The sequence below is a fragment of the Cheilinus undulatus genome, linkage group 13 (genome assembly GCF_018320785.1).
Source record: "Cheilinus undulatus linkage group 13, ASM1832078v1, whole genome shotgun sequence".
In the NCBI taxonomy this organism is placed as follows: Eukaryota; Metazoa; Chordata; class Actinopteri; order Labriformes; family Labridae; genus Cheilinus; species Cheilinus undulatus.
This window is the reverse complement of record NC_054877.1, coordinates 46,662,144-46,734,232: the sequence shown is the minus strand read 5'-3', so window position 1 is coordinate 46,734,232 and position 72,089 is coordinate 46,662,144. Positions and strand designations below refer to the sequence as shown.

At 40.2% G+C, this 72,089-nt stretch overlaps 1 protein-coding gene across 1 annotated transcript; it reads left to right on the top strand.

Moving 5' to 3' along the window:
* Positions 1–31,812: 31,812 nt before the first annotated feature.
* On the top strand, positions 31,813–69,802 carry LOC121520266 (vasoactive intestinal polypeptide receptor 2-like). The gene is made up of 12 exons (XM_041803640.1): positions 31,813–31,981; positions 42,194–42,307; positions 46,043–46,134; positions 54,947–55,044; positions 57,209–57,341; positions 58,286–58,436; positions 59,559–59,619; positions 64,260–64,329; positions 66,887–66,978; positions 67,994–68,123; positions 68,263–68,304; positions 69,629–69,802. Exons 1-12 carry the CDS (start codon positions 31,813–31,815, stop codon positions 69,800–69,802), a joined length of 1,326 nt encoding a protein of 441 aa, XP_041659574.1.
* Positions 69,803–72,089: the final 2,287 nt, after the last annotated feature.

Genomic DNA, 72,089 nt, shown 5'->3' with positions numbered 1-72,089 from the left:
GGGGAGAGGCGGGTACACCCAGGAGAGGTCACCAACCATTTCCAAACTTTCACCTCTCATCTCACCTGATCCTGCAGATGTGAAACAAGGGGGAGCTGATAATCTACTTTATCTCATCTGTGAAGTCAACCTTCTGTGGTTCCAGTTTGAGATTTCATTCCAAACATTTAAGCGAAGCCTAACCAGTTCAGAAAGGAAAGCAGAAGCTTTACATAAAATCTGTGCACACGTCAGTTTGTCCAATGAAAGACCACCAAACAAAAAAGTAATGGTGTAATCTTTTTTCTTGTTTGAGGAGTTCTTGAAAATTCTTGGCTCAGATCCACATGTAAGACTTTCATGACAGCACAGAAAGAGTGGGCTGTCTGTAATCCCTGCCTGAGTGTAGGTGTTATTAAGAGGCTTATGCATTCATAGCTTTGATTTGACTTCCACCACGGATCGTCACTTCTGAAATAGCAGCCCTGAAATAGAAAGCATTGTTCTGTTTGACTGCATGTCTAATTCTGTATGGAGCCGTATCTCCTCAGGTTAAAGCGTGAGTTTATTTGAATGTTCCTAACTTGGAGTTGGGGCTTTTTTTCCCAGGCAGATTGTGATTTAAGATGAAGAGCAGCTGTCAGAACAGTCAGTGCAGTTTACACGTTCACAAATTAACCATTTAAATGCAGTGAGCTGCTGCTGTGAGCGAGCATGCAAAAGTCTGTGTGTAAAACTCAACAAAGAGTATAAGTTCATTTAAAGTAAACGGGTAGCCACAGTTATAAAGAAAAAAAGGGTCAAAGTTGTGTGGGGAGGGAAGTAAAGGTAAGAAGTGGTGCGGAGTCATGGGTGAATTAGTAAAAATGTTGAAAGTGGCAGAAAATGCTGTAAAACAGCTAAACATTCAGCAACATAATATTAAAAATTATAGTAATGATGATAATAATAATAATTTTGATGAAAATAACAATGCTGATAATAATAATAATAATAATAATAATAATAATAATAATAATATAAAAATGATGCAGTTATTATAATAATAAAAATAACAATAAGCCTAACTAGGGACAGGAGGTGGAAACTAGCAATAGCTATAAACATCAGTTAATTTTAGCTTGTTTGTAACAGACTGAAGTTTAACTATGTAATTTGCATTGTCTTTATCAAATAAACTTTATAAATAAATAAATAATGATAATAATGAAAATAATAATTATTATAATAATGACTATTATAATTTTAATAATAATTATATAACAACAACAACAACATTAATAATATTATTAATAATAATTATAATAACAATAATGATAATATGATTATTATCATTATATTCATATTATTTAATAATGATTATTATTATAATTATATTTATAATAATAATAATAATATGAAAATAATACAAATTATAATATAATTTTAATAGTAAAAAAATAATAAAAAATAATGATAATAATTATAATAAAAGAATGATAATAATAACAATAATAATTAATTATAATTATTAATTATAATAATAATATGATAATGATGTGGCTCTAATAGTGCAGGAAAAATGTAAAAATGTAGTGAATGTAGAAAAAAACAGGTTCATAGTGCTGGACAGGTGGATAAATTTAGTTAAAAATGATGCCAAAAAATGTAAAAATTGGTGGGAGATTTGGTACCATAGGTGAAAGGGGCTAAATTTGTTGAAAATTGGTGAAAAGTGTGCAAAAATGTAGCAGAATAGGGTAAAGGGTGGCAGGGGATGTTGAAAAACATGGTGACCACAGGAAAAATTGGTTAAATGGGGTTAAAAGTTGCAAAAAATAGATGAGGAAAATTGAGAACAGAAGGAGCAAAAAGTGGGAATGTGGCAAAAAATACTGATAAATGAAAGAAATGAGTAAAAAATTGCTGAAAGATTTGAGAAAATGTAGTTAAAATGTGTTGATAACTGGGAGAAAAATGTGAAGGATGGCAGAAAATGTGGTGAAAAGTTGCAAGACGTGAAAAGTTAGTGAAAAAAATGTCATGAATGTGTGAGGCATTTGGTGATTACGGGTAAATAGTGATGAGAAATGTAGAAAACGGGGAAAATAAGGAGAAAAATGCTGAAAATATGAAAAAACTGTGGCTAAAAATGTGGAGAAAAGTGGTGAAAATGAATAAAATGTGTGAAAAACAAGTCAAAGACGGCAGGATAGAGAGCACTGACCATTACTATCACGGTTTTAAAATTCTGACTTTGGTTACACAAGTTTATTTAGTTTGCTCCATGAGAATTTCTCCATGTCCGCCTAACATGGCTCATGATCTCACCATCACGCTGTTTAAATCCAGTTTATACACAAACCATAAAGCATTGGGATCAGACGCCAGCCTGCCTCCACGCTGAAATGTAGTGTTGACTCTTGGGCTCACAGCGGGGCGGCTGATGGTCGCTGTCTTTGTGTAAATACTTGCCACTTCATCCTCGCTCTGCCTGCCTCAGTTTACTGTACAGACCAGAACTATGTACACATCTGAGAGTCTGCATTTATAACAGGCCGTGTGTTTTTGTGTACTTCTCTTCTGCTGCTCCCTTTAGAGAGAGAGGATTTATGCCATCTACACCCTCCTCCTCTATATAATCTATGGATTAAACACTGCTGCTGTAGCAAGGCTTCTTCATGAATCTGGAACTAACTTTAACAGAACTTCTAACAGTCTGGAACAAAAACAACAACAGCTTTTACGTGTTTCAATCTTATACTGATGTTAGAATATTTGCAGGTAGGAGAGATGCATTAGAAGTGGAAATTATGAGTCATTTCATGAATTACCTCAGTTTTTTCTCATTCATGGAAATGCCTCCTGGCTCCACAAAGAAGTTGACCGTCTTGGTTGATATCTATGTGTTTTAACCAGGTGAAATGGAGAAATCTGGATGAAGAGACAAGCCTGGGATTAACTTCTACAGAATGCCATTAGAGAAAGAAACATGAAGAAAATAGAAAATATATGTTGCTAGACTCTCCACTGTCTCTGTGGAGTTGAACAGTAACACCAAACAGGTCTAAGGAGAACCTCTGCCATGTGTCAGACTTTAGGTGAATATGTCTCAGGAAAAATCCTGAAGTCTTTTTGTCAGACGTCAGACAAAAAAGCATCAGCCTCAGATGAACAGGTCTGAGGAAAAAGGCATCAGACGAACAGGTCTGAGGGAAAAGGCATCAGACGAACAGGTCTGAGGGAAAAGGCATCAGACGAACAGGTCTGAGAGAGAAGGCATCAGACGAACAGGTCTGAGGGAAAAGGCATCAGACGAACAGGTCTGAGGGAAAGGATTCAGACGAACAGGTCTGAGGGAGAAGGCATCAGACGAACAGGTCTGAGGGAGAAGGCATCAGACGAACAGGTCTGAGAGAGAAGGCATCAGACAAACAGGTCTGAGGAAAAAGCTTCAGATGAACAGGTCTGGGAGAAAAGGCATCAGATGAGCAGGTCTGAGGAAAAAGCTTCAGACGAACAGGTCTGAGGGAAAGGCATCAGACGAACAGGTCTGAGGGAAAAGGTATCAGACGAACAGGTCTGAGGAAAAAAGCATCAGACGAACAGGTCTGAGGAAAAAAGCATCAGACGAATAGGTCTGAGGAAAAAGGCATCAGACGAACAGGTCTGAGAGAAAAGGCATCAGATAAATAGGTCTGAGAGAAAAGGCATCAGACGACAGATCTGAGGGGAAAAAGCATGAGCCTCAGACAAACAAGTCTGAGGGAAACGGCATGAGCCCTAGACAAACAGGTCTTAGGGAAAAGGCATGAGCCTCAGATGAACAGGTCTGAGAGAAAAGGCATCAGACTCAGATGAACAGGTCTGAGGGAAAAAGCATGAGCCTCAGACGAGCAGGTCTGAGAGAAAAGGCATGAGCCTCAGACGAACAGGTCTGAGGGAAAAAGCATGAGCCTCAGATGAACAGGTCTGAGGGAAAAGGCATGAGCCTCAGATGAACAGATCTGAGAGAAAAGGCATGAGCCTCAGATGAACAGGTCTGAGAGAAAAAGCATGAGCCTCAGACGAACAGGTCTGAGGGAAAAAGCATGAGCCTCAGACGAACAGGTCTGAGGGAAAAAGCATGAGCCTCAGATTAACAGGTCTGAGGGAAAAAGCATGAGCCTCAGACGAACAGGTCTGAGGGAAAAGGCATCAGACTCAGACAGATCTCATGGAAAAGGGGTCAGATTTGGACACAAAGGTCCCAGGAAAATAGGTGTCAGACCTCAGATAAAAAGATATCAGGGAAAAACAAGAGACGCCCAGATGAAAAGGTCTCTGGAGAAAAGCTGCCTTATACCCTATCCGTATGGGATTAGTGTTACCTGTTGTCCTCTGCGAATCTGTGAATTACCCCTGACATCACTGTTTGCTGTGGTGTATTTGCACAGGATAAGCAAAGTCTGTATGTATTAAAAATTCCAGACATTTCTGAAGCAAAACATGACAGTGCTGCATTAGTGCAGCAATCTCCCCTTACTTCCATTAGGCATTGGGGTCGAGGTAAGTCACCTGTGTGTACCTGCAGCTGGTCAGAGGAAGAGAGAGAAAGTTGAGCATCCCTCGTGTTAATGCAGAAGGGGAAATGTCTAATGTTAAATATGAACCTCGCCTGTTACTTTGAACAGTTTCTATGCAGATGATGCTGTTGATATTTTGCACACAATAAATTTGTGATCATTACGCTTCCACAACCCTCCTCGCACAGACCAGCTGTTGCAGCCTAACCACTGAATGTCGAGGGACACATTTCAAACCATAAATGCACAAAATCTTTGTCTGAATGATCCTGATATATCGGGTACTTACAGAGAGAAACTGAGGGATGCAGAACGGCAAGTTTAAATACATTCTTCCAGAAGCGCATTTGTGAGGTCACACACTGATGTTGGACGAGAAGGCCTGGGTCTCCGCTCTAATTCATCCCAAAGATGTTCTATCTGTTTGAGGTCAGGACTCTGTGCAGGCCAGTCAAGTTGATCCACACCAATCTCTCTCATCCATGTCTTTCTAACCATGTCTGGTTAGAAAGTGACAGCGACAAGGGGCAGCACTTCCAGGCGCAGCAGAGTCGTGACGTAAACAAGCAGCAGCAAGAGCTGGTGCAGTTATGGAGGAAGAGATTAGTGTGGATGCTGCTAAAGCTCCAGTTTTATCAGAACTTGACAGCATTTCTCCGTTGAAAGAAGAACAAAGAACAGCAGTGAGTTGTCTTCTTTTCAAATTGAGAAAAGTCGAGTACTTACATGTCTATAGACGCCATGTTTCATGTTATTCGTGCAGCTTGATAGCGGCTACGTCATGTGTTTTTTTTTTTTTTTTTTTTTAAGATTTATTTTTGGGCATTTTTGTGCCTTTATTAGATAGAGGAGGACAGTGGATAGAGCTGGGAACAGGGTCAAGGGTAGGGGAGAGACATGCGGTAAAGGGCCTTAGGCCGGATTCGAACCCAGGCCGCCCATGTACATGGGGAGCTCCTTTAACCACTAGGCCACCTGCTCCCCTACGCCATGTGTTCTGCTACTCTTATTGGCCCGTAGAGATGTGACAGAACGTTCATCCAATCACATTCCAAGTTTCTTTCAAATCCTCTGCCTTTTCTCAGATGTTTCCTATTGAAGCTTTCGCAGATGGATGTGTGAAACAAATCCATCTGGCATGTCAGGTTAGGGAGCATGGAATTGTCCAAAATCTCTTGGTATACTGAAGCATTCAGATTTCCTTTCACTGGAACCAAGGGACCCATCCCAGCTCCTGAAAAACACCCCCACACCATAATCCACCCTCCACCAAACTTTACACTTGGCACAATGCAGTCAGACAAGTACCGTTCTCCCGCCAACTGCCAAACCCAGACTCGTCCATCAGATTGCCAGATGGAGAAGCTTGATTCATCACTCAAGAGAAGGCGGCGTGCTTTACACCACTGCATCCAATGCTTTGCATTGCACTTGGTGGTGTATGGCTTGGGTGCAGCTGCCCGGCCATGGAAACCCATTCATGAAGCTCTCTACACACTGTTCTTGAGTTAATCTGAAGGCCACATGAAGTTTGGAGGTCTGTAGCCATTGACTCTGCAGAAAGTTGGCGACCTCTGCACACTATGTGCCTCAGCATCTGCTGACCCTGCTCCGTCATTTTACGTGGCCTACCACTTCGTGGCTGAGTTGCTGTCATTCCCAATGGCTTCCACTTTGTTATAATACCACTGACAGTTGACTGTGGAATATTTAGGAGCCAGGAAATTTCAGCACTGGACTTGTTGCACAGGTGGCATCCTATCACAGTACCACGCTGGAATTCACTGAGCTCCTGAGAGCGAGCCATTCTTTCACAAATGTTTGCAGAAACAGTCTGCATGCCTAGGTGCTTGATTTTATTCACCTGTGGACATGGAAGTGATTGGAACACCTGACTTACATTATTTGGATGGGTGAGTGAATACTTTTGGCAATATAGTGTATGTCACCAGACTCAGACAAAAGGTCCGACAGTCAGAGTCAGATGGAAAGATTACAGGACGAAAGGTGTCAGACGTCAGATGAAAATGTCTTAGATGAATAAGGCTTTAGACTCAGACAAAAAGGTCTCAGGAAAAAAAGACATGGGTCTTTGTTTTATTAAGATATATTTTTAGTTTTTTGTACCTTTTTTCACGGATGAAGACAGAGTCAGAAACAGGGAGGAGAGAGTGGGGATGGGACATGCTGGACAGACCCACAGGCTGGACTTGAACCCTACCCGTCCACGTACACGGGGTGCGAATTGAGTTTTACTTTCAGAGGATAGGTAGAGACTTTGTGGTATCTGAATTTTTACCTGGTCCAATAGAAATCACGTTTTACGTGCAATAAACTATTTTCCAGATTTTTCTTTCAATGATGAGTCCAGAATTTTCATTTTGCAGGATTTTGTGCTGTCCTTAGTCTCTTTTGGCATCATTTATCCTTTTTGTCTCCCTTCTTCTTTCCCACAGCAGACGGACTCTCATGAATTAACCGTCTGTCTTAGTATCAGTGATGCGTTCACTGTCAGTCCTCAGAACCTGTGAGGAGAGATTCTGCAGATTTAGAGTCTACTGAATTAAATTGTGTCACTGTAGAGCCAAATCCCCCTCAACCATCTGCTGCATCAGTTTGTTCTTTTTAACAATGGCAGAAAAACACTGTTATTGCACATACGGCCAATCAGAATGCAGTATTTAACACAGCCTTGTAATGAATAATTGTTTTCCTTTTCCTCCCTAGAAAACTGAGATGAGTTTGATCTAAAACTGAGATGAGTTTGCTCTAAAACTGATGGACACAGAGTCTCTGTTTAGCACTGATTGTGCGGACAGAAGAGAGCTGGATCTCAGCCGTCCGTTCCTTAGTGGTAATTAAAAACAAAAAAAATGGATGAACCTTGAACTGCAGGCGATGATCAACATGGGCCTGTTGGAGACAAAAGGAAACAGAAAGCAATTGTGTTTTCAGTTTGTCATTAAATAACTCAGACCCATTTTAGGAAAAGGAGGCCTGGACAGCTCAGAGGACTTATTTAATGCTCCTTTCACACCGACACAGTTACTGTCTTTGTTCCTAGAGCTTTTTTTTTAAAGGTCCTGTCCTTCCTGAACATCTATGAGGTGTTTCCTAGATGACAGTCAGATGTACTGTATATCTAATACCATGAATGTCTGAGACAGTCTATCAGGCGTGTCAGGTTAACTCCACTCAGCTATTCAAGTGTATTTATAGCTTAGAAACTGTGCTGTGTGTTCTGTCAAAGCTTTTCCCTGATGGTTATTTGTCCAAAGGATCCTTAAGTTTGTGGTGTTAATAAAATAATTTAAATGCTCTAGGTCAGAGCCTCCAGAAACTTGAATTTTAAGTTATAAAAACGTTTGCTTTGTTGTTCCAGGATGTTTAATATATAAAATGTTTCTGCTCTATTCTTTGTTTTTGTGATATTTTTCTGCATTTTATTAAATGAGGATTACGTTAAGAGATTTTTTTCATTGCATGTTGTAATTTTGAATTTTGTTTAATACATTTTTTAATGTCTCTTGTAGAACATTAAGTGTTTTTGCCCTTGGTTGAATACTTTTTATGTCAAGTAAAATATTAAAATGCAATATATAATTTTTTTCTGGGTTCAGTTAGTTAATTTTTGAATTCATTGATTGTTTTTTGTGTGTTGCACAATTTTAAACTATTTCTGAAATACCATTTCCATTCATTATAAACTTTTTGGTTTAGTTTATTATTTTTTTTATTTCTAGTAAAAATTTTTTGTTTAAGTGTGAAATTATAAAACATTTTTGCCTTTGGTAAAATAATTTTTGCATTTGTAATTTTCAATGTTACAAAAAAGAAAAAAAAATCCAATTTAGTTAAGTTGTTTAATTGTCATTGTATTATTGTTATTATTATTATTATTATTAATGAGAATAATGAGAATAATAACCTTGTTTTCAACCTTTTTTATTTGTTTTTGCAATTTACAGTTAATTTTATTTGCATTTATTTAGATGCTTTTACATTTGGTGTTCTTTTTTCATTTGGTTTAATAATTTTTATATTTTGCTGGTTTTTGTAGAACTTAAAGTATTTTTGCATTTCTAAACATTTTTTTAAAAGTTTTATTTAATGTTTTTGTTTTTTACTTTCTATTTTCTTCCTGTCTATCTTTTGAGATTTTTATGCTATATTAAGCACTTTTGCATTACATTTAATAATTTTTACATTGAGTAATGTGTTTGGGGGGGCACATTCAATATTTTTTGATCAACTAAATACTTTTCGTGTTTAAAGAATTTTTTAAAAATCATTTTAAAATGTTAAATTTACGGCTTTTAGCTATCAGGAAATTTCTGTTCAATGTCCCTTCAGGGCCTCCGTACACAGTGAACTATCTCCTTTGTTCAACCAAACGGCTACTCCTTAAAAACAGCACCAACAAAGAAATAAAACTTCATGATGATCTTACCTGCGAACTGATTTCTAGTTTCCTATCCAATTACTTTCTCCCTCAGTATCAGACGTTTTAATTTGAAATGCAGTACCGGAAGTGAGCGGGCCTTATTTGGCTTGACGGTAGAGAAGCTGATGTCTCCGCTCAGTCAGCTCAGTGTCAGCGTGGATGCAGGACTTCAGCACCTCTGCGTTTAGTTTGAATTTTCCGCCTTTTTTCGGCTCTTTCATGGATGTAAACAGATTTTTATCTCCTGATGTCAGGATGAAAAAGACTAAAGTGGAATTTAAATGAAGTCTTTCTTCTTTTTCTTCTGCCGGAGGAGAAATTCAAGATGAAAAGTTTGATGTTCGTCACGCTGTGTTTGTCCACATCTCTGCTCATGGTGAGTCAAATCTTTACTTTAGGAGAGAAATGAACAGCGGACCATTAATGTGGCCGTTTTAAATGATAACCATTTACACACTGATGAAGACAGGAAGCGTTAATGACGTGAACAACACAATTAAAGAGCGTTAATTGTCCTTAATGGGAAATATTTTATTAATTTTCATAATATAAAACTAGAAATATGTTTGGATCAAAGAACTTAGAGTTAAGTGACGTTTTTATTGTGAATATTTATTTAGCCTTATAAGATTAGTACACAGAGACAATAACAGTGATTACTGAATGTTTTCATCTATAATCTGCAGCTCAGTCAGACTAACCTCTCCACTGTTTGTTCTCTGGCTCAAGAACTGAATAGTTGTGTTAGAGCTGCTGTTATTGTTTTATTATCTATCCCAATTATGATTATTTTACTTATATTAACAGATAAACAAAGAAAGCTATACCGGCACACTCTGCCAATGCCACATAAAGTCTGTCAAACATCCAGGTTTTTACCTGACATCTGCAGGTGAGTTTACTGAACAGTGGGGGCCACACCTGTTCATGTATTACATATGACAAATACAGTGATGGCATGTGTGGTCTAATGTGCAAAATAAAAAAAACCTGAGGTGAAATTGTCCTTGGCTTTAGAAAAACAGTGATTTATACAGCTGAAAATATTCTGACATTGGGGACCATCAACTAACTGGATAATAAATGAAAAGAAACATGAATCAGCTATTAAACAGTCCTCCTCTGCAAACCTAAATAAAAGCAAATATTCCCCCAGATTTTCATTTCAATCTAACAGTTTTAATATTTTTTTAAATTTGAATTTCTTTAGTTTTGGATTTGTTGGACAAAAATCAACATGGTATGTCTGAAACATAATCATGAAAATCCTTGTCCTACAGCTTTCGTCCAGTGTGGATGGTATCAAACATAGAGATGTCATTACAACCAGCTGAAAAATAATTCATCATCTTTAATAATGAACAGCCTCTATGCCACAGCTCTGCCAGCATATCCATGTGTCTGAATCCTGTTATATCACAGCAGCAGTCTAACCAGGCTCTTCACTCATTGGAGCGTCTCTCATTTTCTGATTTAAATTGCTGATAATCTTCAAAAGTTTGACTATTTTTTGTGTTTTATGTGAGAGGAGAGAGCATAGATGTAGTCAGAGTAGAGAGGAGAGAACATAGATGTGGTCAGAGTAGAGAGGAGAGAACATAGATGTGGCCAGAGTAGAGAGGAGAGAACATAGATGTGGTCAGAGTAGAGAGGAGAGAACATTGATGTGGCCAGAGTAGAGAGGAGAGAACATAGATGTGGTCAGAGTAGAGAGGAGAGAACATTGATGTGGCCAGAGTAGAGAGGAGAGAACATAGATGTGGTCAGAGTAGAGAGGAGAGAACATTGATGTGGCCAGAGTAGAGAGGAGAGAACATAGATGTGGTCAGAGTAGAGAGGAGAGAACATTGATGTGGCCAGAGTAGAGAGGAGAGAACATTGATGTGGCCAGAGTAGAGAGGAGAGAACATTGATGTGGCCAGAGTAGAGAGGAGAGAACATTGATGTGGCCAGAGTAGAGAGGAGAGAACATAGATGTGGCCAGAGTAGAGAGGAGAGATCGTAGACATGGCCATCCATCCATCCATCCATCCATCCATCCATCCATCCATCCATCTGTCCATTCATCCATCCAATGAAAAATCCAACCATCTTGTCATCCATCCCTTCATCCATCCATCCATCTGTCCATCTGTCCATCTGTCCATCCACCCATCCATAAATCAATCCATCCATACATCCATCCATCCATCCATCAATCCATAAATCCATTCATCCATCCATCCATCCATCCATCCATCCATCCATCCATCCATCCAATGAAACATCCATCCATCCAATGAAACATCCATCCATCCATTCATCTGTCCATCCATCCATCCAATGAAACATCCAACCATCTCTTCATCCATCCATCCATTCGTCCATCATCCATCCATCCATCCATCCATCCATCCATCCATCCATCCAATGAAACATCCAACCATCCCTTCATCCATCCATCCATCTATCCATCCGTCCATCCATCCATCCATCCATCCATAAATCCATCCATCCATCCATCCATCCATCCATCCATCCATCCATAAATCCATCCATCCATCCATCCATCCATCCATCCATAAATCCATCCATCCATCCATCCATCCATAAATCCATCCATCCATCCATCCATCCATTCATCCATCTGTCCGTCCATCCATCCAATGAAACATCCATCTGTCCATCCATCCATCCATCCATCCATCCATCCATCCATCCATCCATCCATCCATCCAATGAAACATCCAACCATCCCTTCATCCATCCATCCATCTATCCATCCGTCCATCCATCCATAAATCCATCCATCCATAAATCCATCCATCCATCCATCCATCCATCCATAAATCCATCCATCCATCCATCCATCCATCCATAAATCCATCCATCCATAAATCCATCCATCCATCCATCCATCCATCCATCCATCCATCCATCCATAAATCCATCCATCCATCCATCCATCCATTCATCCATCTGTCCGTCCATCCATCCATCCATCCATCCATAAATCCATCCATCCATCCATCCATCCATCCATCCATCCATCCATCCATCCATAAATCCATCCATAAATCCATCCATCCATCCATCCATCCATCCATAAATCCATCCATCCATCCATCCATCCATCCATAAATCCATCCATCCATAAATCCATCCATCCATCCATCCATCCATCCATCCATAAATCCATCCATAAATCCATCCATCCATCCATCCATCCATCCATAAATCCATCCATCCATCCATCCATCCATCCATAAATCCATCCATCCATAAATCCATCCATCCATCCATCCATCCATCCATCCATCCATCCATCCATAAATCCATCCATCCATCCATCCATCCATTCATCCATCTGTCCGTCCATCCATCCATCATTGCAGTAACTTCAGTGTTTGCCTTTTTTCTTTTTTCTTTCCAGGTTCCTCTGAAGTTTAGAATTAAATGTAATCAGAATGAGTTCAACTAGTCTCTGATGGCGGATTCTTGTTATTGAAGACAGTTTTTCAGATAAAACTCCAGCTCTGCCCCTTATGTCTGCCTTTCTAATGTGATTATTCATTTGTTTATGCTGTCTGGTTTTATCATGAACTGCACAGCTTTAGATTTGTGGTCGGCTGCAGGAACACAGTTTGCAAACCTCTTAACATCCTCCACTGTTTGATCTAACAGACTGGGTAATTAATTTTTCCATGAGACAATAATTAATGGATGAAAAGTTGAAGGGAAAATGTCACAGTGCAGCTGAAGTCGTCTTCACGTGTTTCCTTCTCCTTTATTGATATCATTTGTCAGAATCAGGTCTGTTTTTGTTGATCTGTGCTCCAGCTGTTATCCCACTTCTTTCTGTCACTCTGTCACTCTTGATCTGTCGTCTTCTCCTTGATTCTCCTCACAGGATAAACAGCTCTATTTCCCATGAGCCTCCTGTGACTGAAAGCAGACTGGGCTGTCAAAATATTCACGTCACACGACACAAACAGGGTTAAGTTATGATGAACGCTGCCTCAACAGAACCTTTTCACGAGTCTTTAGCTGCCTCTCTTCTGGTCATTCATGATCCGGTCCAGGATTCAGTGTCTCTTTCTGATCCAGAGACAATTCCTGGAATTTCACCTGATGGTTTGGTTTGAGTGACTCTGACACGTCTGCACACTTGTTGCTGGTGTTTATTTAGAGAGCGGGTGATATTAATAATGTGAAAACATATAATAAATCTGTTATTGACCGACAATAAAACGCCTTCGGAAGCAGAGGTCAAGTTCCAGAGATTTTGGCATAATGAATAGGGATTTCTGGGTAATGACTTTCCTTTCTTCGTCCTTGTCATTGTTTACAGCCTGATTAGGGACATGAGGATTGAGCTAGAGTCTACAGACTCCACTGCCTGCTGGTTTCTGTCTATACAGATTAATAATATTTTGAAGCTTTTGGCCACTGTTCAAGTGGGTTTGTTTGACAAGTTTAGAATGAGAACAAGCCACTGTATAAGAGGGAGGATCAACAATATACTGTGTTTGGACAGAGAGAAGTGGACATTATTTAAGAAAGCAGGACTGAAATCAGATCCAGCCTTGGAGTTTCATCTCACTTTAGTCCACAACTCTTACATGAGATATTTCATTTTAGCCTTAGAAATCCCAAATAGTGCAATATTCTCTATATCCTTGTTATTTATGGAGCTGTTATTGTTGAAATACTATTTGCAACTGCACAGATCTGTGCACAAATCTGAATATGGGTGGATAGATTTGCAGATGCCTGCACAGATCTGCAAATGTGTGCAAAGATTTGCAAATATGTAACAAGATTAGCAAATATGCACAAAGGTCCACAAATGTGTGCACTTAACTGAACATGTTCAGACTAATTTGTAATCCTGATGTTTGTTTTGGTTAAGAAAGCTTGTTCTTTTTTACTTTAAGTTTTCAAAATACAAAACATCAATAACAACAGCAGTCTGCCTCACATTTGGCTGTGACTTTTACAGCACTTCTGCTGCACATGACCTGCAAATGTGTGCACAGATATGCAAGTGTAAAAGCACTGGGTTTTGTTGCCCTCATTGCAGGCTCACAGGACAGCTGCTTGCCTAGTATATGTTCAACCACCCCTGTGATGCAATTTGGATAAAAGACATCATTATTTGCAAATCTTTTTACATCTTTGCAGCCATTTTCAGATCACATGCATGCTCAGATCAGTACATGCATTTGTGGATTTGTGCACACATTGCAAATTTATCTACACAATTGCAGATTTGATTGCAGATCTGTCTATGTGTTTGCAAAAAGTTTTGCAACAAGAACAGGACCAGAGTGAATGCCTATTCCAAGCCTATTTCCACTAGACAGATAGATAGATAGATAGATAGATAGATAGATAGATAGATCAATGGATAGATAGATAGATAGATAGATAGATAGATAGATAGATAGATAGATAGATAGATAGATAGATAGATAGATCAATGGATAGATAGATAGATAGATAGATAGATAGATAGATAGATAGATAGATAGATAGATAGATAGATAGATAGATAGATAGATCAATGGATAGATAGATAGATAGATAGATAGATAGATAGATAGATAGATAGATAGATAGATAGATAGATAGATAGATCAATGGATAGATAGATAGATAGATAGATAGATAGATAGATAGATAGATAGATCGATCAATGGATGGATGGATAGATAGATAGATAGATAGATAGATAGATAGATAGATAGATAGATAGATAGATAGATAGATAGATAGATAGATAGATCAATGGATGGATGGATGGATAGATAGATAGATAGATAGATAGATAGATAGATAGATAGATAGATAGATAGATAGATAGATAGATCAATGGATGGATGGATGGATAGATAGATAGATAGATAGATAGATAGATAGATCAATGGATGGATGGATAGATAGATAGATAGATAGATAGATAGATAGATAGATAGATAGATAGATAGATAGATAGATAGATAGATAGATAGATCAATGGATGGATGGATGGATGGATAGATAGATAGATAGATAGATAGATAGATAGATAGATAGATAGATAGATAGATAGATCAATGGATGGATGGATGGATAGATAGATAGATAGATAGATAGATAGATAGATAGATAGATAGATAGATAGATAGATAGATAGATAGATACAAACATTTTTCCTCCCATTCATCCTTAATTCAAGGCAGTTGTTTTCAATAATCTGTAAATTATTTTCTGGACACTTCATCTGTCTCATATTTTATTCACTGTGGAGCATAAACAACACACCAGATGTTGAAACTAAGGCCATTAACCATTCCATGTTAAATATTAGTTCATTTATAATTTAATGGCAGCAACATATCTCAAGAAAAGTAGGAACAGTGAAACAAAAGACTGGAAAAGTAAATTTTACCTGTGAAAAACAGTTGGAAGAGCATTTTGCAATTACTTGTTCATTGGCAACAGGTCAGTCACAGGTCACAGGTCAGTATAAAATGAGCATTTAAGGGAGACAGAGTATCTCAGAAGAAAAGATGGGCAGAGATTCACCAATCTGCAACAAACTACATCTAAAATTTGTGGAACAATTTCAGAAAAATGTTCCTCAGTGTAAAATAGTGAAGACTCTGAATATTCCGGCACCTACAGTCCACAATATCATCAAAAGATTCAGACAATCTGGAGAAATCTCTGTGAACAAGGGACAAGGCTGAAGGGGCCCTCAGGGACCACAGCATTAAAAACAGGCATGATTCTGTAGTGAAATCACTGCATGGGCTCAGGAACATTCCAGAATCATTGTCTGTCAACACAATTGGCCGTGCCATCCACAAATAACAGTTAAAGCTGGATCATGGAGAGAAGAAGCCATATGTGAACAGGATCCAGAAACACCGCCGTCTTCTCTGGACCAGAGCTCATTTAACATGGACTGAGGAAACATGGAAAACTGTTCTGTGGTCAGAGGAATCCACAGACGCCGTGTCCTGTGGAGTAAAGAGGAGAGGGAGCATCCAGCTTGTTCTCCTGGCTCAGGTCTAAAGCCTGCATCTCTGATGGTATGGGGTTGTGTGGGCAGCTCTAACATCTAGGAAGGAACTATCAATGCTGGAAAGTAGAGAGAGCTTTAAGAGCAGTGTATCTCTCTTTCAGGGAAAGTCTTGACTATTTCAGCAGGAGAATGCTAAACCACGTATCACATCCGCCGCAACAGCATGGCTTCACAGGAGAAGAGTCCGGTTCCTGAACTGGTCTGCCTGCAGTCCAGACCTTTCACCAATAGAAACCATTTAGAGCACTGATCATCAACTGGCGGCCCGGGGGCCACATCAGGCCCCCCAAAGCTTCCTGTCCGGCCCCTGAAAGATCATTAAATTCAGAAAAGGAGGAAAAGAGGATGTTGTGGTTTTAAGAGTATCCTTTGGCTTAAAATGTCTGCAGCTGTTTAGTCAATCCAACAAACAATTAATATTGAAATAGTTTTAGAATGACTGAACATTTGATCTGTTTTTACTGAAACTTACCGTCATAATTAGCAGATATTTAAAAAAGGGTTAAGGTTGGCAGAAGTGTTATAAAATAATGGGTGATAAATGGGAAAATGGGTTGTGGAGTAGCACTAAGGGACAAAAATTGGTGAAAAAGTGGTGAAAACAGGAAAAAATGGGTGAAAGTATCAAAAATGGGTTAAAAGTGGCAAAAATAGGGCAAAAAAAGCAATGAAAAGGGGTTAAAAAGTGTCAAAATAGAAAAAAGTGGAACCAAGAGGATAAAACATACTGGAAAAGTGGTTTAAAAGCAGTGAATAATAATAATAATAATAATAATAATAATAATAATAATAATAATACATTTTATTTGTGGGCGCCTTTCTGACACTCAAGGTCACCTTACAGACAACAATCGAGCAAAACAGTAATTATAATAATAAAACTTGCATAAGAGTCTAAAAACAACAACTAGACATGATATAAAAAAGACATATTAAGGACACATTAAAGATGGATCAGGTGGGGTAGGCAAGGCAAAAGAGGTGAGTTTTGAGCCGGGTTTTGAATATGGGGAGGGACTCAGTGGAGTGGAGGTCAGGAGGGAGGGAGTTCCAGAGGTTGGGGGCAGAGTGACGCTCTAGCCCCCATGGAGGACAGGCGGGCGGGGGGAGTGGACAGGAGGTTGGCAGATGAAGAACGAAGAACTCTGGTGGGTGTGTACGGTTGGACAGATATGGGGGTGCCAGGTTATGGAGGGCTTTGAATGTGAGGAGGAGGATCTTGTAGTTAATGCGGAAAGGGATCGGTAATCAGTGGAGCTGTCTGAGGATGGGGGTGATGTGGTCAGCAGAGGGGGTTCTGGTGAGGATACGGGCCGCTGAGTTCTGGACCAGTTGGAGTTTATGGATAGATTTCTGAGGAAGGCCGTACAGATGGGAATGACAGTAGTCTAACCGAGATGTAACAAGGGCATGGATAAGGGTGGCTGTGCTATGGGGAGTGAGTGAAGGGCGGAGATGGTTAATATTACAAAGGTGGAAATAGGCAGACCGAGTGGTGTTGGAGATATGGGTAGAGTAGGAGAGGGTAGTGTCTATTATTATTATTATTTTAAAGGGGTAAAGAATGGAAAAATGGGTTAAAGGGGCAAAAAGTATCAAAGATGGGTTAAAAGAGGCAAAAAACAGCAGAAATAGCCTGGTAAAGTTGCAAAAAGGAGTTAAAGAGTGGCAAAATGGGTCAAAAGAAGCAAACATTGATTTAAATGTTGAAAAAAATGTAATGAAAAGGGGCTAAAAAGTGGCAAAAATGGATAAAAGTTGGTAAAACATGCAGGAAAAGGGGTAAAGAGGGGTTAAAATCCTGCAAAAAAGGTTAAATCAGGGAAAAAGTAGCAAAAAGTATTAAAAATGGGTTAAAAGTGGCAAAAATAGTGCAACAAATAATGACCAGGGGTTAAAAAGTGGAAAATAGAAGAAAAGTGGCAAAAATGGATAAAAAAGTGGCTCAAAGAGGATAAAACGTGCAGAAAAAGTGGTTTATAATGGGCTAAAGAATTGAAAATAAATGAGGTAAAGAGGAAAAAAGTATCAAAAGTGGGTTAAAAGTTGAAAAAACAGCAGAAATAGCCTGGCAAAGTTGCAAAAAGGGGTTTAAGAGTGGCAAAATGGTTGAAATGTGCCAAACATTGATTTAAAAGTTGCAACAATTATTAAAAAAAAAAAATGTAATGAAAAGCGGTTACAAGTGGCAAAAAATGGATAAAAGAGTGGGTAAAACATGTAGGATAAGTGGTTTAAGAGGGTTAACATCTTGCAAAAATTGTTAAAAGAGGAAAAGAAAAGATGCAAAAAGTATCAAAAAGGGTTAAAAGTGTCAAAAATAGGGGATAGATAGGGACAGATCTCACTGGTAATGACTAAAAATTTCCTTCATTTTGACAGAAAATGCAAATGCTACTACAGTAATATTTCAATCAGACCAAAATATTTATTTATTTTTTTGTGTGTTTGAAAGTCCGGCCCCCAGGGTCTCTGTCAAGAATAAATCTGGCCCTTATGCAGATTTACTTGAAGACCCCTGATTTAGAGCATCAGAAAAGGAAAAATCCAGCAAAGAAGACCCAGCTAGAATCCTACATCAGACAAGAATGGGACAACATTCCTCCACAACTCCCAACAGCTGATCTCCTAACTTCCCAGACTATATTGCTACCTTCAAATCCAAAGTGAGCTCATGTTTTTGGGGTTTTAACACACACACAGTCTGAATCCTCAGTCCACTGTCTGCTGTTGCTGTTTTGTTGTATAAAAGCAACATCACACTCCTGGTCGTGGTTATCACACCACAGCTTTATTCATTTGATGTCCCCTCCTCCTCTTCTTCTCTGTTTTCCCACACGTACACCTTCATCTGCATGTTTTCTGGGTTCACTGGAGGACAGCGGGGACTCAGGTGTGATCAGACACTCGCCCACAGAGGCAGATTAAGTTCATCGCTCTGAATACGACCGGAGCAAAATCAAATCACAGCCGGATTCAAACAGAAACTCAGTCACAAAAAAAACGAGCAAACAGAGCAGCTCATCATGTCCACAACTCTGACTCTGCCGGCGCTCCGACTGGAGGTCATCCAAGTTGATTTTAGCTGATGATATCTGGCAGAAGCAGCGTAACAGATGCCTGATATGACACTGGCAGCGTACAGCTGCTTCATGACGACAGGAGAAACCTTTTCTGGCTTTTATGTGGGTGCTTTTGAGGTGCTGGTGGGATTTCAAACCTTGAAATGGGATTAAAAATTGAAGCTGAAGTACACAGAAAAACATTTTTTGTGACATTTTTATGAAATCCAGTCCTGAGAGATATACAAAAAGTCAGGCGTCTTTGCAGGTCAACTGAAGTGCAAGAAAGAAAACAATTTCTCTGAGAGGAAGAACAAGAGAGAGACAGAGACATACTGCCAAATCAAAGTAGTATTTTCAGGAACAACTTCAGCTCGTAGCCTTGGAATGACCTGATGGAGGCCATTAAATAAATAAGCTGTTATCAAACCTTGAAGTGTAGCTCTGTCCTCGCTAAAACACTTACCCTGTTTAGGGATTTCTGCAGATCTTGTCACCTGCTTGATCAAACTTTCTTTTTAACTGAGTGAAACGTGGGTTATCTCTGCAGCTACAACAGGATGAGAGGCGGGTTTTGTTTCACATTTTTGGATAACTGATGCAGACATAATCCCTGTGAATTTGGGATGCGTGCAATTCATGAGCCGCACGATTCAAATGCAAAACAGGAGCAGAGAAAAGCCGCGAGCAAAAGCACTGGTAGACCCTGTTAAATTTGAATTAATAGTAATGGCTAATAATAGAAGTGAGCTGCTCTGATACATGTCCTCATAATGACAGAGAAGTGGGCGTGGAGGATATCACTTCTCTCTGGTGGACAGGGAATATCTGGGAAATGTCAGCTCCTTTCTGACTGACCGGCCCGTGACAGGAGTCTGATGACTTTCAGCCTGTTTACTGCAATCAGAGACTTTCATTCACACAAGATGACAATCCATCCAGCCCGTGACATCCCTCTCTGTATCGACGTTTCCCACCACCTCCTGAGGTGTTCCCAGGCCAGATGGGGTGCATGATCCTTCCAGTAAGTTCTTGGTCTGCCCCAGGTGAAGACCTCCACAGAGAGGCAGCCTGACCAGATGCCAGAACCACCTCAAGCCGTTTTTAAACCTTGTGAGACCACAGATATGAGGATAATTTCAAAAGATTTTTCATCTTTAATCCTCTGAACGCACGCTCTAGACCAGGGGCTCTCAGCGTTGGGGTCGGGACCCTATGGGGGTCGTGAGACACTGAGAGGGGGTCCCCAGATGCCTCAAAAAAACGAAGAACATTTTTGAATTACTCTGTTGCAATTTTACACCAATTTTACCAAAATTTGACCAATTTTTTGCAACTTAAAACCCATTTTTTGTCCATTTTAAACCCTTTCCACCACTTTTTTTCCTTCCTGTTTTTGCCACTTCTAACCCAAATCTTTCAAATCTCTGCCTATTGTTGGCTCTGTTGAAACATTATTGCCACTATTAACCCTTTCTACCACTTTTTAAGCCACATTTCACAATTTGATATGCCCATTTTTGCCAGTTTCTGACTATTTCTGCCCCAGCTAACCATTTTTTTGCCACTTTATATCAATTTTCATCCCCTTTCACTAAATTTGCAGCTATTTTTGCTATTTTAACCCCATTTCAGCGACATTTGAATCCCCTTTTACCACTTAATATGCCAGTTTTTCCCCCTTGGGCTCATTTTCGCCACTTTTTTGCAACTTTTAACCTATTTAGGTCACGTTTTGCCACATTGTTGCCACTTTTATTCAATTTTTGTTGCTTTTTGCTCTTATTAGCCACTTTTGCGCCACTTAAAACCAATTTTTGTGCCTTTCAGCAATTTTTTCCCACTTTGTCTAGCCTCTTTTAACCATTTTTTGTTAGTTTTTTTTTTAGATTTTGCAACTTTTCTGACACTTAAGGCCAATTTCTGCCACTTGGACCCAAATCTCTCTTAATTGCAATATATTTGCAATTTTTTTCCAATTTCTTTGCCTGTTTTTGCCACTTTTAACAAATTTTGGCTCTTCTTTTGACCATATTTCAACTTTATTGCCACGTGAGGCCAATTTTTGCCACTTCTTTCCAATTTAAGGCAAATTTAGATGCTTATCCACCTTTTATCTGCCTTATTTTGCCACATTTTTGTCACTTCTTTAGCAATTTCTTTGCCTTTTTTTTGCCACTTTAACCCATATTACCACTTTTATCTCATTCTTGGCATTTCCAACCCATTTCTGCTACTTTTAAATTCCAATTTCACCACTTTTCCCACCATTTTTTGCTGTTATTAACCCATTTTAGCTATTTTCAATGCATTTTAATTATATTTTTAACAAAAGGATGCATTACAGGTGAAGCAAAAATCATACAACATGGGAAAGACTCTGACGCTACCCCGTCTGTGGATTCTGTGCCTCTCCACTCTTCCTCCAGACTCTGGGACCTTGAATCCATGATGCTTGAAGTCCAGTGTGAAGTTTCCACAGTCAGTGATGATCTGGGCTGCCGTGGCATCTGCTGGTGCTGGTCCACTGTGTTTTCTGAAGTCCACAGTCAACGCAGCCATCTACCAGGACATTTCAGAGACCTTCATGCTTCCTTCTGCTGACAAGCTTTATGGAGATGCTGATTTCATTTTCCAGCAGGACTTGGCACCCGCCCACACTGCCAAAGGTACCAAAAGCTGCTTCAATGACCATGGTGTTACTGTGCTTGATTCTGACCTGAACCCCATAGAGAATCTATGGAAGATGAGAGACACCAGACCCAACAATGCAGATGACCTGAAGGCCACTATCAAAGCAACCTGGGCTTCCATTACACCTGAGCAGTGCCACAGGCTGATCGCCTCCATGCCACGCCACATTGATGCAGTAATTCATGCAAAAGGAGGCCCAACCAAGTATTGAAGGCATAGAAATGAACATACTTTTCAGAAGCCTGACATTTCTGTTTAAAATATCCTTTTTTTTTAAAAAATTGATCTTATGGAATATTCTAATTTTTTAAGACACTGAATTTTGTGTTTTCTTATCTGTAAGCCATAATCATCAACATTTCAAGAAATAAAGGCTTGAAATATTTCACTCTATGTGTAATGAGTCGATATGATATATGGGTTTCACTTTCAGAAAAGAGTGACAAAAATATTGAACCTTTTCATGATATTCTAATTTTTTGAGACACACCTGTATATGGTCATATTGATGTCACTAAAAATCATCTGACCAGCAGGACGTCATATTGGAGCAAATCCAGCCCCTTACCCAAAATGAGTTTGACACCCCCTGATATAGAGCGAATTGCTCTAAGGTGCATGCATCGCTGCACGGACAGAGTATATGGAATATGAGGGTAAGGCTGAGCCCAGTCATTCTTGGATGGAAGCTCACTTCAGCTGCAATCTGTTTTTTTCTGTCACTACTGAAAGTTCCTGACCACAGGTGAGGCTTCTTGAATCGACTGGTAGGTTTGACCTTTCTGCTGCTCTCCCTCTTCGCTGTCACAATCCTCTATCAGGTCTGCAGACGCTGCATCAATCTGCCTGTCAATCCCACAGTCCATTATACGCTCACTGGGGAAAAAGACTCCTTCTCTTGGGCTCACACATAATGGAGGGAGCAGCCTACCATTTTGTCAACCACAGTCTCAGATGTAGAGGTGCTGACCCTCATTCTGACGGTGAACCGCCCTGGTGTCTGCTGATGGATGAAAGAAAACAATTCCTCCACGGCAAACAGTACCTGCACCAGCTGTAGTTTCACCCTCTCAGTATGTTTGCTGTCTCTTTTCTGTCTCGCTTTGAAGGCTAGGGCTGCACAGTGTTTGGAAATACTGTCTCATTTACATCCCTGGAATATCCTGTGTTACTTTGGGAGACTTAAAGAATCAAACACAGCTGTCTAAAAAAGCTTGATCTGATATGAAACATATCGAATTTCTGCTAATTTGGGGGAAAAATCTATTCCAAAGGCAGAGAAGTCTCTGATTGGCTCTTTTCATCCCGTTTGTTTCTCTCTTACTGTTTGCTGATTTTGATGCTTTCAGCTGTCGGCTCTGTCGATCCTAATTGGATGTTTTAAGCCTTAGAAACCTTCTAACCAGCGTGGGAGATCACTGAGTTTCTAAGAGGCCAGATTATGTGATGTAAAGTGGTGTAATTAGAGGGAAGGCGGTCTCAGCTGAAGAGATTGGGGATGATGATGATGGTGGTGAAGAGATCGTAGAGCTGCAGAAGGTCAATGACGGTGACACCTGCTCAGTCTGTCTTTGTGTCATCTTCACCGTCTTTGTGTAGACGACAATAGGAACATAATGTTGCCCTGCTTTCTCTTCAGTTTATTCTGCTGCAGTATGATCAGTGGAAAAGAGAGGAGCATCTACATTTACTGCAGCTGAATGCTTTCATTAACTGTGAATGAGGCTGAAATGATGCTGCAAAAACATTAATTTAAGAGTATTTGTGTCACTGAGTTGTTCCCACATGGTGTAGCAAGGCCTGTCTGGTTGTAGGTTGTGAATTTAAACAGATACATCGAATTCCAAATTATTATGCAAACCATATTTTTTTCTGATTCTTTTAAATAGTTGATGCAAATGACAGAGATGAACAGGTTACAAACGGCTGTTTTAGTGAGGGATATGGACCTTTCTGACTTCCTGAGGCCTCCTCCTCTTCTCTCAGCCTCCTCAGACACTCAGCCTTAGTTAAAGTTACACATCGGGTGTCGTCCACCCACCCGTGGGGGAAACACAGAAGACTCCCGCTCAGATTTTGCAGTGATCAGTGATGGCCATGCTGAAAATAGGCTAAAAGTGGCAACAAAGGGGAAAAGGTGGCAAAAACAGGGGAAAGGGGAAAACAAAATACAAAATGGGGTAGGATGTCACAAAGTGGAAGGAAATGATGCAAAAATTGGCCAAAAAGGGGTAAAGGTGACACAAAAGGTGAAAAGGAGGAAAAGAATTGGCCAATATGGGGTAGGATGGCAAAAGGAAGTGGCAAGAAGCAATAAATGGGAAAAAAAAGTAGCAAAAATGGGTGAAAGGTGGCAAAAAAGAGGCAGAAATGGGCAAGGTGGCAGAATAAAGTGGTAAAAATGTGCAAAAACTGGTAACAAACAATAGATAAATGGGCAAACAGTGGCAAAAATAGGTTACAGGTGGTAAAAACTTGCAAAAAGTGTAGCAAGTGGAAAAAATGGCTAAAAATGAGAAATTAGAGGCAAAAAAGTGGCAACTGGTGGCAAAAAGTGGCAAAACTGGTTAAAAAGCAGCAATAAGTGGCATAAATGGGAAAAAATGTGGCAAAATGGGTAAAAGGTGGAAAAACAGGGGGCAGAAATGGGTAGGGTGTAAGAAAGAAGAGGAATTAATGTGCAAAAACGGGCAACAGACAATACACAAATGGGCAAAACGTGGCAAAAATAGGTTACAGGTGGTAAGAACTGGCATATAAGAGTCATAAGTGGCAAAAATGGCTGAAAATGAGGAATTAGTGCCAAAACTGATTAAAGGCAGCAAAAAAGTGGCAAAAATGGGTGAAAGGTGGCAGAAAGAAAAGGCAAACGTGCAAAAACTGGCAACAAACAATACAAAAATGTGCAAAACACGGCAAAAATAGGTTGGTAAACCTATCAGTGGTAAAAACTGGCATATAAGTATCATAAGTGTCAAAAAATGGCTAGAAATGAGGAATTAGTGCCAAAAAATGGGCAACGAGTGGCAAAAATATGGCAAAAATGAGCAAAAGTGGCAGAAAATAGGTGAAAGGTGGCAAAGAATTGGCAAAATTGGTCAAAACCCAGGACAATACAATAAATAAAGTGGCAAAAATTGGTGAAAATTGGCAGAAAGGTGGCAAAAAGAAGAGGCAAAAATGTGCAAAAACTGGCAACAGACAATAGATAAAATGGCAAAAATAGGTTATAGGCAGTAAAAATTGGCCAAAAAGTGTCATAAATGCCAATAATGGGAAAAAATGTGCAAATCTAGTCGATGACCCCTGCTTTACTGAAATGTTTCCTGCTCATTGTGAAACTATTTTTCTCCATATAGAACTGGGTAACATTTATGTAGAGGTGTGTCTTATTGTAAACAGATTGACCAAAACTGGCTAACAGCAGCAAAAAATGGCAAAAATGGGAAGAAAATGTTTTTAAAATGGCTTAAAGGTGGCAAAATGGAGCAGAAATGGGTAAGGTGTCAGAAAAAGAGGAAGAAATGTGCAAAAACTAGTAGCAAACAATAGACACATGTGCAAAAAGTGGCAAAAGTAGGTTTCAGGTGGTAAAAGTGTCATAAAGTGGCATAAATGGGTAAAAGCTGTCAAAAAAAGGGGCAGAAATGGGTAAGGGGGCAGAAAAAAAGGCAAAAATGTGCAAAAACTGGCAGCAAACAATAGATAAATGGGCAAAAAATGGCAAAAATAGGTTACAGGCGTAAAAAACTGGCATAGAAAGTGTCATAAGTGTCAAAAAATAGGCAATTAGTCCTCATATTCCTCACACCCTCAGGGACCCTAATGTGACCTAGCAGCTCTCTCTGTCTTAAGCTTTTATTGCCGTCCAGGCCTCACTAGGGTCACATGACTGAAAGCTGTGACTGACTTTCTTCATTGAGGCAAAGAGCTACCAGGTGGTAGTTGTAGTTTCATTAATTAAGTGGTGCAATGCTATTATTTTTAGAGTTTCAGGATTGAATCAGTCGAAGTTTAGTATCACAGGGCCAGAGAAAAATGAGTATTTTTACTATAACAGTACCTCAAAGGCTCTTTAGTTGCCAGACCCTCCATATTGCTCATCCTTAAAATAAATAGCTATTTTGAGTGGGAGTAGGGGGTTATTTTCTCTGAAAGTGAAGGCTGAATTGTCTTAAAAGTCTGTTTGTGTGAGTATTTAGGCCACAGAAAGCAGCGAGGCAGAACGCGCCGTGATTAAGCATAGCGCTGTGATTTAGTTGCTTTTGTGCCGTGAGCATGAACATTAACACGATAAGGGATGAAGCGCTCGCCTCCGTTTTACTCGGCACACAACAGAAGGGAATACAAAAGGGCTCTAAAAATATTAACAGCTCCGTTTGGTGTCGGCGGCGGCCTCCTCTCATATTTGACTGTTTGTGTCTGATAAACTCTCTAAAATCCCTGGATTTCACTGGCATCTCAGTGCATGCTCTTCTGAGAATTTCCAGAATAAAATCTATTAAATCAACCCTTCTCAAAGCCGTCTTCTGAAGAAACCATGAGAATTTTTCTACCATCTGAAGACATGAACGAGCCGTGGTCTGCCCTCCAGCTCCTGCAGAAGGCCTTGGAGAAAGGCCACTACCCTCCAACAGCCTGTCTGAAGCAACTCTGTTACTGTCAGCGATAGCAGCGCGTTCATAAAAGAAGCAGAGAAAGAGCCGGTGGTCTCTCCTGCAGTGTGATCGCTGCGATAAAAGAGCCCTGGACACATGTTCCTCTAAGTAATCTGATGCAGCCCTTTCAGAGGCTTTGCTTTGATAACTCACTCTTTAATATGAAGTCTCAGCTGTGGGGCATTATTACAGGAATACACTTTCATATTTGATGGTGTTTGATAGCGGGTTAGGACTGTTTTCTAAAGCTCCTAGAGATGATGAATGATGAATCCTCTGTCAACAATAAGATGAAGATTCATCTCCTTTCATACATGTGCCTTAAAGGGCTCAGTCTGTAGGCTGTATCCAGCTGACATCAAATATCTCCAGATGGGGGGCAAGAGGTGCTTTCTGCACAGAGAAGTGCTTTTGAAATGCTAGTTTTACGGCTGTACTGTAACTGGTTAAAGAAGAGCGACACAGTGGGCCCAGCTGTGTGCTGCAGTGATGCAGCACACTGTTGTGTCCTGTTGCCCCATTTCTTTACCTCTCTGTTTTTTTGTGTTGATAAGGGAGGACACTGACGAGACATCAGGAGATTTTCTTGATTTTCAGCCACTCTTTTCTGTCACAGAGCTTCATAACTCGCTCTTGTGTTGACACAAAGACAAAACTATTCAGCTGTCACAGACTCATTAAAGTGTGGAAATAAAAGTGCGTGATGCTGTACTGTTTACAACAGAGGTCATCAACTAGTTTTGTACATTTTTGCCACTTTTTGACATTTATGATACTTTTTTTGCACATTTTTGCTTTGTTCGTTGCCAGTTTTTGCACATTTTTGCTTCTTCTTTCTGCCACCTTGCCCATTTCTGCCCCCCTTTTTGCCACCTTTTACCCATTTCCACTTTGTTCACATTTTTACCAATTTTTACCACTTTTTAACCATTCTTGCCACTTTCTTTGCCCCATTTTTTGCATGTTTTTTACCACTTGTTTTTGCCCTTCTACCTCATATTGGCCTTTTTTCCCCACTAGTCACTTTTTTGCCATTTTCTTCAAATTTATACCACTTCTGTTCCTTTTTGCCTTTTTTTGCATCATTTTTTGCCACTTTTTGACATTTATGACACTTTTTACCACATTTTCTGCTACTTTTTGCCCATTTTTGCATTATTTGTTGCCAGTTTTTGAACATTTTTGCCTCTTCTTTTACCACCTTTCCCATTTTACCTTCTACTATGGGTGATTAAAGTATAAATCTGCATGTAAATGAGGATTAATCTCAGCTGGATGGTAGCCATTTAAGATAATCCAACAGAAACAGAATCCTAAGGACTGAAGCGCTGGCTGAAATTGTCCCCTAAAGGTCTGAAATAAAAAAGTAATCTGCAGGAGGTCAAACATGATGGCCTACAGATTCAGTGTTAAATGTTTCTGCTGCAGAGATGAGCCACGAGACGCTGCAGGCTCCGATCTGACTCACTGTCTCATGCAAACCCTCCCAACCCCCCGCCATCACCATCGCCATCATCATCAGGACTGAGACTTTACATCTAAAGCTTCAGTGTTATCCAAACTAGAGATCAGTGTGAACAGTTCTGACAGGAAAAGTTGGACTTGAGCAAAGGTTTTTCTGCTTTTAATGTGTCTGAAATATAAACAGCAGCATGAAAAACTAAAGACTGTTGACTTGTTGACATGACTCGTTTTGTGGGCAAACACCCTGAAAAGGAAGAAGAAGAGACGACCATTGCAGCCATGTTTTTATGTGCTCTGTGCAGACAAAGGAGCCCATCCTGCTACCATGGATGCTTCAAAGACCCTCTTCCTTCTTCTGCATCTACCATGCAGCTCAGAATGAAGCAGCCCCATGCTGCTTTCATCTCACTGGTTTTGAAGAGACAGGAGAATAATTAACATTTGGAAGTTTCTTTTTGTAACTCTGTAAGCATATTACATATTGCAGACCATGCACGAGTGCTCACGGATCATGCCTTAGACCACTTCTTCAAGTCAGCAGTGTTCAGGTACAGTATGCCTGTGCTCTCACAGGTCACATGAACTAGATCTGGGGGTCTAGTGTTCTTGGAGCTCAAATGTGAAACCCCTTAAGGCTGTAACCCAAACTACAGAACAAGTTTTAAAACTTTTGATGCATTGCAACCAGTGTCTAGCAGTTAATTCTTTTATCAAACATGCCACTGTGATTTCTGTTTGCAGTGAGAGTCTGCAGCAGTCACCCAGATTAAGTAGTGTCTGAAACTTCTGAGGGATTTGAGCGTCAGTGGGAGAGAGGAGGAAATAACATCTCTGACTTCAGACATCATAGAGGATGAAGATCAAGGAAGCAAAAGAAGAAAGAAAGAAAGAGGAGTGAAATGGAAGAGGGAATCATAGTGTCTGTACATCTTCAAGATCAGCATCTGACGGATATCAAAGCTGTCTCTGTCCTTTCTCTTGTTCAGGAAATCTCTACATACATTTTTTAAAATCAAAGTCCTGACTTTTTATTTACATCTTGGGTCAAAAGTGTTGATATTTATGGCCCCTAAATGTTGCATCACTTCTGGCTGACCGTCACCAATATTTGTGTGCAAGGCCGCCCATAAGGGGGACAAAGGGGACAGCTTTCTGGGGCCCATGGACGTCAGCAAAATCATGGTCTATTATAAAGCTACACTTTGGCAACCATATTTAATTTTAACCTAATTTTTTAAAATGGGCATATCAGATAGTGAAATATGGTTAAAATGGGAAAAATTGGGCATAAAAAGTGGTAAATGGGGTTAATAGTGGCAACAATGGATCAACAGAACTAACATTGGGATTATGTGGCAAGAATTTATTTAGAAATGGCAAAAACAGGCAGAAAAAAGTGGTAGAAAGGGTTTAAAATGGCAAAAATAAGTGTTTAATAACAAAAATGTGTTGAAATTTGTGGGTGAAATGATGAAAACTGGTTAAGATTTGGCAAAATTGGTTAGTTTTTTTTTAGGGAATCTGGAGACCTCCTCATAGTGTCTCACGACCCCCAAGGGGGTCCTGACCCCAAGGTTGAGAACCACTGCTCTAGATGCCGTAGAGATGTGAAACAGTCTTTGTTGGTTTTCAGGTGGAGTCTGAAGTGTTGAATTTCAGATTAATATTTCTGTGCTTAGTATTTATCTGCTGGGACCAGAGGATTAATCCCAGGTGATCAGTTTGGTGATCTTTGACCCCAGAAACATCGATTCCAATCTAACAATCAGGTGTTTTACTGACAGTCTGCTGATAGTGGCTCCTGATCGATAGGGCGTCTCTGTCTGAAACTGAACCAGTCTTAATGCTGATGCCAATAATCTGTGAACGCTTTACAGTGTTGTATTCTCCATGTGACTCTGAATATTCCTCATGTAGCAGTGATGTAACTGAGTGATTACTGCTTTATTTTCTAACATCTGAATACTCTGTGTGATTTCACAGCTGCAGCTTAAACTCAATCAAACTCACCAAACACGCTGTCACTGATGTTACGGCCCTGAAACATGGAGGCCGTGTCGGCTGCTTGTTTGGCAGGGTCTCAGTGTTTCCTCTGCAGGATTTAGGAGGCTCAAACATTAGTTCATGTGCTTCTGCTGGTTTTAAACACACAAACACACACTAACAAACACAATCAGACCCGCAGGGAGCACAGGGAGTCGGTGTAAGCAGCTTATCGTTTCTGTGTATTTATCTGTTAATCATAACTGTGACTGTCCGCCTCTTTATCTGGATGAAAGACATCCTGATAAACCGCCACTGTTAGAGAATAATACTGATTAGATATGGACCAGAACATTAGGAAGTACTAAAACTCATGTTTAGTCATTTTACAGTCATATAGCAATGTTTTACCCAATGATTTTGTGTTTATTATTCCTAATAAATCTTATTTTATCTTAATTTGATGGTTTTGTCTTTTATTTCTTGTCTTATTTTCTGTGTCCCTCTTTCAAAATTTATTCTACTGGATTTTTAGTGGTTTGCATTTTTCTCCGTTGTTAACACACTTCATTTTCAGAGTCCACATCCTTGTAAATCACTTTGAACTTCACTACAGTTGTCACATATATAATGAAGTTTGATATATGATGATAAATCCTCATTTCCTGCTGTTTTTAGTGAGTTGAGAAAATTTAAGAGATTATTTTTTGCCACTAATTGCCCAATTTTCAACATTTTTTGACACTTTTTGCCATTTTTTACTACCTGTAACCTATTTTTTGCCACTTTTTTGCCCATTTATCTATTATTTGTTGCCAGTTTTTGCACAGTTTTGCCCCTCCTTTCTGCCACCGTACCCATTTCTGCCCCTTTTTTGCCACCTTTCACCCATTTATGCTACTTTTTTCCCATTTATGCAAATTTTTGCCACCTTTTAAGCAGTTTTGCTACTTTGTTGCCACCAATAGCCCAACTTTTGCCATTTATGAAACTTTTTGCAAGTTTTTACTGCCTGTAACCTATTTTTGCTCATTTGTGCATTATTTGTTGCCAGTTTTTGCACATTTTTGCCACTTCTTTGCCACCTTTCATATTTTTTTTTTTTTGCCACTTTTGGCCATATTTGCAATTTTTTTAGACACTATTTGCCCATTTTTTGCCATTTATGACACTTTTTTTTGCCAGATTTTACTGCCTATAACCCATTTTTGCCACTTTTTTCCCATTTATGCCAATGTTTGCCAATTTATAACCAGTTTTGGCACTGATTGCCCATTTTTGCCCATTTTTGCCACTTCTTTTTGCCCTCCTTCCCCATATTGGCCAATTATTTTCCCCACTTGTCACCTTTTTGTCTCTTGCTGCTTATTTATACCACTTTTACCCCTTTTTGCCCTTTTTTTGCATCATTTTTGACACTTTTTGCCAGTTTTTACCACTTGTAACCTATGTTTGCCACTCTTTGCCCATTTGCCTGTTTGTTCCCAGTTTTTGCACATTTTTGCATGTTTTTTGCCACTTCTTTTTGCTCTCTTACCCCACATTAGCCATTTTTCTCCCCACTTGTCACCTACTTTTTCACTTACTGCCCATTTACACCACTTTTGCCCCTTTTTTGCCATTTTTGCATCATTTTTTGCCAGTTTAAACCACCTGTAACCTATTTTTGCCACTCTTTTCCCATTCATCTATTGTTTGTTACCAGTTTTTGCAGATTTTTGCCTCTTCTTTCTGCCACCTTACCCATCTCGACCCTTTTTTTGCCACCTTACACCCATTTTTGCCCATTTATACCCCTTTTGTGCTACTTTGCCTCGTTTTGGCATTTTTGCCCCTTTTTGACATCTTACCCCATTTTGGATTTTGTTTTCCCCTTTCCCCTGTTTTTGCCACCTTTTCCCCTTTGTTGCCACTTTTAACCATTTTATGCCGCATGACCATCACTGGTGTAGATGCTAAATCTGAGCTGGATTCTTCTGTGTTTCACCCACAGGTGGGTGGACGACACCCGACGTGTAACTTCCTGTTGGAGGTGGAGCGAGACAAGGCTGAATGTCTGAGGAGGCTGAGAGAAGAGGAGGAGGCCTCAGGAAGTCAGAGAGGTCAAAATCACTCACTAAAACAGCTGTTTGTAACCTGTTCTTCCTCAGGGACCCCCAAAATCTGATTTTTACAGGGCAGACCTTTGCTGACTGGTGGATTATTCACACAGAGGAGAAATATCATGGATTTTAAATGTCCGACAGTTCAACACAAACATTTTAGTCTTGTTTTGTCCCTGTAACGAAAACTAAACTGGCTTTATGTCAGTTTTATAATCAAAGATCTACTTTTAGCTCATAAAAGTGTCGTCTTACACATGAAAACCATCATTAATGAACGTTATTAGTCATATTTGTATTGATTAAACTAACTCTGTCCCCCTCTGAGATTCTGGTGTCCTGCCTAGTGGGGCCTAGACCCCAGGTTGGGAACCGATGCGCTAAAACATCTTTGCAGATCTTTAAACAAAGACTGCTGAGAAACAGAGAAACAGAAACCTGGTCATAAATGTATTTATGTATGAAGATTTATCCATGTTTTCATACATTTTATTCATTTATTCAAACCTTTGGCGTGTGAGGATGTAAGCAGCCTTTACATCACATTTTAATCCCCTCGTTTGTATTCTGTCCAGCAGATTTTACTCCATAAAATAAAAACTCAGCCGGTTCCAGGTCAGGTCACTTTCTCCGTCTGAATAAAAACACAGACGAGCGGGGAAGTCTTCAGACTAAATGTGGAGAAGAGGCTCACCTGGTGTGACCTCTGGAGTAGACTAATCAGATTATATCTCATGTTGAAATATGAGATTATTCTCTGCCCTACCAAATATAGACAAGACTAAAATTAAACATACACAAAATCCTCTTTTATGTGTTTTACAAATCTGCTGTTCATCTCAGGGATCCGGACCAGAGCAGGCTCATGTCTGGACCGTCTTTGGTAAAGCCAATCACGTTATTTCACATTTGTTTCATTCAGCAAGACTGCTTAAAAGAAATAAACTCCTGGTAAATGTGCTTAAAGACATGGCATTTTCATTTTAAGGCCAAGTTTGTACACTGCCTTTTACACATGAATACATTTCATGGATAAAAATGTCTGCATTTCCGTCCCAGTCAACAGAAACGTCATGGTAGCAGCCTTCAAACAGAGCGCTGTGCTGGGGCGTACATCTTTCAAAGCTCTGGCATAACTGAGTGTAATTCATAAGTTATGGCAGAAGGCTTCATGCAGCTTGAAGCACTTCTAAAATGACATATCCCCGTTGTTTTTGAAGGTGCATGGTTGTAATGAGGGGTTGCTGTAGCACACCTGAATGCTGTTTCTTAGCCTCATAAATCGTAGCCACTTGCTTGTTTTTTCCCTCTGAAAGCTCTACATTGTGCCGTTCTAATGACGCCATCCACGCCTTTGTAGCTCTTACAGAATGTTTTCTAGTGAGCCTGGAGCTTGGTTAACTTCTCTTGAAACACTGTAGTTTCTGCAGCACTGGTTTATTCCATCCTCTGAGGTAGATGGTAGATGTGGAAGTAGGAAGACGGTCGGTGTTGGCGTCCTGAAATAGAAGCAAGATGGCAGAAAAAAAAAAACTGTTGACCTAAGTAGTTGACTCGGTTGTCACTTTACAGAAATAGAAAATTTGTCCACTTTCTGTCTCTGTTGTGTTGAAATCTTTCCGACAACGCCAGTTTGATATAGAAAATACACGAACATTGAGATAAGAAGAACACATGGAAGGCTAACATGGCTTGTTGTGCTGTTTTCTCATCTTAGCCGGAGAAAAAAGGAGACGTCAGCATGTCATGGTGCTGAAGCTGGATTTCTGACTTAGCCGAACATAGTTTAACACCATCAGGGTGAGTTTAATGTTGAACGTAACTCAAACATGCTGACACAGACTCCGATGGAGAGACGTCCCTTTACTCTTGTCTAACCTTCAGGCATCACTTTAGTTTACTACCCTTCAAAGTCATCAAGGACAAAAACGTCTACTTCCAAAAAACTGCTTAACAGATTCATATTTTTTTCTGCTTTTTTTTTGCATAAATCTCTTAAACAACTTCATCTGTACTCGAAACTGCCAAACATTCAATCATTTTGAGGATTTTAACCCTTTAAATGCCAGTTTGATTACTTCAAGTCAATGATGTTTTTGATGAAAAACAAAAAAAAAAAAGTGAAATCTTCCTTAAACCAAAGGCTGGATGGCTGGGACATTATTTCTAAATCCAGCTTTGATAGGTCAAAGATTAGACAAAACACTGACTTTGATGCATTATAAGTTTTTGTGTAGCGTCTGATTTAAAATTTGCTACCCTTTTGAGTCATTAAGGACAAAAAAACACCCACTTCAAAAAAACGGCAATAAAAATAGTGTACATTCATATTGTTTTCTGCTTTTTTTGGGTCAAATCTTTTGATCGACTTCAGTTCTGATCAAAACAGTGAAATATTAAATAATTTTCAGGATTTTAACCCTTTAAATACCAGTTTGATTCCAGGATGGTCATATTTTTTCAAAACAAAACTAAACTAACAAAACAAAAAAACCCACACAAAACATGAATTATTTTCCAAATAACAAATGTTGGGGGGTGGGGGGGTGTTTCTTAGATTGGTACTGGGTATGTCAAACATTAGCCAAAATATTGATTTTGATGCATTATTAGTTTTTGTGTAGCATCAGATTTAAAATTTACTACCTTTTGAGGACCAAAACGTCCACTTCCAAAAACAGCAATAAATATAGCATACATTCATATTTTTTCTGCTTTTCTGGGTCAAATCTTTTGATTGACTTTTTGTGTAGCATCAGATTTAAAATTTACTATCCTCGAGTCACTTTTGGACAAAAACGTCCCATTGACTCCCATTCAAAACACATTTTTTTTATCTCATAACCATTGCATGATATAATTCTGCTTTCTGTAATGATTTCTGTTATGTTTTTATGGCAGCTTTTTGGAAGTGGACATTTTTGTCCTTAATGACTTGAAAGGGTGGTAAACTTGTTTCAGTGTTCCCTGACTTATTAGAGCAACTGAAATTTAAATTCCAAAATTTGCCAAGAAAGAAACTTTGTTCTAAAAAGCTAGACCATATGCACTAACACAGCCAACATGGTGAGCAGAGAAAGTGGAAAACTGTGACACGAAAATGTGAGCCAACCTTCCTTCTTCCTCCTTGATGTTTTCTCATCATATCAGCCTCTTTAGCGCGGTTGTATTCATGTCAGATACGTACAGTAATCCTCCTCGTCTTCCTCTCAGTGGGTGGTCTCATGTGAGGTGAAATTAGCATTAAACCCAAAATGAATTCTTGGAGTCTTTTTGTGTGCGACAGACTCGACAGAGAAGCCTAAAAAGCACTGTTGTGGTAGCCTGAGTGTTCCTGCAGTGTTAACGAGGCTGACTTTGCTCTGCAGCTATGTGAGCTCTGGACGCCCCCCCCCCCGCGCTGTGTTAATTAAAGCTCAATGACACGAAGCACAGCTAAATAATAACATGGCTCAAACTGTCTGCAGGGAAAAAAATCTGCTGAAAAGTGCTTTTCTTTCAGAGTTGATTCATCCACTGGGCCGGCCTAACAGGCTCTCATGCTTTTGTCTGAATCTGCTGCTCTGCTTTCCAAACAGGACGGTTTAAGTTGATCTCCAGGAATCAAAACTCAGAATGACTCTGACTTCTTCAACCAAAGTTTAGAAAGTATTTTTTCTATCAGAAGAGTTTGGGAGCTTTAAAATGCTCAAGAACTCACCAATCTTTACAGAAAATTGTCTCCATTTTGGTATTTTGGTGGAATTGAAAAGTCTATCAAGCAGGAGCTCCTTAGGAGCCCTTGAGGTGGTGGACTGAGTAAGAGCTATGTGCATGAAAATCGGTACACATATGCATCATGACTAGATGGAAAAAAAAGTCTCTTGGGGCCTTCCTCTAAAATCTACAGGAAGTGCACGGCAAAGAGCAAAAGGTCAAAGTTGGGCTTCTTTGGGTGATTCACAAGTTTTGTATTTTAACAAACTAGTCTGAGGGATTTTATCAGATTGACTCCAAATTTTTTAACTCATGCTAGACAACCTGGAGATCTAAATTTGTGTGAACTGTGAGTTTTCATCATAGGGCGGGGCCGTGACCGGAGCCCAAACTTAGACTACTTTTTGTACATTTTTTTTGCAGTAAAAATATTCCAGTAATGCCTTATAACTCTTTAGTGCTGATGTCAATCATCATCAAACTTCACAGAGATGATCACACATTGATTTTTAATACATTCATACATCAGTATCATTACTTTGTCACAGCTACTCCTTTTGGCCATTGAACATTTCTGCCTCTAATTTTTTGAATCTCTGGTTTTTGAAAATGCAGATGCAGGTCCTAACAGGACCGAGTTTTGATCTCCGTCCTGTTGCTCCCCCTGTTTTTTTTTGTTTTGGAAACCCTCAGAGGTGTTGAACTGGAGAAAAGGAGCAAATGTCTTGTTGCTTGGACAACAAATCAGGATATTAACATCCCAACCCAGGGGCGTAGCTAGGGATTTTGGGCCCCCAGAAAGAATTTACACAGGGGCCCCCTTAACCAGCGAGACAAGCACCATATGTTGAGTCTTTTTACAAATATCTCTGCATTTTAATGAAACATAATTTCCCCATTTGTGAGCAACATTTTTACTATGGCTACATTAAATTTACGTACACTATTTTGCAGTGTTGTACTATACCATTTGGACATTTTTAAGGGAGGAGCAATATTGTATTTTACTGTATTTGATACGGATTTCAGTCTGTTGACCGATTCATTGAGTCCAGTGTTCCTCAACCAAAGAGACAAACTGTTGAAAAATACATTTGTAAGAGCCACGATCTAAGTGGTGAAAAATGGCGATTAAATTAAGTTAAAGGTGGGAAAAATGGTCAAAACACTGGGAATGGGCAGAACATGACAAAAATGGGTGGGAAGTGACTAAACGGGGCAAACATCAGAAAAAAGGTGGGAAAAATGGGCAAAAAGTGTTACAAGTTACAAGTGGCAAAAATGTTCAAAAAGCTGTGAACACTAGGAGAAAACTGGCAAAAATGGGTGGGAAGTGATCAAATAATGAGTTAAAAGTGGCAAAAACATTGCAAAAAATGAGTGAAAAGTGACTAAACTGGGCAAAAATCAGAAAAAAGGTGGTAAAAATGGGCAAAAAGTGGCATCTAATTGCAAAAGGCAGCTTGAATCGGTGAGAAGCTGCAAAAATAGGCAAAAAGGGGCAAAAATGGTAAAAAGCAAGATAAAAATGGACAAAAAGGGGCAAAAACAAAGTGGCAAAAATGGGGGAAAAGTGGCAAACACTGGGGGAAAATGGCAAAAAAGGGCAGAAAGTGGCAAAAATGGTTTGGAAGTGGCCAAAAAATTAGTCAAAAGTGGCAAAAATGGTCCCAAAGTTGCAAAAAATGAGTGAAAAGTGACCTAAATGGGCAAAAAGTATCAAAGAGTGGCAAAATGGGAAATAAGCGGCATTTAATTGCAAAAGGCAGCTTAAATAGGCGTTAAGGATCACTGCTTTAGTCACTTTTGATTTAATAATGACACTAATTACTAAGAAAAAATAAATCAAAACACACTGTTCACAGCAGTTATAAATTAAACGGCGGTTTTATTAAATGATAGCGGGCAGAGCTGACGTAGTGGACCAGTTCTCATCCAGTCTTTACTTCTTAGTGGATCTGGAATAGAAAGCCTCATCCTGAGGAGGAGTATTCCCCCCAGATGTTTGCTGTGTTTCTGCTAGCTGATGTTTCTGTTTCTGCACACACAGAAAAGACGGCTCACTTAGCGGGTAGATGGACTTTCTTTCTGCCCGGATGACTTCAGATCTGCATTAGAGACATTTTTACCCCAAAGACATCTGCTATCCTCCTCTTTTGTCCTCTCCTGCCCTCTCGGTCCATCAGCGTTTGTCCCTTTTCTGTTTCAGGACCTCTGAGCAGTCACTTATCTTTTCAGTCTCAGTGCAGTCTTTGAAAAATCAGCTCAGGGAAGTAAAGACGAGGGGAAAGCTTTAGCTGCATGAGGAATAAAAATAGGAGAGCAAATTCACAGACATGGGAGGTCAGAGTACCCTAACCCAGACAGACCATCACACCAAATTATCCTCAGTGTTTAGTTTCTCCTGTTTCGGACGCACAGATTTAACATGGAGGACGGCAGATAGGGAAGACCTTAAAAAAAGAGAACAAAGAAAGGATGATAACAGAGTAGCCAAGAGATCCAGACCATGAAAAGGAGGTAAGAGAAATTTAGTGTCATCAAAGTTCAACCAGCATCTTCGAGCACTTTAGGTAGATGTCTCTGTGTGTGAAATACAGCACACTTATTCTCTGTTACTGTCTGAAGCAGTGTTCAGTTTGTGGACTGGAACTACGACTAAAAATCTTAGTCCACTACAGTTATATGAGGAAGAAATGGGCTAAACTGGTTTAAAAAAGCTGATTTTTATGATAAAAGACCCTGACGAAAAGTGAATTTAGTTTTTATCAGGGAGATTAAAAAGACTAAAATATGAGTGCTGTACCGTTGGACATTCAAATCCAGATAGAGATAGAAAAGATAGAAAGTGTGTTAATATTTTAGTCAGTGTATCAAGTAAAGTTTAGATAGTGCACTGATATGAGTGTTTTACATTGGTCTACAAGACAGATAGGTTGTTTCCACCAAGCGGTCCGGCTCAGTTCGGGGTGGAACGGCACGGGTGTGGTACGGGTCCCAAAAACCGACCCGTACCGCCCTACTTTTCAGCACCCTTCCATAGGGGTGCCAATCTTACCTATCGGTACCAAAAAGGTGGAGCTACACACACAACAATAGGGGCTGCACTGACATCACATCAGCGCGCGACTCAGCTGCTCACTCCGGGCTACAAAATATGACGGCACGGGTGTCAGTGGAAACACAAACTATTTTGGGGTTTAGCGTACCAAACCATACCAAACTGAATCAAACCGGACCCCCTGATGGAAACACGGCTATAGTGTCTGTAGTATAGTTAAAGAATTGACCACAGAACAGTTTTCCATTTCGCCTAAGCCTGTGCATTTCCTGATCTGCAAAACCAGTACCGTAAATCCTAGAATAGCTGCACAGGTTAAAATAGAACCGCTCCCAAAAATGTAAAGTTCCCTTTTAATCTTATGATTGTAGGTCCAGGTTCAGGCCAGTATCGGCTGGGGTCTGGGTCCGGACCTGGACCGCGGTCAGCCAGGCAGTGACCCCGGTTCTATGGTGATTGGAATATTGCTTCCGTCCCAACTTTTCTTGAATCTTGGTTCTAAAAACAGACAGTCCTTGTTCATTTTATGATATTGTGCTTCATTGAATCAAGATCTTTAGAAAGTGCTACTGATTCTTTTCACTTTAAAATCCCAGTCTGAATCACTTTTGCACGCAGTAATCTTCATTTAAAAGTTGTTTTAGAGAGTGAATTTATCAGCCGAATGTTTGAAATTTACTGTTTTAAAGTTCTGCACTAGTTTGCATGTCAGCATACGACATTTCACACCAAGGGAAAGAGAAGGAGAGGAGAAATCAGAATGCTGTGTGAAACTGCCGGTTCTCTGAGGATCATCTCCTCCCGCTGTGATTTTTCGCCTTGACACTAATAGCTTTCTTTTAGAGTTGTTGTTCTCTGTCTTCATGGTCCGATACCTCTGTGGCCGTCTGTGTTCATCTATCGCCGACTGCTGTCCGTTCAGTTTGCCCTCAGCTCTTTTTCCTCCCGTTTAGACTCTTTTTGGACGAGCTATTTTAGGAGGCAGTTTGTGTGTTTTCTCCCTGGAGGGTGGCTGGGCTTTTTTATCTCCCTGATCGTCTAAATCCTCCACGTATGTCGGTCCATCCCAGGCCCCCCAGCAGTGAAATGGTCATGAAATGATCCTTTATTGAACCGTGTTAATTCGCCTTTTCCATGTCGGTCAGCCTGAATTTCAAACTGATGATTTTCAGCCCACAGTGTTCGTCTCTCCTGCAGTTCAAAAGCCACTTCATGCCAGTCAGCACGCCTGTGCTTGGTTCCTGCAGACAAGACAGACAGCAACAAAAATAATCACTTTTTTATAGTTTAAATGCTTGCTAAAATAATAAGATTTTCATTAAGAGCATTAATGATAAAAATAGAAGCAATCATTCATACCAGCTGTAGTTAGATCAGCTGGTTTACAACAGAGAAATCTGAGGATGCACAAAAACTTCTGGAAAGATTTCTGGTTAATGTGACATTAATGAACCCTGCAGCAGCTTTACCAGGAGCTAAAATAAAGACTGTAAAATAACGGTTCTCAGACTCAGTGATGTCACCTGTTGGTTCTTGTAGAGTTTTGGGTGTTTTGTCAGACCTGGATGGATGCATTTAACATCCCTCTGGGACATGAACCCGACAAAGAAGATGGATTGCTCCATGTTTGTTGTCAGGCAGATCCAATCCTGAAAGCTTCAAGCTGATATTCTTGTTCCTGTCGATGTTCCCAAAGGTGCAGGATGGGGTTGAAGTCAGGGCTCTGTGTGAGCCAGTCAGGTTCTTCATCAAACCAGGTCTTAATAGTCCGTCTTTGTGCTCTATGCAGTCATGTTGGACTAGAAAAGGGCCCTCTCTAAACTGTTGCCACACAGTTGGAAGCATAACATTGATTTGAACAACCTTCTAGCATTACTTTGTGATGTATTACCCCTGCACTGCCAACCAATATGGACTAGATAACTGGTCCATCATAGCTGTTAACATGGGCTTAACACAGGGTTGGGTGGGGGGGTAGAGATTACCCGGGTCCACATGGGAGGGGTCCTTGGGAGGCTTGCAAAGAAAAGTGTGTTTTGATTATTTTTTTCTTAGTAGTTAGTGTCATTATGAAATCAAAAGTAACTAAAGCAGTGATCCTCAACACCCATTTAAGCTGACTTTTGTAGTTAAATGCCACTTATTTCCCATTTTGCCACTCTTTGATGCTTTTTGCCCATTTAAGTCACTTTTCACTCATTTTTGCCACTTTTGAACTATTTTTTGCCACCTTTGACTTACTTTGTATTCACCTCCCACCCATTTTTTGCCACTTTCTGCCCTTTTTTGCCATTTTTCTCCCAGTGTTTTCCGCTTTTAGCCCATTTTTGCATCTTCTTTTTGTCACTTCTTGCCCATTTTTGACATTTTTATCCTGCTTTTTACCATTTTTTTGGCTGTTGTTGCCTTTTTTGCCACTTCTCACCTATTTAGGCTGCCTTTTGCAATTAAATACCACTTTCTGCCTATTTTTCCACCTTTTTTCTCATTTTTGCCCATTTTTGTCACTTTACACTCCTCTTTTGCACATGTTCTTGCTACTTTGGGACTGTTTTTGCCACTTTTAACTAATTTTTCCAACCCATCTTTGTCACCTCCTTCCCTTTCTTGCCATTTTTCTCCTAGTGTTTGCAACTTTTAGCCATTTTCGCCACTTTTTTTTGTCACTTCCCACCAATTTTTGACACTGTTATCCGACTATTTGCATGTTTTTGGCTTTTTTTTTTGCCTTTTTTGTCACTTCTCACTTATTTAAGCTTCATTTTGCAATTAAATGCCACTTTCTGCCAATTTTTCCCACCTTTTTTCTGATTTTCCCATTTTTGCCACTTTTTCTCCCAGTGTTTGCTGATATTTGACCATTTTTGCCACCTTTAAATTATTGTAATTGCCACTTTTCACCACTTGGATTGTGGCTCCAGCAAAAGCATGTTTCAACAATTTGTCTCTTTTGCTGAGCAGGGTTGAGGAACACTGGGCTAAATGAATCGGTCAACAGACTGAAATCTGTATCAAATAGAGTAAAATACAATACTGCTCCTCCCTTTAAAATGTCCAAATGTTATAGTACAGAGCTGCGAAATAATGCACGTAAATTTAATGTAACCATAGTAAAAATGTTGCTCACAAATGGGGAAATCATGTTTCAAAAACACATTAAAATGCAGAGATATTTGTAAATAAAGACTCACTCACATATGGTGCTTGTCTCACCGGTTAAGGGGGCCCCTGTGTAAATTCTTTCTGGGGGCCCAAAGTCCCTAGCTGCGCCCCTGGTTTAGTTCAGGGGCGCCTCCATTTCACCACTAGAGTCTCCACTGTGACATCCTGCTGTCTGAGCTTCTCTGCTGACTCTGCTAACAGATGTCACGGTTCAAAATACGACCGTGTTAACTGATGACAAGTGTGTCTGTGTGCGGTGGTGTACTCACTCACGTTTGCCTTTCTTGTGACAGAGTCGGGATGCAAAGGCATTTGGGACAACATCACATGCTGGGAGCGAGCCGAGATCGGAGAGACCATCAGCATCCCCTGTCCTCGAGTCCTCAGGATGGTTTTTGGCCGAAAGGGTAGGTCATTTATTCAGCCATGATCTGTAAAGCTGAATAATGTTTGCCCCTATTAGTGGATGTCTTTGGCTGTATTTGTGTGTATAAGAAAGATCAGTTTGAGTCACAGAGGTTTGTGTAGTTTTGATGTTCATTACGGACATAAACAGTTTTTCATGACATTTACTATCATAAACAAGAGAAATAACCACAAACTGAGGGTACACTGCATTCTTATGACTGGGTTAACAAGAATTAAGTTAATTATTTTATTTCATTCATGCACAGTGCCTCTGGGTTTCTTCACTGTGTTTTTCCATCGTGAAGAACCCACACCAGCTGTGACAGGACGGTCTAAATCAGGGGTTCTCAACCTTTTCAGCCCACAACCCCAAAATAAAGGTGCCAGAGACCGGGGACCCACGCTGTACATGAAGGTGGTTGAAAACAACCATGCATATTCAAGAATAGTGCAGACAAGACTGTCTATGAGGGGGGATAAAGGGGAAGGTTTCTGGGACCCAGCCAAACTGGGGGCCAGCAAAATCATGGTCCTTTGTAAAGTTTATACAACATTTTATATTTGACCTGAATAATAACCACTCTTATCAAAGAAACAAATATCTTTATTTATTCATTTGTGTAGTTAATGGCCTTCTTAAAAATGAAAACTGTTGTTTAAAAACTAATTAAAATGGGTTAAAAATAGCAAAAAAATGATTAATGGTGGCAAAAATGGTGGAAAAGTTGGTGAAATTTGATATTTCAATAACATAAATGGGTTAAAAGTGGTGAAAAAATGACCAAAAATAGGTTAAAATGGCAAAAACAGACACAAAAAGTGGTAAAGAGGGATTTAGAAGTGGCTGACATGGCTTTGAAGTTCAAAAAAGTGTTGGAAATTGGGAAATATGGGATAAAAAATTATATAAACTGGCACAAATGGTTAAACTGTGGTAAAATGGAGTGTAAAGAGTGCTAAATAGTGGCAATAACGGGTCAAAAAAGGAAATAACAGGCAGAAAGTGGCAATAATTGGTTTAGAAATGAAAAAACAGGCAGAAAAAAAGTGGTGGATTTGAAATAGACAAAAATGGCAAAGCAAAGCAAAGCAATGAAAAAGGGCTAACATTTGGTAAAATTGGTGTAAAGTGTTTAAAATGGCTTAAAAATAGCAAAAATAGTTAATAATGCCAAAAAAAATGGTGGAAAGGGTGGTTTAATTGGATATTTAAATAACAGACATGGGTTTAAATTGGCTAAAATTAGATAAGAGCGGCAAAACAGCCAAAAATGGGTTAAAGTGGCAAAATGGGGCACAAAATTGGTAAAGGGGGATTTAGAAGTGGATGAATTGGCTTTAAAGTGCAACAAATAGTGGAAATTAGGTGATATGGGATAGAAAATTGATATACACTGGCAAAAATGGTTAAACTGTGGTTAAAATGGGCAAAAGGGAGGGTAAAACGTGGTTAATATTGGCAATGATGCGTGGACAAAGGCAGCAACAGGCAGAAAGTGGCAAGAATTGGTTTAGAAGTGGCAAAACTAGGCAGAAAAAAGTGGTGGAAAGGGTTTGAAATGGACAAAAATGGGTTATAAGTGAAAAAAAATGATTTAAAATCAGCAAACTTTGTGTTAAAAAATGATGAAAAAGGGTCAACATTTGGTAAAATTGGTGTAAAGCTAATTAAGTGTAATTTAAAAAAAAATATTCTTAGTTTTTTTAAGGCATCTGGTGACCCCCCCCCCTCAGTGTCCCACGACCCCCAAGGGGGTCCTGACCCCAAGGTTGAGAACCACTGGTATAAATGAGTTTATAGGTTATATTTCATGTTTAAACAGAAGTAGAACTACTACCTTCTGTGGAGTATCCAATCACTGTTTTCTGTGGTACAAGCAAACAATTAACATGAGGCCCAAAGACCTTGACCTTTGACCTTTTCCCACTAAAATCAAATGAGCCAATCCTCAAGTTAGAGTGGATATTGGTGCAACATTTGAAGAAAATCCTATTGTGTTGACAAGAATGATGTCTAACCTTCAGGCGGACAGCGTGAACAATATTTGAAATATGGACGTCAGCGAGGAAAACTTTATTCAAAAATAGAAACATCTAAGAGCAATTGTTTAGTGGTTCTTTCAAAACATTTTTTCCTGCTAGAAACTAAAGTATTTGAAGTGAAAAGTCTTTTGTGCCAAAGTAAAAATAACGCATTTAAACCTCCAGCCTACTCTACTGATGATGTGAGTTCGCAGTAAGGCTGTGTCCTGCTTTAACCCCATGAATTCCCCCGTTATTATCGCCTGTCTGCGTGAATGTGTGCCATGAACTCCCCGCTGATCTCTCGGACTTTTTCCCAGCCGGTGACCAGATGGCAGTTTGAGCTGCTCTGATGTACATCCAGGACTAAAAACATGATAAGTACCCCCCGCAGTTTGTTCATGCTGATGCTGATGCTCCTCTGTGGGACAGATTTTAACCTCCTGAAAAAGACTCATCATGTTAGAGAAGCCTGTCTCAGGACTTTGGGACCTTTTTTTTTTTTTACCACTCATTTAACTCATTTTTTGGTCACTTCCCACCCATTTTTGCCACTTTCTGCCCTTTTTTTGCTATTTTTCTCCCAGTGTTTCTCGTCCGTTTTTGACACTTTTATCCTGCTCTTTGCAATTTTTTGCCTTTTTTTTTTGCCTTTTTTGCCACTTCTCACCTATCTAAGCTGCCTTTTGCAATTAAATGCCACTTTCTGCCCATTTTTTCCAACTTTTAAAACATTTTTTCCCAGTTCAGTCACTTTTTCTTCCTATTTTTGCCACTTTTCTCCCAGTGTTTGCCACTGTTTGACCATTTTTGCTCCCTTTAAACTTAACTTAATCGCCACTTTTCACCGCTTAGATTGTGGATCTTGCAAATGCATTTTTCAACAATTTGTCTCTTTTGTTGAGGAACACTGAACTAAATGGTCAACAGACTGAAATCCTTATCAAATAGGGTAAAATACAATTCTACTCCTCCCTTAAAAATGTCCAAATGGTTTAGTACAGCGCTGCAAAATAATGCATATAAATTTAATGTAACCATAGTAAAAATGTTGCTCACAAATGGGGAAATCATGTTTCAAAAACACATTAAAATGCAGAGATATTTGTAAAAAAAGACTCAACATATGGTGCTTGTCTCACCGGTTTAGGGGGCCCCTGGGTAAATTCTTTCTGTGGGCCCCAAATCCCTAGCTGCGCCCCTGCCTCTCCTCAGACTCCACAGCGCTGTTACATCACTGTTGTCTCTACATCTTCTCCACGTAAACACGGTTAACCGTCCTCCCAGCTTCAGCTGTGTTTACTCGCTGTGACACGCCGTTTGTGAAGAGTGTGCTGAGGCAGAAGTGTGCTGACGTTACTTCCACTCACTGAGCCAGAGATGCTCCGTTCTTTTCAACAGTGCATTCTGGGAATTTCCAAACAAGATGACCTTTCAGCGCAACGAGTGATTTTGCAGTAAGAACGCTTATAAAAACCCCTCAGGAGCTCCAGGTGGTGCTCTGAATATGATGCTGGGATGTGATTTTGACCATTTCACCTCTGGATCCTGCCTCAGATGTTTTTTTTTTTTTTTTTTTTTTTTACTGCATATTTTCAGTCCTCTCTCACTTCAATTTCCACTTTTATCCGCTGAGTTTTAGCAGAGACCGGGGAGGCAGATTTGACATAACTGTGCAGATGTTTTACAGCGTTCTGTCTCCTCTTTCTCAGGTAACATCAGCAGGAACTGCTCATCAGCCGGGTGGTCGGACGTTTTCCCAGACATCTCAAGCGTGTGTGAGTCAGACGCCAGCCAGGACAAGGTACAACACACACCTGTGGTCGTTTACTTTCCTGTATAAGAAGTCTGAAAGCTAGATGAGAGCATTTCTGCTCACCTGGATAACTGACGTGTCAGCGTGCTGTCAGAAAAGAAGGCTAACCTTGAAAGTTTTCCTGAAGTCCTATTTCCTGGATGCACCGTTGTTTGGCCTCCATCAGAGCTGTCATGAGACAAACTACATTTCTGGTTGAGAGTGTTTAACCTGGTTTGGCCTCGTCTGTCATAATTGCTGCTCCCGTCCTCGGTTCAGTTTGGGTCACGACCGGTCTCCCTCTGAATCAGCCATTGTGCTTGTTCAATTAACTCTCTCCCTGCGCCTCCCTCCACATTTCTGTCGCTCTCCCACTTCAGCCCTTTCATTTATTTTTGAAAACAGAGGTTTGTCTGTGCATTTAAGCCTTTCATATGCATGTAAACGATGTTTCAGGTCACTGAAAAAGGCCCTTGTCAGGTCACAGCGTGCACCATTTTCCAGTTTTTCCAGTTTTTATCACAAAGGTTTCTTCTAGCCATACACCAAGATAAAAGTCATCGAGTTCCCCCAAATATTTCACCTGGAAATGTGCCAAAACAGCCACATTTTTATTCCAAAATTGCAGATTTCCTGTTGATGTTAGAGACGTTGTCTTGTCCAGTCAGTGATCACCAACTGGTGGCCCGGGGACCACATCAGGCCCCCCAATATCTTCCCATCTGGCAGTGGCATGCACAGACTTTTTCAAGGGCAGGGGTGAAAAGAAAAAAATGGGCACATACGGCGCGTTCTCGCCACTGAAGAGGGCACTAAGTTTGGCGTGTTTTCGAGGGAACTTTAGACATGTTTATAAGTTCTACAAATGGCACAATATATAGTCTTAAAACGGACTAACTAGACAGACTACTCAAGTTAGTTTGTAGTTAGGATCAGCATCCACAAGAACTGTGTAGATTCAACGTTGGACTGTGAAGAACACACAGAAATAAATCAATAAATCCCTAGGGGGTCTGGGGTCTTCCTCCAGAACATTTTCAATGAAGTAGATGCCATTTCCTGTATTGTAGTGCATTTTAACACCATATTAGCACCAGATAATCCAAACTGGTTCTGTGAGATATAGTTCTGGCTCAATATAGATCAATAAAGGGCCCAACATAAAAGTCACTGCAACAGTGATGTTTCATAGTATTTATTGGTCCTAATGGTCTTCTGGAGTTAAGTGTGTTCTCTTCACCCAAGAGGGCAGTTTAACCAATGAGGAGGGTACTTAAACACGCCTTTTTGCCACCCAAGAGGACAGTTTATCATGTTTTAACCAGCCAAGGGGGCAGTTTAGTGTGTTTTTTCAAACCAAGAGGGCACTTTAGCGTACGTTTTTCAATAATTGGGCCGGGACCACCTCCTGCCCCCGTGAACACCACTGCCATCCGGCCCCAAAAACCTGATTAAATGGGAATAAAGGATAAAAATTAAAAAGTGGGAAAAAATTCAGAACATTGAAATTTAAACTTTACTATCCTCTCGAGTCACTTGTGGACAAAAACGTCCTGTTGACTCCCACTCAAACCACATTTTTTGATTTTTAAGTAATCAAACTGGCATTTAAAGTAAATTACAGTGATGTCTGAGGGTTCATAAATAAAATCATCATTTAGAAACTGCATTTTCTATTTACTTGGGTTTTCTTTGTGAGATATTAAAATTGGTTTGATGATCGGAAACATTTAAGTGTGATAAATACGCAAAAAATTCAGGAATCAGAAAGGAGGAAAATACTTTTTCACGCCACAGTACCAAACAAAGTTCTTTGAAAAAGTGCCTGAATAAAGAACTAATAGCAGTGAATTTCATGTCTATAAATCACACTAAACTCTAACATAAATGTCGATCTTTGCAGACATCATGAACGTCTCCTTGCTTGTTTCAAACTGCTGCAGACGGAGCATTTTCACGGCACGCTGAAGAGATGATAATTCATACAGAGGGATAAATCCTTTTTAGATTTGCATTTTGCTTCCAGCTGCGTTTTTGTATCACATCTTTCTATCAAATCCTGATTGTTGACGTCTGACTACACACAGGAGAAACTCCTCTATATGTGAAGTGTGTCAGCTGTGTGCCGTTTCCATCTCCTCCTTTCATGTAGACATCAGGATGATCTACACGTTACATTTGTGCTCAGGCTGTCAGACTGTCAGCGTGTTTGATGCTTTTTTAATGAATCAGAACGATCAAATCTCTGAGATTCTAATCGACGGTGTTGAAATGCTGCAGGAGCAGTGGTGGACGACGTGATGACTCAAGTCCATTTCAGTCTCTTTGTTTGAAAGTGGACATTTTCTGGCACACAGAATAAAAGAGCAGCGATCACACACACAAAACACTTTCTCTTTCAAGTGTCCAGCTCTAATCAGTGTTTTCACATCTGACACAAACCTTCATTCACAGAAGGCCTGGATCACATGAAACACAGCGTGTTTGGCGTGAAAGCCAAATATAATTTGACTATTTCAGTCAGATTTTAGAAGCTACATTAGTCGTTCATGTGCTCTGTCACATAAAGCATTCAGAATAAAAGGGCCAGATGTCATTTTTAACAAAGGATGACTGAAATTCACAGGGAAGTAGATTTTAACAGGACAGAGAGGATGTGAGGCAACACGACATGTGACGCTCAAAAGTATGTCGTGTTTTCTACCGAGCTCGTTTTAAATTTGATGGCAGCAACACCTCTAAAAAAGTAGGGACAGGGCCGTGTTTACCGTCGTAGACATCTGGGAAGTGAGGAGACCAGCTGCTGGAGTTTTGGGAGAGGAATGTTGTCCCATTCTTGTCTGATGTGGGATTATAGCTGGGTCTTCTTACAATGTTACAATGTTACAATGTCATTTAGCAGACGCTTTTCTCCAAAGCGACGTACATTTGAGAGCAAGAACAACACAAGCAACGATCTAGACAAGAAGAAACAACATCAGTAAGTGCCATCAAGTGCTTCAGGTCCAACTGGACTTTTCTGATGCCCCTTCTGTTGACCCTTTTTCATCACTTTTTAACAACATTTGCCAATTTTAGCACATTTTTGCTACTTAAAGCATTTTTTGCCCCTTTTAATCCCTTTCTATCACCTTTTTCCACCTGGTTTTGCCACTTCTAAACCAATTCTTGCCTATTTCTGCCTATTGTTACCTTTATTGACCCATTTTTGATACTCTTAACTGCTTTTTACACTCCCTTTTGCCAATTTTAACCACAGCTTAACCATTTTTGCCAGTTTCTACGAATTTTCTACCCCATATTATCTAATTTCCACTAATTTGTTGCACTTTAAAGCCATTTTGGCCACTTTTTATCCCCCTTTACCAATTTTTGTGCCCGATTTTGCCACTTTAACCCGTTTTTGGTTATTTTTTTGCCACTTTTATCTAATTTTAGCCACTTTAAACCCATTTTTGTTATTTAAATATCCAATTTCACCACCATTTCCACCAATTTTTTTGCGATTAATTACCCTTTCTTGCTATTTTTAACCCATTTTAAACACTTTACACCAGGTTTACCAAATGTCAAACCTTTTTCATCACTTTTTATCACCAATTTGCCAATTTTAAATCAGTTTTTTTCACTTAAGCTCATTTTTGTCCATTTTAATCCCTTTCCATCACCTTTTCTGCCTGTTTTTTCTACTTCTAAACCAATTCTTGCCTGTTTCTGCCTATTGTTACCTTTGTTGACCCAATATTGCCACTATTAACCATTTTTTCCACTCCCTTTTGCCCATTTTAACCACAGTTAAACCATTTTGCCAGTGTATTTCAATTTTTTATCCCATTTCACCTAATTTCCACTAATTTGTTGCACTTGAAAGCCATTTCACCCACTTCTAAATCCCCTTTACCAATTTTTGTGATTTATTTTGCCACTTTAACCCACCTTTTGTTATTTCTAAACACTTTTACCTAATTGTAGCCACTCTTAACCCATTTTTGTTATTTAAATATCCAATTTCACCACCATTTCTACCATTTTTTTTGCCATGAGTTACAATTTTTGCTATTTTTAATACATTTTGAACAGTTCACGCCAGGTTTACTAAATGTTGACCCTTTCTCATCACTTTTTTTCACCAATTTGTCAATTTTAAATGAGTTTTGCCACTTAAAGCCATTTTTGTCCATTTTAATCCCTTTCCATCACCTTTTCTGCCTGTTTTTTCCACTTCTAAACCAATTGTTGCCCTTTTCTGCCTACTGTTACCTTTGTTGACCCATTATTGTCACTATTAACTGCTTTTTCCACTCCCTTTAGCCCATTTTAACCGCAGTCTAACCATTTTTGCCAGTTTATATCAATTTTTCATGCCATTCCACCTACTTTCCATCATTGTTTGCACTTCAAAGCCATTTCGGCCACTTCTTATTCCTCTTTACCACTTTTTGGGTCTGTTTTTGCTGCCTCAACCTACCTTTTGTTATTTTTTTTCACTTTTACCCATTTATGCTATTTAAATATCCAATTTCACCAACTTTTCCACCATTTTTGCCATTATTAACCATTTTTTGCTATTTTTAACAAATTTTAATTTGTTTTTAAATAAAAGTTTTCATTTTTAAGAAGGCTGTTAACTACACAAATATATAAATAAAGGTATTTGTTTCTTTGATAAGAGTGGTTATTATTGAGGTTAAATATAAAATATGGTTTTTACAGCTTAACGTCACAACAGACCACGGTTTTGCTGGCCCCCAGTTTGGCTGGGTCCCAGAAACCTCCTGGCTGTTCAGCCACCTTCAGGTCCAGCGGGGTCCCTGGTCTCTGGCACCTTTATTTTGGGGGTTCATGGGCTGAAAAGGTTGAGGACCCCTGCTCAAGACCACAAATGAGGAGCTGCAGTTCTCTGCGTTTCCACAGTGGGCTCATTTTTTAACACAGGAGGCTGCAGATCCAGCCTGAAGGATCACAGTTCTTCTTTTTCAGTAAAGCATACTCTCAGAAATGAGCCCATAACATTAATCTTGTAACGTCTTGTAATGTTTTCATGTGGAAGCTGCAGAGTTTATCAGACGTTGACCTTTACGTTTGTTTGAACAGCCATGTCTCTGAGCTACAGCGACCATCATATAGGCGGGGTGGACGGCTCCCAAACACTTGCTCAAATTAAACAAATTCTTTCTCAGTGTTTTTTTTTTAATCCGCTTTTATGTCCTCTATGAAAATGATGATCTGGATAATTGGTGCTGACATGGTACAAGATATTTCACAATACAGAGAGGAGCTGGACGGAGGGTCAGAGAGAGTGCAGGACAGATGTAGAGTGGAGAAAAACGCGTTATTGTTGCTGAGAAAAATCCCTTTGTCTCTGAATAATCCACATAAACCAGCTCTAACGTCTCTGCAGACTGAAGCTCTTTTACAGTTCTGTTGTTCTTTTGTTATGACCTGTTAGAACGTCTGAACAACGGCAGCAGATGTGGACTATAACTTTGTATCAGCATGATCAACGATTGCAGATGTTTTAACTATCAAAATGTGATTATTATTGAGTAATTATCCAGGTTTCTAATCAGAAAGAGAGAGCTAACATTCCTCATCGTTGTCCCCTCATGAAATCAGACTTTTCCCGTCCTGTGAGTTCCTGTCTTTTGGCTGCAGCTTCCGTCTTATTTGGCTCGATTTTTGGTCACGAATAGCTGCGCTGAATCGTCCATTGTGCTGTCCTGTCTCTCTCCCTCTGCATTGCTATTTCTGTCAGTTTGTTTCAGCATGAATTAGTGAACTTTTAGAGCAGTGAATGGAGCAGAAACAGATTTGGAGAGTCTATCAATAACCATAACAGCAGCTTTTCACTCCTCTCTCATAAGCATGGACTGTGGCTTTTGTTTGGAGGACTTTTGCAGCCCGGGCTGTATTTCTGCAGGATCTGATGTGTCCAGATTAAAGCATCCATGCTGACAACAGTATGTCTGCACTGTCAAACCAGTTACCCTCTGTGGCAGGGGCCATCAACTACATTTGTACAAGGGCCAACTTTTTCCTAAACAGGCACTGTGGGGGCCAAACTTTCAAATAAACTAAAGAAATTTTCAAAATACTCTAGCTAATATATTTTTGTATTTTTATTCTTTCAAATGTACTAAATGTTTTGCCTCCAACAGTGAGATCAGTCCCTATACCGCAGCCAGCCACAGGGGGGAGACTGAGATATTTTAGCGTTTATCCTGTGGCTGTCATGTGGTCTGCCACTTGGTCTGGTTCTCATGTGCTGTGTAGTGATAAGTGAAAAACCCAAGCAGGAAAAATTCACTCCCAAAACACCTTAAGCTGAAAGTTTCCAGTTTTTATCAAGATTCAACAAATATTACCTTTTAACTTTTGTTCACATTTTCATATATTTTCTCTGTATTGAAATTTTTGTATTTTATTATTTATTCCCATTTCTGAAATTGTATTATTTTTCCCCCATTTTTTATTTTTATTCTTTATTGCCATTTATATGTTTTTATTTTTTATTCCCACTTTTATATTTTTATTCGTTATTCCCATTTCAATGTTTTTTCCCCATTTTAATGTTTTTAATTTTTATTTCCACTTTAATATGTTCATTTCTTTTTTCCCATTTTATATTTTTATTGCTCATACCCAGTTTAATGTTTTTATTGTTTGATTCCATTTTCATATTTTATTCTTTTTTGTCCATCTTTATATTTTCTATGCTTTTTCCCATTTCCATGTTTTTATTTTTTACTCCCATTTTTATATTTGATTCTTTGTTCATATTTAAATTTTTTCATTGCTTCATCCCATTTGATTATTTTGATTCTTTTTTCATATTTTTATATTTTTGTCCTTTTTTCTATTTTTCTATTTTTATTGTTCATTCCCATTTTTATCAAGAATCAACTGAAAAATATACATTTTTGATTCCCCCCTGTATTCTGTATTCCCATTTCAATGTTTTTATTTTTTATCCCCATTTTAATTATTTAATTATTCTTCCACATTTGTATTTTTATTCTTTATTCCGATTTTGTATTTTTATTGTTTATTTTCATTTTGGTGTGTTCATTCTTTAATTCCATTTTCATATTTTATCCCTTTTTTCATCTTTATATTTTATATTCTATTCCTATTTCAATGTTTTCATTTTTGCTCCCATTTTTAGATTTTATTCTTTGTTCATTTTATTATTTTTGATTTATTTTTTCTATTTTTGTATTTCTATTATTCATATCCATTTTCATCAAGAATGGACTGATGAATACATGTTTAACATGCATTATATTTGCTAATAATGGCTTACAGTTGTATTTCTAAAACTAAATCATAAAGTAATTCCTGATTAAATTGTTTCAGTCTCAGTTGTTTTTGGCATTGTTTTAACTGCTTTATGGAGTTTTATAAAATAATGAAATATATATTTTAAAAAAAAATTCAAATTTTTCCTATAGTTTTTTTTTGCACATATGTTGAATTTGATCAGACTTTGGGGGTCGGATGGGAAGATATGGGGGGCCTGATGTGGCCCCAGGGCCACCAGTTGATGATCACTGCTCTATGGCATTCTTCTGATGATGAGCAAGCGTCTGCATCAAAGTGCAGCTATAGATTTTAATCCACTTTCTGCCTTTGTGTCCATCACCTGACATTTATACATTTATCCTAAAGTTTAAGGATATGTAGGCTGCTTAGATCAACTATGATACCAACAGGGACTGTAACAACATTGTATTCAAATGCATGTACTTTAATATGGAGGTGCCCCCTCTCCTTTTTTTATTTGCAGCTAAAACAGCCTCCTCTCTTCTTGGAAGGCAAGAATGTGGAGTGTTTCTGTGGTAATTTAAACCCATTCATTATGTAGAGCATTTATGTGGTCAGGCACTGATTTTGGTCCAGAAGGTCTGGCTCACAATCTCTGTTCCAGTTCATCCAACTCTGTTCCAGTTCATCCCAAAGGTGCTGGATGGGGTTGAGGTCAGGGCTCGGATCAAACCAGGTCTTCATAGTCCATCTTTGAGCCCTGGGGCAGTCATGTTGGAATAGAAAAGGCCCTTCCCCAAACTGTTGCCACACAGTTGGAAGCATAGCATTGTCCAGAATGTCTTGGTCTGCTGGAGCATTAAGATTGGTCTTCACTGGAGATAAGGGGTCTAGCCCAAACCCTGAAAAACAGCCCATACCATTATCCCTCCTCCAAACGTCACACTTGGCACAATAATAATAATAATAATAATAATATCTTGAATTTGTATAGCGCCTTTCAAGAAACCCAATGCAGTCAGGCTAGTTAACGCTCTCCCTGCATCCACCAAACAGAACTTGTTTCCTCTGCTCTATAGTCCAGTGTCTGTGTGCTTTACTCAACTCCGTCTGACACTTGGCATTGGACTTGGTGATTTGAGGCTTGGATGCTGCTGCTCAGCCATTCATGAAGCTCCTACTGCACAGTTTTTGTGCTCACATTAATCCCAGTTGAGGTTCAGAACTCTTCAGATATGGAATCATTGGAGAATTGGAAACTTTTACACACCATCCACCTTTGCAGTCGTTGAACCTGCTTTGTGTCTGAGTTGTGGCATCCATCACAGTACCACGCTTTAAGTCACTGAGCTCTTTAGAATGACACATTTAGGATCACAGATGTTTTCAAATGGAGACTGTTGATTTTATACACCTGTGGCAACAGGTCTGAATGAAACACCTGAATTCAGTAATTAACAAGTGTGGTCAAATACTTTTGTCCATATATTATATCCTCCTTTTGACAAAATCTCTGTAATAATATCTCACTGGTGCTCTTGTGTCTCTGTCTCTGCAGCTGGTCTTCTACCGGATCGTGAAGACGCTCTACACCCTGGGTCACAGCCTGTCGCTGATCACTTTGACCACAGGGAGTGCCATCCTCTGTCTGTTCAGGTACGAGACAACAGAACTCACCCTCTTTGTTTTGGTAATCTCTTCAATGGTTTCCAAGATGAAGGGTGCATCAGATGGGCAAGGACATTACGATTATTATGATCACCATGTTCTGAACAGCATAATCCATCTACTGTTAGTGACATCAGCAGCGACCTCCAGAGGACAGGAGTGAAGGTATCACCATCTACTGTTAGTGACACCAGCAACGACCTCCAGAGGACAGGAGTGAAGGTATCACCATCTTCTGTTAGTGACATCAGCAACGACCTCCAGAGGACAGGAGTGAAGGTATCACCATCTTCTGTTAGTGACATCAGCAACGACCTCCAGAGGACAGGAGTGAAGGTATCACCATCTTCTGTTAGTGACATCAGCAACGACCTCCAGAGGACAGGAGTGAAGGTATCACCATCTACTGTTAGTGACATCAGCAACATCCTCCAGAGGACAGGAGTGAAGGTATCACCATCTACTGTTAGTGACATCAGCAACATCCTCCAGAGGACAGGAGTGAAGGTATCACCATCTTCTGTTAGTGACATCACTAACATCCTCCAGAGGACAGGAGTGAAGGTATCACCATCTACTGTTAGTGACATCAGCAACATCCTCCAGAGGACAGGAGTGAAGGTATCACCATCTACTGTTAGTGACATCAGCAACATCCTCCAGAGGACAGGAGTGAAGGTATCACCATCTACTGTTAGTGACATCACTAACATCCTCCAGAGGACAGGAGTGAAGGTATCACCATCTACTGTTAGTGACATCAGCAACATCCTCCAGAGGACAGGAGTGAAGGTATCACCATCTACTGTTAGTGACATCAGCAACATCCTCCAGAGGACAGGAGTGAAGGTATCACCATCTTCTGTTAGTGACATCAGCAACGACCTCCAGAGGACAGGAGTGAAGGTATCACCATCTTCTGTTAGTGACATCAGCAGCGACCTCCAGAGGACAGGAGTGAAGGTATCACCATCTACTGTTAGTGACATCAGCAACGACCTCCAGAGGACAGGAGTGAAGGTATCACCATCTACTGTTAGTGACATCACTAACATCCTCCAGAGGACAGGAGTGAAGGTATCACCATCTTCTGTTAGTGACATCAACAACATCCTCCAGAGGACAGGAGTGAAGGTATCTCCATCTACTGTTAGTGACATCACTAACATCCTCCAGAACACAGGAGTGAAGGTATCTCCATCTACTGTTCACAGAAGACTTCATGAAAAAAGTTAAAGGTATAAGAAGTCAGGAGGCAAAACCAGAAAATGCCAACCCCTCATTGGCAAGAAGATCAGGAAGGCCAGGCTGGAAATTGCTAAAAAGTGCAGAGACCATCCTCAAACATTCTTGAGCAATGTTTTATGGATCCATGAGACAAAGATGAACCTTTACCAAAATGATGGAAAGACTCAAGTTTGTTGTAAGAAAGGATCTGCTGATGATCCCAAAGCTCATCTGTGAAACACAGTGGAGGAAATGTCATGGGCTTGCATAGCTTCTTCTGGGACGGTCTTATTAATCTTCATTGATGATGTAACACATGATGGCAGCAGAAATGAAATCAGAAGTCTACAGAAACATTTTGTCTGTCAATTTAAGTAAAGACGAAATCAAACTGATTAGGAGATCTTTCATCACGCAGCAAGATAATGACCCAAAACACACTACCAAAACAACAAAGGAGTTCATCAGGGGCAAAAAGTGGCCAAGTAATTCTCCAGCCCACCGTTCCAGTACTTTTGTAGGGGAGTCTATGTTATGTTTTCATGATTAGCGCCTCCTTTGGCTCAACCTGTTGACTCCTAATGCTTGCATATCACTAGATGATAGCATAAATTTCATTTTCTTTTGCTGAATTTCTAAAACAGTTCCCTCTTGTACAGAGGCTGTTGTGTGTTGAGGCTGCAGTGCAAGATGATATGAATGGTTGTCTAAAACATGTATCATATAATAAGAGCTCTAAGGCAGAGCTCAGTGGTGCTTGGACCAAATCTGCATGACAGGATTTGGTTCAATTAAAACATTTGATAGATAAACCATGCAAAAATGTTGGACAGTAAGTGCAGTGTCAGTTTTAAAAATGTTCTTTAATGTTCTTGTTATGTAACCCATTTTAATTTAATTTTGTTATACTTGTTTGTAACCATAGAAAACTCCACTGCACCAGGAACTACATCCACCTCAACCTCTTCTTCTCCTTCATCCTGAGAGCTGTAGCCGTGTTGGTGAAAGACGACATCCTCTTCAACCGGAACTCCAAGTGCTCCAACCAGCCGTCTCTGGTGAGGCCATCACCCATGTCCCGTGTCCTCGCCTAGATGGGTCGTGTCCCGAAAGGGAGGGGGCGAGTGAAGCAGACAGAGAGCAGGGAGATAGACGCTTGTCTGAGAACAGAACGCTGTCACAGAGAGAAAACTGAGATGCTAAATGAGACGACAGACGGCAATAGGCTCCAACTTTCCCTTTTACTTGAAATCTTTTATTACATAACATGATCCTTGACCTTAACCCTGTTGAGAACCTTTGAATCATCCTCAAGCTAAAGATCTATGAGGGTGGGAGGCAGTTCTTATCAAAACAGCAGCTCTGGGAGGATATTCTGACATCCTGCAAAGAAATTCAAGCAGAAACTCTCCAAGAACTCACAAGTTCAATGGATGCAAGAATAGTGAAGGTGATATCAAAGAAGGGCTCCTATTTTAACATGGAACTTGTCCTGTTAAGATGTTATTGATTGAAATAGCTTTGATTTCAGTAAATATAACTGACTGATGACCCCTGCTGTAAACCTCTGATGCATTTCTTTGTTTAATTATTTTCTATTTAGCTCATTCATCATCATGGTAGCTCCTTCCACGCCTGACTTCATTTTCATATTGAAGAGATAATGTCTCTGACCTTCTAACCTTTCTACTCCCTGCTGCTTCAAATGTCACCACCAGTAAATTAAAGCTTTCACTTCTAGTGAGCCCAGTAATTGCCCAAGTGGGAAAACTGCACATGCATAAACTCCCACATAAAAGTACATGGAATAATAAGCCGGATTAACCCGCAGTTCCTCTGTGGATTTAAGATCCTATACCAGCCCCACAGGATGCAAAAACCCCACAAAGACAGGAGGAAATGACTCAAAGGTTGATTTTTGTATCAGTGGTAATGATGATAATAATACGGCTTTGAATATTTCGATGAAAATGTAAATTCTCCTGATCTTTGTGTGTTGTAGGTGGGATGTAGAGCCAGCCTGGTGTTTTTCCAGTACTTCATCATGGCTAACTTCTTCTGGCTGCTGGTGGAGGGTCTGTACCTCCACACTCTGCTGGTGGTCATCTTCTCTGAGAACAGACACTTCATCATCTACATGTTCATTGGCTGGGGTAGGCCCTCCTCCTTCTCCTCCTCCTCCTCCTGCTGCTGCTGACATCAGAAACTCACCCGTCAGCGTTATTTACATGACTACGCCTTTAAAAATCTAGAATGGACTTTAGATTCAGAGCAATAGCTTCATGTGTGTTTGTTGTGTTGTATGGCAGTTCAGGCGTGATTCTGTATCTGCCGCGGCCTCCTTGATCTCCCAGGTCTGGCAGTCCAGCAGTGCTGATCTGTGCTGCACTGCAAATGCAGTCAGTGGGTATTGATGGATGGTGGGGAATTAAACGGATTTTAAATGGGTTAATTTTGGCAAAAAAAGGTGGATAAGGTGGTGAGATTGGATTTTAAAAATAGCAGAAATTGGTTACAAGTGTAAAATTTTTTTTTTTAAAGTGGCCAGAAAACACCAAAAATGGAAAAAAATGGGTTAAAGTGGAAAAAACGGGCAGATAAAGTGGTTGAAGAGGATATAAAAGTGGCTGAAATGGCTCTAAAGTGGCAAAAAAGAGGTGGAAATGTTGTGAAACAGGATGAAAAATCAATATAAACTGGAAAAAAGGTTAATTGAAGCAGAAATTGGCTGAAATGGATTAAACTGGCAAAAATTGGTGTATCAAAAAGTGAAATGTGGCTAAAATGGGTTTAAAAAAGTGGTAAAGAGGGGTTAATAGTGACAATAATGGGTCAACAGAGTCAACAACAGGTGGAAAGTGGCAAGATTTGGTTTAGTAGTAGCAAAAACAGGCAGAAAAAAAGTGGTGGAAAGGGTTTGAAATGGACAAAAATGGGTTTTGGGTGGCAAAAATGTGCTAAAATTGTCGAGAAAAAGTGACAAAATGGGTTAAAATTTGACAAAACTACTGACAGCAGTGTAATTTGAAAAGTATTTGAAGTCATTTTTTCAAGGCATCTGGAGATCCCCTCTCAGTGTCTCGCGACCCCAAAGGGGGTCCTGATCCCAGGGTTGAGAACCACTGCTCTAGACTACATGTTGGTAGGTTGTGAGGTGTCCCAGATGTGGGATCGTTCTCTCCATGCTTTTAACACAGTCTGACCTCAGCAGCAGAGCTAGTCGTGGTTATGACATGAAGATTCTTATTTGTTTTTGACTTTGTGGCATTTTGCAGGAATCCCCACGGTGTTCGTCTTTGCCTGGGTGATGACGAGGGTTTATCTGGAAGACACAGGGTGAGTCTTATTAAATATTTATTATTTAAATGTAAATGTGTGAGATTAGAGTTCATCATTAAAGCGTTTGATTTTAATACATGGCTCGTTGGGTCACAGGACAGTGTGGGCCATGGGTATGGTGGGTATTTGGCATCAATAAACACTCCTTTCTTAAAGGATAGGCAGCTGGGATTTTTAATGAGAACAGCACACGAGTATATTAAAGTTATTTCATTAGATCTTTCATATTAGATTCTGCAGACATGTAGCCGTGTGACAATGAGGCTCAGTTTCCAGAATAGTAGGACAAGCATTAGTGCTGTCAAAGGTCACTTCATTGCTTAATTCATCAGGGGGGAACTTGCGTTGAGTTGTCATGACTAAAAGCCTGAGGCTATGGATCATCTCAGCTTTTTATTACAGCTGACGGCACTGCAGAGTTTAGACTATTCTCTAAATGACGTATTTAAATGACTTTACTGTTAACAGACAGCTAAGACACGGCTCTGTAGTGTGAGGATGCTGCATGGAGAATGTCAATGAAGCTACAACAACAAGGTTCTTCCTTGACCTTGGTGCTATACATGCATATCTAATTAGTGTGCAACCTTAATGCAATAGCATACTTAATGATGGATGGACATAATATGCAGTCAAAGCTTCATTCTGAAATAAAGGCTATTTTAATTGAGTAGTGACTTGCAAAGATATTCGACAAAAGCTGGGGTCTTCAGTTTGAGACTGTAGATGAGATCAGTTATTGCATTGCAAACTCAAGGTTGTCGAGCTCAGCTCTGTGGTTCAGAAGAAAAATTCCCATTCATTTCCTCTGAAGCCGGTTTAATTATTAGTCAAAATGTCATAAATATCCAAGGTAGATTTACCATCAGCTACCTGAGTGTGAAAGGAGTGTATTTGCTACCGTAGAAGACAAAAGGTCAAAAGAAATCAACCTTCTTTTACAGAAAATAAAACTCCAATCCCACAAAAGTTGGTACGCTGTGTAAAATGTAAATATAAACAGAGTGCAAAGATTGTCAAATCTCATAAATACATATTTTAGTCACAGTAGATCATAAACTGAGACATTTTATCATTTCATCAGAATTTTGAGCTCTTTTTGAAAATGATGGCAAATCTCAAACATGTCAAAAAAGTATAGAATTGTGGAAAAACTTAAGAAAAAATGTTCCGATACGTAAAATTGCAAAGACTTTGTACATGAAGTGTGGAAGAAGTGCGTGGCAGACAATACCCTGGCGCTGAGGATTCAGTCTGCAGCAGTGAAGCAGACCGCTTGATGAGAGAATCAGCCTCAGCGCCGTAGGGGGAAAGGCCTCAGGGAAAGCAAAGTTGGAGAGCAGCAGCAACAAATGGAAACTAGTCTGTCAAAATAAAATGAATGCAACCCAGAATCACCACAAAAAAATAAGTTTAGTTTTTGTCAAGATGACTAAAACTAGACTAAAATGTAATTTAGTTTTTGTTGGACATTCTAAAGCAATGATATTTCTCCACTGTGGATAAATCTGTCAAAAAAACAATGCAGCTGTATCTATTCTGCCTCTCAGCTGTAGAAAGCACGGACCCCAGGTTTGGCAGAGTACAGAGAACACACTACTATGATTTGGTACCAGATTTAGGCAAGAGAATAAATGCTTGGACTAAAAGTAAAGACTAAAATGTGAGGACTTTTATGGACTAAAACTAGACTAAAACTAAAAAGGTTGAAATGACTAAAATGTGACTAAAAATAAATTTGAAGACAAAGACTTAGATTAAAAATAGCTGCCAAATTAACACTGGTCCACTAAGTCACTGAAAGATTCAGACAATCTTGAGAAATCTCTGTGAGCAGGGGACAAGGCTGAAGGGGCCCTCAGGGGCCACTGCACTGAAAACAGGCATGATTCTGTACTGAAATCACTGCATGGGCTCAGGAACATTCCAGAAATCATTGTCTGTCAACACAGTTGGTCGTGCCATCCACAAATAACAGTTAAAGCTGGATCATGGAGAGAAGAAGCCATATGTGAACAGGGTCCAGAAACACCGCCATCTTCTCTGGACCAGAGCTCATTTAACATGGACTGAGAAAACATGGAAAACTGTTCTGTGGTCAGAGGAATCCACAGACACTGTGTCCTGTGGACTAAAGAGGAGAGGGACCATCCAGCTTGTTCTCCTGGCTCAGTTTTAAAGCCTGCATCTCTGATGGTATGGGGTTGCATTAGTGCCTGTGGCATGGGCAGCTCTAACATCTGGAAAGGAACTATCAATGCTGGAAAGTAGAGAGAGGCTTTAGAGCAACATATGCTCCCATCCAGACAACGTCTCTGTCAGGAACGGCCTTGACTATTTCAGTATTTCAGCAAGACAATGCTAATAACATACTCTTGTCAGCTGGAGGTTTGCAGCTAGGCCTGTCCTGCACATTCTTTTCCTTTATTATATCCAGGGAAGGCACATCAAAAAGGCATTTCTGATATTTTTATGGTGATTTAAGACACTGTTTGACATTTACAAAGAAAAAATGTCCCAAAGGTGAGGATTCTGCTATCTGCTTTTTTGCTGTGAGTGTGTGCAGGCATTTGCAGAAATCCATCCAACCATTCAGGAGCAGCTGGTTGTTCTGCTGTTGTTTTCTCTACTATACGACATTCAATGCATGCTCAGGCTGAAAGTTTGAGCAACTTCCAAGAGAATCATGCAACTCAAAACTCATGTCTGACTTGGCTGAGGATAGCACAGTGTGAACTTAAGACCTGATGTAAGATTTGAAAGCATTCATGTCTCAAGTGTACAGTCAGGAACATGGAGGACTTCATTGTTAACAAATATTATTTTAAATTTGATTTCAACTGAAATGCCTTCATTTTGGATTGCATTCCTTAGACAACCTTTATATTTCTACAAGGGTAAAGAACTTTTACTATATGCAGATCTTTCCAAGTGTAAGCCTCAGCCTCAGTGTAAGGCTCAGCTGAATGTGAGATCCACATGCAGATCAATGCATGAGTCATAACACGCAGTAGTAAGCTCTAAAGGACCACCATATACAGAGCACAAAGGTTAAGCTCTTCAACAAGCGTTTGGTTTACTCCTGTGCCCTGGCACGCTGTAAGGTCACAGGCTTTGGTTAATTGGACTCAGAATGAGACGTCCAATTAAAGAGGAAGGACTGTGTCTCCTTTGCAGGATGTCTTGGAACGTCCCCAGAGATACTAGAAGCTTAGGCATCTGGGAGATCCTCAAAGCAGACACACTCCTCTTTCATTTCAAAGGAAGCCAATTAAAATGGTTCAGCCCACTGGGAGCAATGCTTCCAGTATTCCTGGCATGTACAACTGGAAGAAGACCCAAAGGGCAGATGCAGAACACTGGAAAGAGATTACATACTCCGCTTGACCTGTGAATGTTCTTAGATCCTGATGAAACTGCTGGAGGACCTGGCTTAGGGAAGGTGTCTGGACTACTTTACTCAGTTGTGGACTAATCCAGCCCCAGAACTGGATCTCAAAACTGATGAATGGATCTGTGACTTAAATCTACACTTAGCCTGAAGGATATTATCTCAACACCTGGAGATCTGTGGGCGTTTTCACAACTGCAGTCTGTCTAATTGTGGTCCCTGTGCTCACATGGGACATTTACTGGTGGACCCAAACATGATGCGCAAGATCACTGCATGCTAATAGGTGTAGTGTGCACTTTAAAGCTAAAAATGCAAGCTCATGAAATTTAATCCCAATCAAACTTGATCCAAAAAATGGCACGGTTATAGAAATCGGGCCCCAGTCTGAAGAAAAGCAGACCAGGGCCCACCTTTCTGAGCAGTCTTGGTGCAGTTGTTTTGTCTCCACTAGGGTTCGACTAACAGCTTTCACACCAGCGTCAATGAATTGCACAAATTTGCCAAGTGACCTTGAGATTATTTAAACAAGACCAAACAAACCAGGTGTCCCAAACGCCACTAGAGACCTTAAGTCAACTGCCAGAAGCATTTTTAAGGCGAAGCACTGAGATGTGAAAGAACTGCTGAGGTAGTTTCTCTTCTCAGGTGGCTCCTCCACAGCCTGTAACCATCCAAACACCACTGTAGCTGTTGTAACCCAAATACCGTCTTCATAAACTGTAATTTTTTTTGTTTTCTTATTGACAGACGAGTATAGGTTTGTGCTACCTTGACAGAAGAGTCGTGTGATATTGCTGTGATGGGTCTTAACATCTAGAACTTAAAATCAGCCAAATCAGAGCACTGCAAAAGGGGACTTGGAAACTGCCAGATAGCAACAAGTACTACTGACAGATCAGGGAAGCCATCAAGATTTGGAAACAGGCCCAAGGACCATGAACCAGGGTGAGGGGACTTACAGGTTGCCCCATACCTGGGATGTCAGTCTCAAGATGCTGCCAGACATCTGGTCATCCTGTCTGCAAGGCAGGATGACCAAACCTGTTTAAAACCAGCTGATAAGACACGTCACAGCAACATCATGTGACTACTCTGGAGAAGACTGCAGGAACTTAGCAGTCCAAACATGTCAAGGTAAAACAGAACCCGTCAGTCAATAAGAAACTGAAAAACATGTAGTGGTTGTGTTTTTACATATGCATTGAGTATATTGCTTCTTTAAGGCATTGTTCTGTGTCCTCAGATGCTGGGAGAGAAATGACAACCCCATACCTAACTGGGTAATCAATGGACCGATTGGATTCTCGATCATGGTAGGTCCAAATTTACTTCCTCCTCTTGGTGTCCCGGCTCACTAATCATGACAGTAAAAGAGAAAATACAGATAGAAGTGCTAACCCCTGGTCGTTTATGTTGGGGCCTGTGTCCACAAATGTTCTTTTACACCAGCAAAAGAAGTCCTTTCCCACTGTTGTTGGTTAATCTGGTACCATTAGTGCCTCCCTCCTAGCATTGATGAGCATGGTGCTGTCCCAAAAGTTGCCCTGTTTTCAACAGAGAGAGCAGAGAGCACAGCAAACAATGCTAAGGGCAGTTAAGTGGATTTGCACAGTCTTTGAAACTTTCCAAAGTGAAATCAGGTGACTTGTTTTGAAGTAGAAACTAACCAACCTCCCAGCTGAAATAACAAATGTTACCTGCTGATTTAACAGCAGTTTATAGTCTATATTTGGTCTTTGTTTTAGCTGAAATCTTCATTTCCAGGGGTGTTTTACAAGATCAGGAACTCTCCCCAGGACCTAGGAAACATTTGAGAAACTCAGTGCTTTTCAACTGCAGGAATCAGGCTCTTCATTTAGCTCTGGGGTCAAGAATTTACCCTTTGACAAGTCCCACTGTTGGGTCTACAGTTTACAAATGTAGACCCAGCTGTAGTCCCTGGGCCTTGGTGCCCAACATTTGTGAATGACAACGAGGTCAGTGGCTGCCAAAGGCTTTTAGGTGAACACACAGTTCATAGGCATTCTAATGGTCAACCAAAGGGGCTTTTCAACAGCAGGAACTTTCCCAAGGAATGGGGAATTTTTTGAGGAACTCTCGGGTTCAATGCCGCAGGGAGGAAATGAGTGGACAGGAAGTAAAAGCAAATGCGTAGAACGTTTGACACATTTAATCTTTTAATAAATCCTATTTATACAGTGCATGATAGAGTTTATCTATATTCATATTAATGTAATGATATTTAAAGAAAATGTCTTAAAAATGTATTCAGTGAGCTTCAGATCTTTCCTCTCTTTGTGGAGAGAGTGATGGGGGGGGCGGCGCCTGAGCGCCCCCTATTGACCAGCCGCCACTGGTTGGTATAGTGTCCAACCATCCATTTTCTAGATTGCTTGTCCTGTTGGAGGTCACGGGGGGGCTGGAGACTATCTTAGCTGTCACTGGGCGAGAGGTGTCAGTCAATCACAGGGTTGACATATAGAGACAGACAGCTAGGCCCACTCACACCTTCGGGCAATTTAGAGTTAGCCTAACAAGCATGTCTTTGGTGGTGGGAGGAAGCCAGAGTGCCAGGAGAGAACCACGCATGCACGAGGAGAACATGCAAACTTGCCCTGACCGCAAAGCGAACCAGGAACTGTCTTACTTTGAGGCAACAGCGCTAACCCCTGAACCGCCATGCAGCCCTGGTATAGTGTCACGCAAACTAAAAAGAAACTGCACAGGTGACTGATAAAACCACTCAGAAGATGATAACTGAGAAATACCTTGTATGCCAGAATGTGCCTGCTCCACCAGCTGAGCTAAACCAGCGCCCAGTCTTTGCTTTTAGCAAGGTTCATCCATTTTCATCCAGACTCCTGAACCAGATTATCCATGAAAAAAAACATTCTAGCACAGTGATACTCAACGTATGACTCTGGAGCCACATGTGGCTCTTTTGTGAGTGTTTGTGGCTCTTTTATGTCTTAATTTTAAATATTATTCCCCCAGAAAACCTTAAAAAAGGGAAATTTTTTGCTGCTTTTTACAGTTTTTGCCACTTTTCACCCATTTAAGCTACCTCTTGTCATCAAATACCACTTTTTTCCTACTTTTTGCCAGTTTTACTTCTTTTTGCCCCTTTCCCTAATTTTTTGTCATTTTTTCCAATTTTTGCCCTTTTTCATGTTTTTACCACTTATTGCCCAACTCAGCATCATTTTGTCATTAGATACCCCATTTTCCCCATTTTTTCCCCCAATTTTTGAAACTTTTTTTGTGCCATTTTTCACCATTGTTTGACACTTTTCCCCCAACTGAGCTACATTTTGCCTTTAAATACCACTAGTTTCCTAATTTTTACCCATTTTTGCCTCCTCTTTTTGCCACTTTTATCCCATTTTACCCCTTTTTCAAATTTTTGGCCCATTTAAGCATCCTTTTGCCATTAAATACCACTTGTTTCCTATTGTTTGCCCCTTTTTGTCCACTTTTCACTCATTTCTTTTGTCACTTTTGGACAATTTTTTGCCACCTGTAACTCATTTTTTATCACTTCTCATCCATTTTTTGCTGCTTTCTGACCATTTTTGCCGTCTTTGACTTATTTTTATCGCTACTTCAAGCCGTTTTTGCCACTTTTGACCACTTAGATTGTGGCTCTTGCAAAGGTATTTTTCAACAGTTTGGCTCTTTGGTTGAACAGGGTTGAGTAACACTGATCTTGCAGGATCTGTGGCTTTTTCTTTGCATTGGTAGATCTGATGCATGCAAGCATCATCTCTGCCTTTCATTCACTGTTTTCTGTGGGTGGAAAATTGTCTAGCACAGCTAAATATTAATCCCCCATGTTGGCTCTTCTGTTTTCATTTCCCTCCTGTCTCCAAGGTGAACTTCATCCTGTTCATCAGCATCATTCGGATCTTGGTGCAGAAGCTGAGGTGTCCTGACGTGGGCGGCAACGACCAATCACAGTACAGGTACAAAAATCTAAAAGCCACACAGTGATAGAAAACTTTTGGCTTTCGAACACGTGCTGCAAAATGTTTTTAAAGTTTGATCTTAAATCAGGGTTGACAGATTGGGTCAACATTTATGTGTCATTAGGCAAACGCTACACCTGCTGGATGTGTGTGGATAAGAGGGCTAGCTAAGCGTCTTTAAAAATATAAAGAGATAACATTTTAATCCCCTCAGAGTGTGCTGTCTGCAGAGATAAGGGTGATGCTAACGCTAAGTGAACGGGGCAGTGTTTAATGCTGCAGCGTGAGGGTGGAACCTCTATAGCACACAGTCTTACGTGACACAGTGTCTCTGTGAGTCTTTTCTCAGTCCACAGCGGGATGTTTGTGGAATCTTTGGAAAGTTTGGCCTTCTCCAGAGAGACCTGAGGGGTGCTGAGTAGTCAGGTATTCTCACGTCCTGCGGCTGCTGGAGATTCAGTAACATGGGGCGATGAAAAGAACGGGTAAACCGATTTGTTCCAGTGCAGAATCTCCTGTTAGTGAAGGTGAAGATTCAGTGTCAGTGCCGGGCTTTTCAGAGTGGTGCTGAGCTGAGCTGACAGCTGGAGAGAGGCGCTGGGAGGAAGGATTTCACCGTCTTATGTGAGAGCTGAAGGTTTATCACAGGGCAGTGAGAGTAGTTTATACAGTGGTCATTGTGAGAGTTCTGTCATTTTAGCTCTGGTCTTTTGTTTGTTTTAGTTTTGTAGTAATAGTTTCAGTTTGGATATCTCACCCACCATAGACGGTGTTCGGGAAGCAAGCACCTTTCAAAATGAAATAAAAAACTGGAGGACTGGACGGATGTTTTGTGTGTGCTGTTCATTGTGCCTACAAAACTGACGCCACAGTATTACATAAACAAGTGTGAGAATTACTGAGGAGATCATTGAATCAGGTGCAATCTAAAGACTGACTCAGCGCAAACTTTGAATTGAAGTAACTTGATCTTTTTCGTTCGTTTTTACATGTTTATTGTATTGTTTTCCAGGAGGTTGGCCAAATCCACTCTCCTGCTCATCCCGCTGTTTGGGATCAACTACGTGGTCTTCGTGTCTCCCAGTGAATCCATCGCAGAGGATTATAAAATCTTCTTTGACCTGGCGCTTGGATCCTTTCAGGTGCGGTTATATTTGTTATTTCACATTCCTCTGAGTCTGCAAAGAAGCTTTATCAATATTTAGTCCATTTTTAGGTCATGAGGTGAAGATTTACAGATATTAAGCACTGGTTAATCTAACTTTGGTGTTTTGTTTTCAGGGTCTGGTCGTGGCCATTCTGTACTGTTTCCTCAACAGTGAGGTAAGATTACAGCTAATACATGACTGAGTGTAGAGCTTAGTGTTGAGGACTGGTAGGGAAAAGTTAAACTGCAAATAGCGGACTATTCGCCGTCCATCCATCCATTTTTCTTCTTCAGAGCCGGGTTGCGGTGGCTAAGTATCATAGCCCAGACAATGCTTTTCTAGCTCTTCCTGGGAGAATCCGAGGCGTCCCCAGATCAGATGAGATTAAAGAATCTCTTTCAGCACGTCTTAGGTCTACCCAGGGGTCTCCTCCCAGTTGGACACACCTGGAAGACCTCCACAGGGAGGCAACTAGGAGTCATCTTCAACTGGCTGCTTTCCTACTTCTTGCTCCCTCAGGATGTCTGAGCTTCTCACCCTATCTCTAAGGTTGAACCCCACCATCCCCCTGAGGAATCTCAATTTTAGCAGCTCGAACCCATGATCTCATTCTTTCAGTCATTACTCAAAGCTCATAACCAAAGCTGAGAGTTGGAAAGAAGGTTGACTGGTACAACATCTGCAGTGCTGCTGATGCTGCACCGATCCCCCAATAACCACCAACTTTTGGTGGTGGAGGGTTTTGCATGCCCCTGTGAACCCAGGAGCTACGTCGTTGGGGGCACTAGCCCCTGGAAGAGTTTCCCAAGGCAAATTGGTCCAAGGGGATGGACCAGACTTAGAGCAGTTCAACAGACAGCTGAAACAGACATTTGTGGATCGGAGTCACCTCACCTGGAAGAGGGAAACCAGTGCACCCTCCTGGAGCCAGACCTGGGGACTGCCGGACAGCAAGTGACCCAGGTGGTGGTGCCTGGTTGTGCCCAGCCTGAAGAATGTACATTGAGCTGCCATTTTGTCGGACTACCAGGGGTGAGCATAGGGATTGCACTGCAATCTTGGCAGCTAAAGAAGGTGGGGGCCCATGTGCTCTGATGCTGAGCAGCAGAGACTGGATCTGGGGACGTGGAATGTCACCCCCTTCCAGGAAATATCTGTTATACTTTAACTTTCTAGCTGTGTTTGTCAGTGTTTGAAAAGTCTGACAAACAAAGGTGGAAGTCACATCTATTAGTATTGCAGTTGTCTCATCATATGGCGACAAATTAGTGGGAGCTTCATTGACATCTGCACACTACCATCCTGATTTGCCTGGTCCAGTTTGAGCGCTTAGGTCGTGCCTGATAGCAAACAAACCATAAGTCTTGGTCGTGCATTGTAAATATTCAGTCACACAATGTAAGCTGAGTTTTCTTGGTTTGATTTGTCATAGAGCAAAAAATGTTACATCTAAAAAGTGTTAAAATATCCTCTTGAATGAGTCTGATCTGTTTCTCCAGGTTCAGGGCGAGCTAAAGAGGAAGTGGCGGAGTTTTCGTCTGAACTGTCGCCTGAACAGAGCGCACCAACTAAATAACACCCTCGCATCCAGGAACGGCTCAGAACACATGGTTCACTTTCACAGAAAATCCAGGACTCAGTCCATCTTGCAGTCCGAGACCACGGTGATGTGAGGACACAAAAACAGTCTCTACATGGCGCAGATCTGCACGTCACACCAGAGCAGATTTTGGTTTTAGCTTTACAAATCTCTGCAAGCCTTCAGATGTACATTCAATGGACCTTCAGCGTGTCTTCATCATCACATTCACTGTCTGCTGGGGACAAGAATACTTTTTATATTTTTTTACATGTACCATGAACTGATGGACAGTTGATCTAGGCAATCTCTGCAACATCCACAACCTTGTGTTTAGGGGTTTTACATGATCTGTGCTCATGAGTCTGGTAAGAAGTATACAGAGTGTACATAGTCTTGGGTATTTCATTTGTATCAGTCCAATATTTATAATGATATATCTGTGTGAATGAGTGCATTTCTTTTAATAATGGTTATCATTTCTGTCACCAGAGTCTTTATTTGTAATTGCTAAAAACTCTGGTGAGCTTAAACAAAGGGCATACAGAAAAACTGCTTAGTTTTAAAAGATCTGACCACTGGTTCCCACACTGGCTCTCACAGTTCTGAAAAGTGCAATTAATTTCTTCAGAATATATCCTACTTTTTAAATGGATTGTAAACAAAAAAATGCATTTGTTTGCTCAGTGTGGTCAGCTAAGGCGACATTTTAACTGCTGGTTGAAGGAATAAAGCTGAGTATCGTCTGCATAAGCATGAATTATTTTAGTTTTGCAGATGCTTATCTTTTGATGACTGAAGAAGGATATTATGGAGCCCCAAGAAAAAAGATTAAAATACACTATATTGCCAAAAGTATTCGCTCACCTGCCTTGACTCGCATATGAACTTAAGTGACATCCCATTCTCAATCCATAGGGTTTAATATGACGTCGGTCCACCCTTTGCAGCTAGAACAGCTTCAACTCTTCTGGGAAGGCTTTCCACAAGGTTTAGGAGTGTGTTTTTTGGAATTTTTGACCATTCTTCCAGAAGCACATTTGTGAGGTCACACACTGATGTTGGATGAGAAGGCCTGGCTCTCAGTCTCCGCTCTAATTCATCCCAAAGGTGTTCTGTCAGGTTAGGGTCAGGACTCTGAGCAGGCCAGTCAAGTTCATCCTCACCAAACTCTCTCATCCATGTCTTTATGGACCTTGCTTTGTGCACTGGTGCACAGTCATGCTGGAACAGGAAGGGGCCATCCCCAAACTGTTCCCACAAAGTTTGGGAGCATGGAATTTAGGGATGAACAATATTATCGGTCTGGTAGATATCAAAATTTCTGCCAATATTGACATCCGATATTTTGCCTGTGTATTTCAGCATATATTGACTGTAAATGTTGTCCATATATACTAAGAAATTAGTGGAGTTTTAGTCTGAACCTACAGACCTATGTCAGGTGAAGTCTTTTTCTTTATTTATCCTCATTCTTTAAACTTTAATGTGTTTTTTAAGGACTAAAGTTAGTTTCCTTGGTCATCCTTAAAACTTTAAGTGTCCAGAAGGACTGAAATTATTTGTCCAAAAGAATATTTAGATATCGGTATCGATATCGGTATCGGCTAAAATGAATCTGTAAATATCGGCATATCGGATATTGGCAAAAATCCAATATTGTGCATCCCTAATGGAATTGTCCAAAATCTCTTGGTATGCTGAAGCATTCAGAGTTCCTTTCACTGGAACTAAGGGGACAAGCCCAGCTCCTGAAAAACAAGCCCACACCATAATCCCCCCTCCACCAAATTTTACACTTGGCACAATGCAGTCAGACAAGTACCGTTCTCCTGGCAACCGCCAAACCCAGACGGGTCCATCAGATTGCGTGCTTTACACCACTGCATCCGACACTTTGCATTGCACTTGGTGATGTATGGCTTGGATGCAGCTGCTCGGCCATGAAAACCCATTCCATGAAGCTCTCTACCGTTCTACTCTCTGTTCTTGAGCTAATCTGAAGGCCACATGAAGTTTGGAGGTCTGTAGCCACTGACTCTGCAGAAAGTTGGTGACCTCTGCACACTATGACCTCAGCATCCACTGACCCCGCTCCGTCATTTTACGTGGCCTACCACTTGGTGGCTGAGTTGCTGTCGTTCCCAATGGCTTCCACTTTGTTATAATCCCACTGACAGTTGACTGTGGAATACTTAGGAGCCAGGAAATTTCACCACTGGACTTGTTGCACAGGTGGCATCCTATCACAGTACCACACTGGAATTCACTGAGCTCCTGAGAGTGAGCCATTCTTTCACAAATGTTTGCAGAAACAGTCTGCATGCCTAGGTGCTTGATTTTATACACCTGTGGACATGGAAGTGATTGGAACACCTGAT

What these genes read in the sequence shown, in the direction of transcription:
- LOC121520266 (XM_041803640.1), top strand. Translation starts at nt 31,813, where the DNA reads ATGACCATCACTGGTGTAGATGCTAAATCTGAGCTGGATTCTTCTGTG. An exon ending in GATGGTTTTTGGCCGAAAGG is followed by an intron (nt 42,308 to 46,042) that starts GTAGGTCATTTA and finishes CCTCTTTCTCAG; the next exon opens with GTAACATCAGCAGGAACTGC. An exon ending in AACGACCAATCACAGTACAG is followed by an intron (nt 66,979 to 67,993) that starts GTACAAAAATCT and finishes ATTGTTTTCCAG; the next exon opens with GAGGTTGGCCAAATCCACTC.